Source organism: Schistocerca gregaria, unplaced genomic scaffold, assembly GCF_023897955.1.
Source record: "Schistocerca gregaria isolate iqSchGreg1 unplaced genomic scaffold, iqSchGreg1.2 ptg000247l, whole genome shotgun sequence".
NCBI lineage: Eukaryota > Metazoa > Arthropoda > Insecta > Orthoptera > Acrididae > Schistocerca > Schistocerca gregaria.
In genome coordinates, this window is record NW_026061756.1 from 2,845,714 (window position 1) to 2,917,802 (window position 72,089).

Sequence of the window (72,089 nt, forward strand, 5' to 3'; positions counted from 1 at the left end):
GAGAGAAAATCGGCCAATGTGACGATCTGGGTTTAAGTCGTTTCGATAACAAATGACGAAAACCGACGGATTTCTCAGGTTTTTACTAATTATGAACACTTTTCACATTCTCCCGTGCAACGCGGCTGCTAGTCCTCCTTTCATGCAAAATATTAAGGTCCAAGATCATGACCAAGCCACCAAAGCCGGCTAAAAAGTGAATAATCGACAACTGAAACTTGAATTGTACTAATTCTTCTGGCTATTACTTCAACTTAGTAGCTTCTTCTGTGTTCTACTATGGTGCTTTTAGTGTCTCCGCACACCGCAGCACGCGACATAACTTTGCAGAAGATAAATGTAACCGTCTCAGAGAGAAAAGCGGCCAATGTCACGATCTGGCTTTAAGTCGATTCGATAACAAATGACGAAAACGGACTGATTTCTCAGGTTTTTACTACATATGAAAACTTTTCACATTCTGCCGTGCAACGCAGCTGCTAGACCTCCTTTCATGCAAAATCTTAAGGTCCTAGATCAAGTCCAAGCCACCAAAGCCGGCTGAAAAGTGAATAATCGATAACTAAAACTTGAATAGTACTACTTCTTACTGGCTATTACTTCAACTTAGAAGCTTCTTCTGTGTTCTACTATGGTGCTTTTAGTGTCTCCGCATACCGCAGCTCGCGACATAGCTTTGCAGACGATAAATGTAACCGTGTCAGAGAGAAAATCGGCCAATGTGACGATCTGGGTTTAAGTCGTTTCGATAACAAATGACGAAAACCGACGAATTTCTCAGGTTTTTACTAATTATGAACACTTTTCACATTCTCCCGTGCAACGCGGCTGCTAGTCCTCCTTTCATGCAAAATATTAAGGTCCAAGATCATGACCAAGCCACCAAAGCCGGCTAAAAAGTGAATAATCGACTACTAAAACTTGAATTGTACTACTTCTTACTGGGTATTACTTCAACTTAGAAGCTTCTTCTGTATTCTACTATGGTGCTTTTAGTGTCTCCGCATACCGCAGCTCGAGACATAGCTTTGCAGCCGATAAATGTAATCGTCTCAGAGAGAAAAGCGGCCAATGTGACGATCTGGCTTTAAGTCGATTTGATAACAAATGACGAAAACGGACGGATTTCTCAGGTTTTTACTACATATGAACACTTTTCACATTCTCCCGTGCAACGCGGCTGCTAGTCCTCCTTTCATGCAAAACCGTAAGGATCCACCTCATGTCCAAGCCACCAAAGCCGTCTAAAATGTGAATAATCGACAACTAAAACTTGAATTGTATTACTTCTTACTGGCTATTACTTCAACTTAGAAGATTCTTCTGTGTTCTACTATGGTGCTTTTAGTGTCTCCGCACACCGCAGCACGCGACATAGCTTTGCAGACGATAAATGTAACTGTCTCAGAGAGATAAGCGGCCAATGTGACGATGTGGCATTAAGTCGATTCAATAACAAATGACGAAAACGGACGGATTTCTCAGGTTTTTACTACATATGAACACTTTTCACATTCTCCCATGCAACGCGGCTGCTAGACCTCCTTTCATGCAAAATCTTAAGGTCCTACATCATGTCCAAGATACCTATGCCGGCTGAAAAGTGAATAATCCTTGAATAGTGCTACCTCTTACTGGCTATTACTTCAACTTAGAAGCTTCCTCTCTGTTAAACTATGGTGCTTTTAGTGTCTCCGCATACCGCAGCAAGCGACATAGCTTTGCAGACGATAAATGTAACCGTCTCAGATAGAAAAGCGGCCAATATGGCGATCTGGCTTTAAGTCGATTCGATAACAAATGACGAAATCGGACCGATTTCTTAGGTTTTTACTACATATGAACACTTTTCACATTCTCCCGTACAACGCAGCTGCTAGTCCTACTTTCATGCAAATCCTTAAGGTTCCACCTCATGTCCAAGCCACCAAAGCCGGCTAAAATGTGAATAATCGACAACTAAAACTTGAATTGTATTACTTCTTACTGGCTATTCCTTTACTTAGAAGATTCTTCTGTGTTCTACTATGGTGCTTTTAGTGTCTCCGCATACCGCAGCTCGCGACATAGCTTTGCAGCCGATAAATGTAATCGTCTCAGAGAGAAAAGCGGCCAATGTGACGATCTGGCTTTAAGTCGATTTGATAACAAATGACGAAAACGGACGGATTTCTCAGGTTTTTACTACATATGAACACTTTTCACATTCTCCCGTGCAACGCGGCTGCTAGTCCTCCTTTCATGCAAAATCTTAAGGTCCTAGGTCATGTCCAAGCCACCAAAGCCGGCTAAAAAGTGAATAATCGACAACTAAAACTTGAATTGTACTAATTCTTCTGGCTATTACTTCAACTTAGAAGCTTCTTCTGTGTTCTACTATGGTGCTTTTAGTGTCTCCGCACACCGCAGCACGCGACATAGCTTTGCAGACGATAAATGTAACCGTCTCAGAGAGAAGAGCGGCCAATGTGACGATCTGGGTTTAAGTCGTTTCGATAACAAATGACGAAAACGGGAGGATTTCTCAGGTTTTTACTACATATGAACACTTTTCACAATCTCCCGTGCAACGCGGCTGCTAGTCCTCCTTTCATGCAAAATATTAAGGTCCAAGATCATGAACAAGCCACCAAAGCCGGCTAAAAAGTAAATAATCGACTACTAAAACTTGAATTGTACTACTTCTTACTGGGTATTACTTCAACTTAGAAGCTTCTTCTGTATTCTACTATGGTGCTTTTAGTGTCTCCGCATACCGCAGCACGCGACATAGCTTTGCAGACGATAAATGTAATCGTCTCAGAGAGAAAAGCGGCCAATGTGACGATCTGGCTTTAAGTCGATTCGATAACAAATGACGAAAACGGACTGATTTCTCAGGTTTTTACTACATATGAACACTTTTCACATTCTGCCGTGCAACGCAGCTGCTAGTCCTACTTTCATGCAAAACCGTAAGGTTCCACCTCATGTCCAAGCCACCAAAGCCGTCTAAAATGTGAATAATCGACAACTAAAACTTGAATTGTATTACTTCTTACTGGCTTATACTTCAACTTAGAAGATTCTTCTGTGTTCTACTATGGTGCTTTTAGTGTCTCCGCACACCGCAGCACGCGACATAGCTTTGCAGACGATAAATGTAACTGTCTCAGAGAGAAAAGCGGCCAATGTGACGATGTGGCATTAAGTCGATTCAATAACAAATGACGAAAACGGACGGATTTCTCAGGTTTTTACTACATATGAACACTTTTCACATTCTCCCATGCAACGCGGCTGCTAGACCTCCTTTCATGCAAAATCTTAAGGTCCTACATCATGTCCAAGATACCTATGCCGGCTGAAAAGTGAATAATCCTTGAATAGTACTACTTCTTACTGGCTATTACTTCAACTTAGAAGCTTCCTCTCTGTTAAACTATGGTGCTTTTAGTGTCTCCGCATACCGCAGCAAGCGACATAGCTTTGCAGACGATAAATGTAACCGTCTCAGATAGAAAAGCGGCCAATATGGCGATCTGGCTTTAAGTCGATTCGATAGCAAATGACGAAATCGGACCGATTTCTTAGGTTTTTACTACTTATGAACACATTTCACATTCTCCCATGCAACGCGGCTGCTACTCCTCCTTTCATGCAAAATCTTAAGGTCCTAGGTCATGTCCAAGCCACCAAAGCCGGCTAAAAAGTGAATAATCGACAACTAAAACTTGAATTGTACTACTTCTTACTGGGTATTACTTCAACTTAGAAGCTTCTTCTGTATTCTACTATGGTGCTTTTAGTGTTTCCGCATACCGCAGCACGCGACATAGCTTTGCAGACGATAAATGTAATCGTCTCAGAGAGAAAAGCGGCCAATGTGACGATCTGGCTTTAAGTCGATTCGATAACAAATGACGAAAACGGACTGATTTCTCAGGTTTTTACTACATATGAACACTTTTCACATTCTGCCGTGCAACGCAGCTGCTAGTCCTACTTTCATGCAAAACCGTAAGGTTCCACCTCATGTCCAAGCCACCAAATCCGTCTAAAATGTGAATAATCGACAACTAAAACTTGAATTGTATTACTTCTTACTGGCTATTACTTCAACTTAGAAGATTCTTCTGTGTTCTACTATGGTGCTTTTAGTGTCTCCGTATACCGCAGCTCGCGACATAGCTTTGCAGACGATAAATGTAACCGTCTCAGAGAGAAAAGCGGCCAATGTAAAGATCTTGCTTTAAGTCGATTCGATAACAAATGACGAAAACGGACGGATTTCTCAGGTTTTTACTACATATGAACACTTTTCACATTCTCCCGTGCAACGCGCCTGCTAGTCCTCCTTTCATGCAAAATCTTAAGGTCCTAGGTCATGTCCAAGCCACCAAAGCCGGCTAAAAAGTGAATAATCGACAACTAAAACTTGAATTGTACTAATTCTTCTGGCTATTACTTCAACTTAGAAGCTTCTTCTGTGTTCTACTATGGTGCTTTTAGTGTCTCCGCACACCGCAGCACGCGACATAGCTTTGCAGACGATAATTGTAACCGTCTCAGAGAGAAAAGCGGCCAATATGACGATCTGGCATTAAGTCGATTCGATAGCAAATGACGAAAACGGACTGATTTCTCAGGTTTTTACTACATATGAACACTTTTCACATTCTGCCGTGCAACGCGGCTACTAGTCCTACTTTCGTTGAAAACATTAAGGTTAAACCTCATGTCCCAGCCACCAAAGCCAGCTAAAATGTGAATAATCGACAACTAAAACTTTAATTGTATTACTTCTTACTGGCTATTACTTCAACCTAGAAGATTCTTCTGTGTTCTACTATGGTGCTTTTAGTGTCTCCGCATACCGCAGCACGCGACATAGCTTTGCAGACGATAAATGTAACCGTCTCAGAGAGAAAAGCGGCCAATGTGACGATCTGGCTTTAAGTCGATTCGATAACAAATGACGAAAACGGACGGATTTCTCAGGTTTTTACTACATATGAACACTTTTCGCATTCTGCCGTGCAACGCGCCTGCTAGTCCTCCTTTCATGCAAAATCTTAAGGTCCTAGGTCATGTCCAAGCATTCAAGTTGCAGGTGTTTTCTGATGAGGTCACTATACGTTTTTGGGTTAGGGAACGCATTGGTATCGCAATCTTGCGCACTCACTTGAACCAAGCAATCTCAGTGTCGAAATTAAGCACAGTATTCCTTCTGCTTTCTGATAGAAACCTAAGCTTAGGCTTTCTAAATAGTTCAGACTCCTGTGGCCATTTGAAATGTAGTATTTCCCCTCATGGGTTCACGTAGTGTTGACCAACAAGTTTTTACTACATATGAACACTTTTCACTTTCTCCCAAGCAACGCGGCTGCTAGACCTCCTTTCATGCAAAATCTTAAGGTCCTAGATCATGTCCAAGCCACCAAAGCCGGCTGAAAAGTGAATAATCGATAACTAAACTTGAATAATACTACTTCTTACTGGCTATTACTTCAACTTAGAAGCTTCTTCTCTGTTCTACTATGGTGCTTTTATTGTCTCCGCATACCGCAGCACGCGACATAGGTTTGCAGACGATTAATGTAACCGTCTCAGATAGAAAAGCGGCCAATGTGACGATCTGGCTTTAAGTCGATTCGATAACAAATGACGAAAACGGACGGATTTCTTAGGTTTTTACTACATATGAACACTTTTCACATTCTCCCGTGCAACGCTGCTGCTAGTCCTCCTTTCATGCAAAACCTTAAGGTTCCATCTCATGTCCAAGCCACCAAAGCCTGCTAAAATGTGAATAATCGACAACTAAAACTTGAATTGTATTACTTCTTACTGGCTATTACTTCAACTTAGAAGATTCTTCTGTGTTCTACTATGGTGCTTTTAGTGTTTCCGCATACCGCAGCTCGCGACATAGATTTGCAGACGATAAATGTAACCGTGTCAGAGAGAAAAGCGGCCAATGTGACGATCTGGCTTTAAGTCGATTCGATAACAAATGACGAAATCGGACCGATTTCTTAGGTTTTTACTACATATGAACACATTTCACATTCTCCCATGCAACGCGGCTGCTACTCCTCCTTTCATGCAAAATCTTAAGGTCCTAGGTCATGTCCAAGCCACCAAAGCCGGCTAAAAAGTGAATAATCGACAACTAAAACTTGAATTGCACTACTTCTTACTGGCTATTACTTCAACTTAGAAGATTCTTCTGTGTTCTACTATGGTGCTTTTAGTGTTTCCGCATACCGCAGCTCGCGACATAGCTTTGCAGACGATAAATGTAACCGTGTCAGAGAGAAAAGCGGCCAATGTAACGATCTGGCTTTAAGTCGATTCGATAACAAATGACGAAAACGGACGGATTTCTCAGGTTTTTACTACATATGAACACTTTTCACATTCTCCCGTGCAACGCGGCTGCTAGTCCTCCTTTCATGCAAAATCTTAAGGTCCGAGGTCATGTCCAAGCCACCAAAGCGGGCTAGAAAGTGAATAATCTACAACTAAAACTTGAATGGTACTAATTCATCTGGCTATTACATCAACTTAGAAGCTTCTTCTGTGTTCTTCTATGGTGCTTTTAGTGTCTCCACACACCGCAGCACGCGACATAGCTTTGCAGACTATAAATGTAACCGTCTCAGAGAGAAAAGCGGCCAATGTGACGATGTGGCATTAAGTCGATTCGATAACAAATGACGAAAACGGACGGATTTCTCAGGTTTGTACTACATATGAACACTTTTCACATTCTCCCATGCAACGCGGCTGCTAGACCTCCTTTCATGCAAAATCTTAAGGTCCTATATCATGTCCAAGATACCACAGCCGGCTGAAAAGTGAATAATCCTTGAATAGTACTACTTCTTACTGGCTATTACTTCAACTTAGAAGCATCTTCTCTGTTCTACTATGGTGCTTTTAGTGTCTCCGCATACCGCAGCAAGCGACATAGCTTTGCAGACGAAAAATGTAACCGTCTCAGATAGAAAAGCGGCAAATGTGGCGATCTGGCTTTAAGTCGATTCGATAACAAATGACGAAATCGGACGGATTTCTTAGGTTTTTACTACATATGAACACATTTCACATTCTCCCATGCAACGCGGCTGCTGGTCCTCCTTTCATGCAAAATCTTAAGGTCCTAGGTCATGTCCAAGCCACCAAAGCCGGCTAAAAAGTGATTAATCGACAACTAAAATTTCAATTGTACTACTTCCTACTGGCTATTACTTCAACATAGAAGCTTCTTCTGTGTTTTACTATGGTGCTTTTAGTGTTTCCGCATAGCGCAGCACGCGACATAGCTTTGTAGACGATAAATGTAACCGTCTCAGAGAGAAGAGCGGCCAATGTGACGATCTGGGTTTAAGTCGTTTCGATAACAAATGACAAAAACGGACGGATTTCTCAGGTTTTTACTACATATGAACACTTTTCAAATTCTCCCGTGCAACGCGGCTGCTAGTCCTACTTTCATGCAAAACCTTAAGGTTCCACCTCATGTCCAAGCCACCAAAGCCGGCTAAAATGTGAATAATCGACAACTAAAACTTGAATTGTATTACTTCTTACTGGCTATTACTTCAACTTAGAAGATTCTTCTGTGTTCTACTATGGTGCTTTTAGTGTCTCCGCATACCGCAGCTCCCGACATAGCTTTGCAGACGATAAATGTAACCGTGTCAGAGAGAAAAGCGACCAAAGTAACGATCTGGCTTTTAGTCGATTTGATAACAAATGACGAAAACGGACGGAATTCTCAGGTTTTTACTACATATGAACACTTTTCACATTCTCCCGTGCAACGCGGCAGCTAGTCCTTCTTTCATTCAAAATCTTAAGGTCCTAGCTCATGTCCAAGCCACCAAAGCCGGCTAAAAAGTGAATAATCGACAACTGAAACTTGAATTGTACTAATTCTTCTGGCTATTACTTCAACTTAGTAGCTTCTTCTGTGTTCTACTATGGTGCTTTTAGTGTCTCCGCACACCGCAGCACGCGACATAACTTTGCAGAAGATAAATGTAACCGTCTCAGAGAGAAAATCGGCCAATGTGACGATCTGGGTTTAAGTCGATTCGATAACAAATGACGAAAACGGACGGATTTCTCAGGTTTTTACTACATATGAACACTTTTCACATTCTCCCATGCAACGCGGCTGCTAGACCTCCTTTCATGCAAAATCTTAAGGTCCTAGATCATGTCCAAGCCACCAAAGCCGGCTGAAAAGTGAATAATCGATAACTAAAACTTGAATAGTACTACTTCTTACTGGCTATTACTTCAACTTAGAAGCTTCTTCTGTGTTCTACTATGGTGCTTTTAGTGTCTCCGCATACCGCAGCTCGCGACATAGCTTTGCAGACGATAAATGTAACCGTGTCAGAGAGAAAATCGGCCAATGTGACGATCTGGGTTTAAGTCGTTTCGATAACAAATGACGAAAACCGACGGACTTCTCAGGTTTTTACTAATTATGAACACTTTTCACATTCTCCCGTGCAACGCGGCTGCTAGTCCTCCTTTCATGCAAAATATTAAGGTCCAAGATCATGACCAAGCCACCAAAGCCGGCTAAAAAGTGAATAATCGACTACTAAAACTTGAATTGTACTACTTCTTACTGGGTATTACTTCAACTTAGAAGCTTCTTCTGTATTCTACTATGGTGCTTTTAGTGTCTCCGCGTACCGCAGCACGCGACATAGCTTTGCAGACGATAAATGTAATCGTCTCAGAGAGAAAAGCGGCCAATGTGACGATCTGGCTTTAAGTCGATTCGATAACAAATGACGAAAACGGACTGATTTCTCAGGTTTTTACTACATATGAACACTTTTCACATTCTGCCGTGCAACGCAGCTGCTAGTCCTACTTTCATGCAAAACCGTAAGGATCCACCTCATGTCCAAGCCACCAAAGCCGTCTAAAATGTGAATAATCGACAACTAAAACTTGAATTGTATTACTTCTTACTGGCTATTACTTCAACTTAGAAGATTCTTCTGTGTTCTACTATGGTGCTTTTAGTGTCTCCGCACACCGCAGCACGCGACATAGCTTTGCAGACGATAAATGTAACTGTCTCAGAGAGAAAAGCGGCCAATGTAACGATGTGGCATTAAGTCGATTCAAAAACAAATGACGAAAACGGACGGATTTCTCAGGTTTTTACTACATATGAACACTTTTCACATTCTCCCATGCAACGCGGCTGCTAGACCTCCTTTCATGCAAAATCTTAAGGTCCTACTTCATGTCCAAGATACCTATGCCGGCTGAAAAGTTAATAATCCTTGAATAGTGCTACTTCTTACTGGCTATTACTTCAACTTAGAAGCTTCCTCTCTGTTAAACTATGGTGCTTTTAGTGTCTCCGCATACCGCAGCAAGCGACATAGCTTTGCAGACGATAAATGTAACCGTCTCAGATAGAAAAGCGGCCAATATGGCGATCTGGCTTTAAGTCGATTCGATAACAAATGACGAAATCGGACCGATTTCTTAGGTTTTTACTACATATGAACACTTTTCACATTCTCCCGTACAACGCAGCTGCTAGTCCTACTTTCATGCAAATCCTTAAGGTTCCACCTCATGTCCAAGCCACCAAAGCCGGCTAAAATGTGAATAATCGACAACTAAAACTTGAATTGTATTACTTCTTACTGGCTATTACTTCTACTTAGAAGATTCTTCTGTGTTCTACTATGGTGCTTTTAGTGTCTCCGCATACCGCAGCTCGCGACATAGCTTTGCAGCCGATAAATGTAATCGTCTCAGAGAGAAAAGCGGCCAATGTGACAATCTGGCTTTAAGTCGATTTGATAACAAATGACGAAAACGGACGGATTTCTCAGGTTTTTACTACATATGAACACTTTTCACATTCTCCCGTGCAACGCGGCTGCTAGTCATCCTTTCATGCAAAATCTTAAGGTCCTAGGTCATGTCCAAGCCACCAAAGCCGGCTAAAAAGTGAATAATCGACAACTAAAACTTTAATTGTACTAATTCTTCTGGCTATTACTTCAACTTAGAAGCTTCTTCTGTGTTCTACTATGGTGCTTTTAGTGTCTCCGCACACCGCAGCACGCGACATAGCTTTGCAGACGATAAATGTAACCGTCTCAGAGAGAAGAGCGGCCAATGTGACGATCTGGGTTTAAGTCGTTTCGATAACAAATGACGAAAACGGACGGATTTCTCTGGTTTTTACTACATATGAACACTTTTCACATTCTCCCGTGCAACGCGGCAGCTAGTCCTCATTTCATGCAAAATATTAAGGTCCAAGGTCATGTCCAAGCCACCAAAGCCGGCTAAAAAGGAATAATCGATAACTAAAACTTGAATTTTATTACTTCTTACTGGCTATTACTTCAACTTAGAAGATTCTTCTGTGTTCTACTATGGTGCTTTTAGTGTTTCCGCATACCGCAGCTCGCGACATAGCTTTGCAGACGATAAATGTAACCGTGTCAGAGAGAAAAGCGGCCAATGTAACGATCTGGCTTTAAGTCGATTCGATAACAAATGACGAAAACGGACGGGTTTCTCAGGTTTTTACTACATATGAACACTTTTCACATTCTCCCATGCAACGTGGCTGCTTGTTCTCCTTTCATGCAAAATCTTATGGTCCTAGCTCATGTCCAAGCCACCAAAGCCAGCTAAAAAGTGAACAATCGACAACTAAAACTTGAATTGTATTACTTCTTACTGGCTATTACTTCAACTTAGAAGATTCTTCTGTGTTCTGCTATGGTGCTTTTAGTGTCTCCGCACACCGCAGCACGCGACATAGCTTTGCAGACGATAAATGTAACTGTCTCAGAGAGAAAAGCGGCCAATGTGACGATGTGGCATTAAGTCGATTCAATAACAATTGACGAAAACGGACGGATTTCTCAGGTTTTTACTACATATGAACACTTTTCACATTCTCCCATGCAACGCGGTTGCTAGACCTCCTTTCATGCAAAATCTTAAGGTCCTACATCATGTCCAAGATACCTATGCCGGCTGAAAAGTGAATAATCCTTGAATAGTACTACTTCTTACTGGCTATTACTTCAACTTAGAAGCTTCCTCTCTGTTAAACTATGGTGCTTTTAGTGTCACCGCATACCGCAGCAGGCGACATAGCTTTGCAGACGATAAATGTAACCGTCTCAGATAGAAAAGCGGCCAATATGGCGATCTGGCTTTAAGTCGATTCGATAACAAATGACGAAATCGGACCGATTTCTTAGGTTTTTACTACATATGAACACATTTCACATTCTCCCATGCAACGCGGCTGCTACTCCTCCTTTCATGCAAAATCTTAAGGTCCTAGGTCATGTCCAAGCCACCAAAGCCGGCTAAAAAGTGAATAATCGACAACTAAAACTTGAATTGTACTAATTCTTCTGGCTATTACTTCAACTTAGAAGCTTCTTCTGTGTTCTACTATGGTGCTTTTAGTGTCTCCGCACACCGCAGCACGCGACATAGCTTTGCAGACGATAAATGTAACCGTCTCAGAGAGAAGAGCGGCCAATGTGACGATCTGGGTTTAAGTCGTTTCGATAACAAATGACGAAAACGGACGGATTTCTCTGGTTTTTACTACATATGAACACTTTTCACATTCTCTCGTGCAACGCGGCTGCTAGTCCTCCTTTCATGCAAAATATTAAGGTCCAAGGTCATGTCCAAGCCACCAAAGCCGGCTAAAAAGGAATAATCGATAACTAAAACTTGAATTTTATTACTTCTTACTGGCTATTACTTCAACTTAGAAGATTCTTCTGTGTTCTACTATGGTGCTTTTAGTGTTTCCGCATACCGCAGCTCGCGACATAGCTTTGCAGACGATAAATGTAACCGTTTCAGAGAGAAAAGCGGCCAATGTAACGATCTGGCTTTAAGTCGATTCGATAACAAATGACGAAAACGGACGGATTTCTCAGGTTTTTACTACATATGAACACTTTTCACATTCTCCCGTGCAACGCGGCTGCTAGTCCTCCTTTCATGCAAAATCTTAAGGTCCTAGGTCATGTCCAAGCCACCAAAGCGGGCTAGAAAGTGAATAATCTACAACTAAAACTTGAATGGTACTAATTCATCTGGCTATTACATCAACTTAGAAGCTTCTTCTGTGTTCTTCTATGGTGCTTTTAGTGTCTCCGCACACCGCAGCACGCGACATAGCTTTGCAGACGATAAATGTAACCGTCTCAGACAGAAAAGCGGCCAATGTGACGATGTGGCATTAAGTCGATTCGATAACAAATGACGAAAACGGACGGATTTCTCAGGTTTGTACTACATATGAACACTTTTCACATTCTCCCATGCAACGCGGCTGCTGGTCCTCCTTTCATGCAAAATCTTAAGGTCCTAGGTCATGTCCAAGCCACCAAAGCCGGCTAAAAAGTGATTAATCGACAACTAAAACTTCAATTGTACTACTTCCTACTGGCTATTACTTCAACATAGAAGCTTCTTCTGTGTTTTACTATGTTGCTTTTAGTGTTTCCGCATAGCGCAGCACGCGACATAGCTTTGTAGACGATAAATGTAACCGTCTCAGAGAGAAGAGCGGCCAATGTGACGATCTGGGTTTAAGTCGTTTCGATAACAAATGACAAAAACGGACGGATTTCTCAGGTTTTTACTACATATGAACACTTTTCACATTCTCCCGTGCAACGCGGCTGCTAGTCCTACTTTCATGCAAAACCTTAAGGTTCCACCTCATGTCCAAGCCACCAAAGCCGGCTAAAATGTGAATAATCGACAACTAAAACTTGAATTGTATTACTTCTTACTGGCTATTACTTCAACTTAGAAGATTCTTCTGTGTTCTACAATGGTGCTTTTAGTGTCTCCGCATACCGCAGCTCCCGACATAGCTTTGCAGACGATAAATGTAACCGTGTCAGAGAGAAAAGCGACCAAAGTAACGATCTGGCTTTAAGTCGATTCGATAACAAATGACGAAAACGGACGGATTTCTCAGGTTTTTACTACATATGAACACTTTTCACATTCTCCCGTGCAACGCGGCAGCTAGTCCTTCTTTCATGCAAAATCTTAAGGTCCTAGCTCATGTCCAAGCCACCAAAGCCGGCTAAAAAGTGAATAATCGACTACTAAAACTTGAATTGTACTACTTCTTACTGGGTATTACTTCAACTTAGAAGCTTCTTCTGTATTCTACTATGGTGCGTATAGTGTCTCCGCATACCGCAGCACGCGACATAGCTTTGCAGACGATAAATGTAATCGTCTCAGAGAGAAAAGCGGCCAATGTGACGATCTGGCTTTAAGTCGATTCGATAACAAATGACGAAAACGGACTGATTTCTCAGGTTTTTACTACATTTGAACACTTTTCACATTCTGCCGTGCAACGCAGCTGCTAGTCCTACTTTCATGCAAAACCGTAAGGTTCCACCTCATGTCCAAGCCACCAAAGCCGTCTAAAATGTGAATAATCGACAACTAAAACTTGAATTGTATTACTTCTTACTGGCTAGTACTTCAACTTAGAAGATTCTTCTGTGTTCTACTATGGTGCTTTTAGTGTCTCCGTATACCGCAGCTCGCGACATAGCTTTGCAGACGATAAATGTAACCGTGTCAGAGAGAAAAGCGGCCAATGTAACGATCTGGCTTTAAGTCGATTCGATAACAAATGACGAAAACGGACGGATTTCTCAGGTTTTTACTACATATGAACACTTTTCACATTCTCCCGTGCATCGCGCCTGCTTGTCCTCCTTTCATGCAAAATCTTAAGGTCCTAGGTCATGTCCAAGCCACCAAAGCCGGCTAAAAAGTGAATAATCGACAACTAAAACTTGAAAGGTACTAATTCTTCTGGCAATTACTTACACTTAGAAGCTTCTTCTGTGTTCTACTATGGTGCTTTTAGTGTCTCCGCATACCGCAGCACGCGACATAGCTTTGCAGACGATAAATGTAATCGTCTCAGAGAGAAAAGCGGCCAATGTGACGATCTGGCTTTAAGTCGATTCGATAACAAATGACGAAAACGGACTGATTTCTCAGGTTTTTACTACATTTGAACACTTTTCACATTCTGCCGTGCAACGCAGCTGCTAGTCCTACTTTCATGCAAAACCGTAAGGTTCCACCTCATGTCCAAGCCACCAAAGCCGTCTAAAATGTGAATAATCGACAACTAAAACTTGAATTGTATTACTTCTTACTGGCTATTACTTCAACTTAGAAGATTCTTCTGTGTTCTACTATGGTGCTTTTAGTGTCTCCGTATACCGCAGCTCGCGACATAGCTTTGCAGACGATAAATGTAACCGTGTCAGAGAGAAAAGCGGCCAATGTAACGATCTGGCTTTAAGTCGATTCGATAACAAATGACGAAAACGGACGGATTTCTCAGGTTTTTACTACATATGAACACTTTTCACATTCTCCCGTGCAACGCGCCTGCTTGTCCTCCTTTCATGCAAAATCTTAAGGTCCTAGGTCATGTCCAAGCCACCAAAGCCGGCTAAAAAGTGAATAATCGACAACTAAAACTTGAAAGGTACTAATTCTTCTGGCAATTACTTACACTTAGAAGCTTCTTCTGTGTTCTACTATGGTGCTTTTAGTGTCTCCGCATACCGCAGCACGCGACATAGCTTTGCAGACGATAAATGTAATCGTCTCAGAGAGAAAAGCGGCCAATGTGACGATCTGGCTTTAAGTCGATTCGATAACAAATGACGAAAACGGACTGATTTCTCAGGTTTTTACTACATTTGAACACTTTTCACATTCTGCCGTGCAACGCAGCTGCTAGTCCTACTTTCATGCAAAACCGTAAGGTTCCACCTCATGTCCAAGCCACCAAAGCCGGCTAAAAAGTGAATAATCGACAACTAAAACTTCAATTGTACTACTTCTTACTGGCTATTACTTCAACTTAGAAGCTTCTTCTGTGTTCTACTATTTTGCTTTTAGTGTTGCCGCATACCGAAACACGCGACATAGCTTTGTAGACGATAAATGTAACCGTCTCAGAGAGAAGAGCGGCCAATGTGACGATCTGGGTTTAAGTCGTTTCGATAATAAATGACAAAAACGGACGGATTTCTCAGGTTTTTACTACATATGAACACTTTTCACATTCTCCCGTGCAACGCGCCTGCTAGTCCTCCTTTCATGCAAAATCTTAAGGTCCTAGGTCATGTCCAAGCCATCAAAGCCGGCTAAAAAGTGAATAATCGACAACTAAAACTTGAAAGGTACTAATTCTTCTGGCAATTACTTCAACTTAGAAGCTTCTTCTGTGTTCTACTATGGTGCTTTTCGTGTCTCCGCACAAAGCAGCACGCGACATAACTTTGCAGACGATAAATGTAACCGTCTCAGAGAGAAAAGCGGCCAATGTGACGATCTGGCATTAAGTCGATTCTATAACAAATGACGAAAACGGACGGATTTCTCAGGTTTTTACTACATATGAACACTTTGCACTTCTCCCAAGCAACGCGGCTGCTAGACCTCCTTTCATGCAAAATCTTAAGGTCCTAGATCATGTCCAAGACACCAAAGCCGGCTGAAAAGTGAATAATCGATAACTAAAACTTGAATAATACTACTTCTTACTGGCTATTACTTCAACTTAGAAGCTTCTTCTCTGTTCTACTATGGTGCTTTTATTGTCTCCGCATACCGCAGCACGCGACATAGGTTTGCAGACGATTAATGTAACCGTCTCAGATAGAAAAGCGGCCAATGTGACGATCTGGCTTTAAGTCGATTCGATAACAAATGACGAAAACGGACGGATTTCTTAGGTTTTTACTACATATGAACACTTTTCACATTCTCCCGTGCAACGCGGCTGCTAGTCCTCCTTTCAAGCAAAACCTTAAGGTTCCACCTCATGTCCAAGCCACCAAAGCCTGCTAAAATGTGAATAATCGACAACTAAAACTTGAATTGTATTACTTCTTACTGGCTATTACTTCAACTTAGAAGATTCTTCTGTGTTCTACTATGGTGCTTTTAGTGTTTCCGCATACCGCAGCTCGCGACATAGCTTTGCAGACGATAAATGTAACCGTGTCAGAGAGAAAAGCGGCCAATGTGACGATCTGGCTTTAAGTCGATTCCATAACAAATGACGAAGCCGGACGGATTTCTCAGGTTTTTACTACATATGAACACTTTTCACATTCTCCCGTGCATCGCGGCTGCTAGTCCTCCTTTCATGCAAAATCTTAAGGTCCTAGGTCATGTCCAAGTCACCAAAGCCGGCTAGAAAGTGAATAATCTGCAACTAAAACTTGAATTGTACTAATTCATCTGGCTATTACATCAACTTAGAAGCTTCTTCTGTGTTCTTCTATGGTGCTTTTAGTGTCTCCGCACACCGCAGCACGCGACATAGCTTTGCAGACGATAAATGTAACCGTCTCAGAGAGAAAAGCGGCCAATGTGACGATGTGGCATTAAGTCGATTCGATAACAAATGACGAAAACGGACGGATTTCTCAGGTTTGTACTACATATGAACACTTTTCACATTCTCCCATGCAACGCGGCTGCTAGACCTCCTTTCATGCAAAATCTTAAGGTCCTATATCATGTCCAAGATACCACAGCCGGCTGAAAAGTGAATAATCCTTGAATAGTACTACTTCTTACTGGCTATTACTTCAACTTAGAAGCATCTTCTCTGTTCTACTATGGTGCTTTTAGTGTCTCCGCATACCGCAGCAAGCGACATAGCTTTGCAGACGATAAATGTAACCGTCTCAGATAGAAAAGCGGCAAATGTGGCGATCTGGCTTTAAGTCGATTCGATAACAAATGACGAAATCGGACGGATTTCTTAGGTTTTTACTACATATGAACACATTTCACATTCTCCCATGCAACGCGGCTGCTGGTCATCCTTTCATGCAGAATCTTTAGGTCCTAGGTCATGTCCAAGCCACCAAAGCCAGCTAAAAAGTGATTAATCGACAACTAAAACTTCAATTGTACTACTTCCTACTGGCTATTACTTCAACATAGAAGCTTCTTCTGTGTTTTACTATGGTGCTTTCAGTGTTTCCGCATAGCGCAGCACGCGACATAGCTTTGTAGACGATAAATGTAACCGTCTCAGAGAGAAGAGCGACCAATGTGACGATCTGGGTTTAAGTCGTTTCGATAACAAATGACAAAAACGGACGGATTTCTCAGGTTTTTACTACATATGAACACTTTTCACATTCTGCCGTGCAACGCAGCTGCTAGTCCTACTTTCATGCAAAACCGTAAGGTTCCACCTCATGTCCAAGCCACCAAAGCCGGCAAAAATGTGAATAATCGACAACTAAAACTTGAATTGTATTACTTCTTACTGGCTATTACTTCAACTTAGAAGATTCTTCTGTGTTCTACTATGGTGCTTTTAGTGTCTCCGCATACCGGAGCTCCCGACATAGCTTTGCAGACGATAAATGTAACCGTGTCAGAGAGAAAAGCGACGAAAGTAACGATCTGGCTTTAAGTCGATTCGATAACAAATGACGAAAACGGACTGATTTCTCAGGTTTTTACTACATATGAACACTTTTCACATTCTGCCGTGCAACGCAGCTGCTAGTCCTACTTTCATGCAAAACCGTAAGGTTCCACCTCATGTCCAAGCCACCAAAGCCGGCTAAAATGTGAATAATCGACAACTAAAACTTGAATTGTATTACTTCTTACTGGCTATTACTTCAACTTAGAAGATTTATGGTGCTTTTAGTGTCTCCGTATACCGCAGCTCGCGACATAGCTTTGCAGACGATAAATGTAACCGTGTCAGAGAGAAAAGCGGTCAATGTAACGATCTGGCTTTAAGTCGATTCGATAACAAATGACGAAAACGGACGGATTTCTCAGGTTTTTACTACATATGAACACTTTTCACATTCTCCCGTGCAACGCGGCTGCTAGTCCTCCTTTCATGCAAAATATTAAGGTCCTAGGTCATGTCCAAGCCACCAAAGCCGGCTAAAAAGTGAATAATCGACAACTAAAACTTGAATTGTACTAATTCTTCTGGCTATTACTTCAACTTAGAAGCTTCTTCTGTGTTCTACTATGGTGCTTTTAGTGTCTCCGCACACCGCAGCACGCGACATAGCTTTGCAGACGATAAATGTAACCGTCTCAGAGAGAAAAGCGGCCAATATGACGATCTGGCATTAAGTCGATTCGATAGCAAATGACGAAAACGGACTGATTTCTCAGGTTTTTACTACATATGAACACTTTTCACATTCTCCCGTTCAACGCGGCTGCTAGTCCTCCTTTCATGCTAAATCTTAAGGTCCTAGGTCATGTCCAAGCTACCAAAGCCGGCTAAAAAGTGAATAATCGACAACTAAAGCTTCAATTGTACTACTTCTTACTGGCTATTACTTCAACTTAGAAGCTTCTTCTGTGTTCTACTATTTTGCTTTTAGTGTTGCCGCATACCGCAGCACGCGACATAGCTTTGTAGACGATAAATGTAACCGTCTCAGAGAGAAGAGCGGCCAATGTGACGATCTGGGTTTAAGTCGTTTCGATAACAAATGACAAAAACGGACGGATTTCTCAGGTTTTTACTACATATGAACACTTTTCACATTCTCCCGTGCAACGCGGCTGCTAGTCCTCCTTTCAAGCAAAACCTTAAGGTTCCACCTCATGTCCAAGCCACCAAAGCCTGCTAAAATGTGAATAATCGACAACTAAAACTTGAATTGTATTACTTCTTACTGGCTATTACTTCAACTTAGAAGATTCTTCTGTGTTCTACTATGGTGCTTTTAGTGTTTCCGCATACCGCAGCTCGCGACATAGCTTTGCAGACGATAAATGTAACCGTGTCAGAGAGAAAAGCGGCCAATGTGACGATCTGGCTTTAAGTCGATTCCATAACAAATGACGAAGCCGGACGGATTTCTCAGGTTTTTACTACATATGAACACTTTTCACATTCTCCCGTGCATCGCGGCTGCTAGTCCTCCTTTCATGCAAAATCTTAAGGTCCTAGGTCATGTCCAAGTCACCAAAGCCGGCTAGAAAGTGAATAATCTGCAACTAAAACTTGAATTGTACTAATTCATCTGGCTATTACATCAACTTAGAAGCTTCTTCTGTGTTCTTCTATGGTGCTTTTAGTGTCTCCGCACACCGCAGCACGCGACATAGCTTTGCAGACGATAAATGTAACCGTCTCAGAGAGAAAAGCGGCCAATGTGACGATGTGGCATTAAGTCGATTCGATAACAAATGACGAAAACGGACGGATTTCTCAGGTTTGTACTACATATGAACACTTTTCACATTCTCCCATGCAACGCGGCTGCTAGACCTCCTTTCATGCAAAATCTTAAGGTCCTATATCATGTCCAAGATACCACAGCCGGCTGAAAAGTGAATAATCCTTGAATAGTACTACTTCTTACTGGCTATTACTTCAACTTAGAAGCATCTTCTCTGTTCTACTATGGTGCTTTTAGTGTCTCCGCATACCGCAGCAAGCGACATAGCTTTGCAGACGATAAATGTAACCGTCTCAGATAGAAAAGCGGCAAATGTGGCGATCTGGCTTTAAGTCGATTCGATAACAAATGACGAAATCGGACGGATTTCTTAGGATTTTACTACATATGAACACATTTCACATTCTCCCATGCAACGCGGCTGCTGGTCATCCTTTCATGCAGAATCTTAAGGTCCTAGGTCATGTCCAAGCCACCAAAGCCAGCTAAAAAGTGATTAATCGACAACTAAAACTTCAATTGTACTACTTCCTACTGGCTATTACTTCAACATAGAAGCTTCTTCTGTGTTTTACTATGGTGCTTTCAGTGTTTCCGCATAGCGCAGCACGCGACATAGCTTTGTAGACGATAAATGTAACCGTCTCAGAGAGAAGAGCGACCAATGTGACGATCTGGGTTTAAGTCGTTTCGATAACAAATGACAAAAACGGACGGATTTCTCAGGTTTTTACTACATATGAACACTTTTCACATTCTGCCGTGCAACGCAGCTGCTAGTCCTACTTTCATGCAAAACCGTAAGGTTCCACCTCATGTCCAAGCCACCAAAGCCGGCAAAAATGTGAATAATCGACAACTAAAACTTGAATTGTATTACTTCTTACTGGCTATTACTTCAACTTAGAAGATTCTTCTGTGTTCTACTATGGTGCTTTTAGTGTCTCCGCATACCGGAGCTCCCGACATAGCTTTGCAGACGATAAATGTAACCGTGTCAGAGAGAAAAGCGACGAAAGTAACGATCTGGCTTTAAGTCGATTCGATAACAAATGACGAAAACGGACTGATTTCTCAGGTTTTTACTACATATGAACACTTTTCACATTCTGCCGTGCAACGCAGCTGCTAGTCCTACTTTCATGCAAAACCGTAAGGTTCCACCTCATGTCCAAGCCACCAAAGCCGGCTAAAATGTGAATAATCGACAACTAAAACTTGAATTGTATTACTTCTTACTGGCTATTACTTCAACTTAGAAGATTTATGGTGCTTTTAGTGTCTCCGTATACCGCAGCTCGCGACATAGCTTTGCAGACGATAAATGTAACCGTGTCAGAGAGAAAAGCGGTCAATGTAACGATCTGGCTTTAAGTCGATTCGATAACAAATGACGAAAACGGACGGATTTCTCAGGTTTTTACTACATATGAACACTTTTCACATTCTCCCGTGCAACGCGGCTGCTAGTCCTCCTTTCATGCAAAATATTAAGGTCCTAGGTCATGTCCAAGCCACCAAAGCCGGCTAAAAAGTGAATAATCGACAACTAAAACTTGAATTGTACTAATTCTTCTGGCTATTACTTCAACTTAGAAGCTTCTTCTGTGTTCTACTATGGTGCTTTTAGTGTCTCCGCACACCGCAGCACGCGACATAGCTTTGCAGACGATAAATGTAACCGTCTCAGAGAGAAAAGCGGCCAATATGACGATCTGGCATTAAGTCGATTCGATAGCAAATGACGAAAACGGACTGATTTCTCAGGTTTTTACTACATATGAACACTTTTCACATTCTCCCGTTCAACGCGGCTGCTAGTCCTCCTTTCATGCTAAATCTTAAGGTCCTAGGTCATGTCCAAGCTACCAAAGCCGGCTAAAAAGTGAATAATCGACAACTAAAGCTTCAATTGTACTACTTCTTACTGGCTATTACTTCAACTTAGAAGCTTCTTCTGTGTTCTACTATTTTGCTTTTAGTGTTGCCGCATACCGCAGCACGCGACATAGCTTTGTAGACGATAAATGTAACCGTCTCAGAGAGAAGAGCGGCCAATGTGACGATCTGGGTTTAAGTCGTTTCGATAACAAATGACAAAAACGGACGGATTTCTCAGGTTTTTACTACATATGAACACTTTTCACATTCTCCCGTGCAACGCGGCTGCTAGTCCTCCTTTCAAGCAAAACCTTAAGGTTCCACCTCATGTCCAAGCCACCAAAGCCTGCTAAAATGTGAATAATCGACAACTAAAACTTGAATTGTATTACTTCTTACTGGCTATTACTTCAACTTAGAAGATTCTTCTGTGTTCTACTATGGTGCTTTTAGTGTTTCCGCATACCGCAGCTCGCGACATAGCTTTGCAGACGATAAATGTAACCGTGTCAGAGAGAAAAGCGGCCAATGTGACGATCTGGCTTTAAGTCGATTCCATAACAAATGACGAAGCCGGACGGATTTCTCAGGTTTTTACTACATATGAACACTTTTCACATTCTCCCGTGCATCGCGGCTGCTAGTCCTCCTTTCATGCAAAATCTTAAGGTCCTAGGTCATGTCCAAGTCACCAAAGCCGGCTAGAAAGTGAATAATCTGCAACTAAAACTTGAATTGTACTAATTCATCTGGCTATTACATCAACTTAGAAGCTTCTTCTGTGTTCTTCTATGGTGCTTTTAGTGTCTCCGCACACCGCAGCACGCGACATAGCTTTGCAGACGATAAATGTAACCGTCTCAGAGAGAAAAGCGGCCAATGTGACGATGTGGCATTAAGTCGATTCGATAACAAATGACGAAAACGGACGGATTTCTCAGGTTTGTACTACATATGAACACTTTTCACATTCTCCCATGCAACGCGGCTGCTAGACCTCCTTTCATGCAAAATCTTAAGGTCCTATATCATGTCCAAGATACCACAGCCGGCTGAAAAGTGAATAATCCTTGAATAGTACTACTTCTTACTGGCTATTACTTCAACTTAGAAGCATCTTCTCTGTTCTACTATGGTGCTTTTAGTGTCTCCGCATACCGCAGCAAGCGACATAGCTTTGCAGACGATAAATGTAACCGTCTCAGATAGAAAAGCGGCAAATGTGGCGATCTGGCTTTAAGTCGATTCGATAACAAATGACGAAATCGGACGGATTTCTTAGGATTTTACTACATATGAACACATTTCACATTCTCCCATGCAACGCGGCTGCTGGTCATCCTTTCATGCAGAATCTTAAGGTCCTAGGTCATGTCCAAGCCACCAAAGCCAGCTAAAAAGTGATTAATCGACAACTAAAACTTCAATTGTACTACTTCCTACTGGCTATTACTTCAACATAGAAGCTTCTTCTGTGTTTTACTATGGTGCTTTCAGTGTTTCCGCATAGCGCAGCACGCGACATAGCTTTGTAGACGATAAATGTAACCGTCTCAGAGAGAAGAGCGACCAATGTGACGATCTGGGTTTAAGTCGTTTCGATAACAAATGACAAAAACGGACGGATTTCTCAGGTTTTTACTACATATGAACACTTTTCACATTCTGCCGTGCAACGCAGCTGCTAGTCCTACTTTCATGCAAAACCGTAAGGTTCCACCTCATGTCCAAGCCACCAAAGCCGGCAAAAATGTGAATAATCGACAACTAAAACTTGAATTGTATTACTTCTTACTGGCTATTACTTCAACTTAGAAGATTCTTCTGTGTTCTACTATGGTGCTTTTAGTGTCTCCGCATACCGGAGCTCCCGACATAGCTTTGCAGACGATAAATGTAACCGTGTCAGAGAGAAAAGCGACGAAAGTAACGATCTGGCTTTAAGTCGATTCGATAACAAATGACGAAAACGGACTGATTTCTCAGGTTTTTACTACATATGAACACTTTTCACATTCTGCCGTGCAACGCAGCTGCTAGTCCTACTTTCATGCAAAACCGTAAGGTTCCACCTCATGTCCAAGCCACCAAAGCCGGCTAAAATGTGAATAATCGACAACTAAAACTTGAATTGTATTACTTCTTACTGGCTATTACTTCAACTTAGAAGATTTATGGTGCTTTTAGTGTCTCCGTATACCGCAGCTCGCGACATAGCTTTGCAGACGATAAATGTAACCGTGTCAGAGAGAAAAGCGGTCAATGTAACGATCTGGCTTTAAGTCGATTCGATAACAAATGACGAAAACGGACGGATTTCTCAGGTTTTTACTACATATGAACACTTTTCACATTCTCCCGTGCAACGCGGCTGCTAGTCCTCCTTTCATGCAAAATATTAAGGTCCTAGGTCATGTCCAAGCCACCAAAGCCGGCTAAAAAGTGAATAATCGACAACTAAAACTTGAATTGTACTAATTCTTCTGGCTATTACTTCAACTTAGAAGCTTCTTCTGTGTTCTACTATGGTGCTTTTAGTGTCTCCGCACACCGCAGCACGCGACATAGCTTTGCAGACGATAAATGTAACCGTCTCAGAGAGAAAAGCGGCCAATATGACGATCTGGCATTAAGTCGATTCGATAGCAAATGACGAAAACGGACTGATTTCTCAGGTTTTTACTACATATGAACACTTTTCACATTCTCCCGTTCAACGCGGCTGCTAGTCCTCCTTTCATGCTAAATCTTAAGGTCCTAGGTCATGTCCAAGCTACCAAAGCCGGCTAAAAAGTGAATAATCGACAACTAAAGCTTCAATTGTACTACTTCTTACTGGCTATTACTTCAACTTAGAAGCTTCTTCTGTGTTCTACTATTTTGCTTTTAGTGTTGCCGCATACCGCAGCACGCGACATAGCTTTGTAGACGATAAATGTAACCGTCTCAGAGAGAAGAGCGGCCAATGTGACGATCTGGGTTTAAGTCGTTTCGATAACAAATGACAAAAACGGACGGATTTCTCAGGTTTTTACTACATATGAACACTTTTCACATTCTCCCGTGCAACGCGCCTGCTAGTCCTCCTTTCATGCAAAATCTTAAGGTCCTAGGTCATGTCCAAGCCACCAAAGCCGGCTAAAAAGTGAATAATCGACAACTAAAACTTGAATTGTACTAATTCTTCTGGCAATTACTTCAACTTAGAAGCTTCTTCTGTGTTCTACTATGGTGCTTTTCGTGTCTCCGCACAAAGCAGCACGCGACATAACTTTGCAGACGATAAATGTAACCGTCTCAGAGAGAAAAGCGGCCAATGTGACGATCTGGCATTAAGTCGATTCGATAACAAATGACGAAAACGGACGGATTTCTCAGGTTTTTACTACATATGAACACTTTCCACTTTCTCCCAAGCAACGCGGCTGCTAGACCTCCTTTCATGCAAAATCTTAAGGTCCTAGATCATGTCCAAGCCACCAAAGCCGGCTGAAAAGTGAATAATCGATAACTAAAACTTGAATAATACTACTTCTTACTGGCTATTACATCAACTTTGAAGCTTCTTCTCTGTTCTACTATGGTGCTTTTATTGTCTCCGCATACCGCAGCACGCGACATAGGTTTGCAGACGATTAATGTAACCGTCTCAGATAGAAAAGCGGCCAATGTGACGATCTGGCTTTAAGTCGATTCGATAACAAATGACGAAAACGGACGGATTTCTTAGGTTTTTACTACTTATGAACACTTTTCACATTCTCCCGTGCAACGCGGCTGCTAGTCCTCCTTTCATGCAAAACCTTAAGGTTCCACCTCATGTCCAAGCCACCAAAGCCTGCTAAAATGTGAATAATCGACAACTAAAACTTGAATTGTATTACTTCTTACTGGCTATTACTTCAACTTAGAAGATTCTTCTGTGTTCTACTATGGTGCTTTTAGTGTTTCCGCATACCGCAGCTCGCGACATAGCTTTGCAGACGATAAATGTAACCGTGTCAGAGAGAAAAGCGGCCAATGTGACGATCTGGCTTTAAGTCGATTCGATAACAAATGACGAAGCCGGACGGATTTCTCAGGTTTTTACTACATATGAACACTTTTCACATTGTCCCGTGCATCGCGGCTGCTAGTCCTCCTTTCATGCAAAATCTTAAGGTCTTAGGTCATGTCCAAGCCACCAAAGCCGGCTAGAAAGTGAATAATCTGCAACTAAAACTTGAATTGTACTATTTCATCTGGCTATTACTTCAACTTAGAAGCTTCTTCTGTGTTCCACTATGGTGCTTTTAGTGTCTCCGCACACCGCAGCACGCGACATAGCTTTGCAGACGATAAATGTAACTGTCTCAGAGAGAAAAGCGGCCAATGTGACGATGTGGCATTAAGTCGATTCGATAACAAATGACGAAAACGGACGGATTTCTCAGGTTTTTACTACATATGAACACTTTTCACATTCTTCCATGCAACGCGGCTGCTAGACCTCCTTTCATGCAAAATCTTAAGGTCCTACATCATGTCCAAGATACCAATGCCGGCTGAAAAGTGAATAATCCTTGAATAGTACTACTTCTTACTGGCTATTACTTCAACTTAGAAGCTTCCTCTCTGTTAAACTATGGTGCTTTTAGTGTCTCCGCATACCGCAGCAAGCGACATTGCTTTGCAGACGATAAATGTAACCGTCTTAGATAGAAAAGCGGCCAATATGGCGATCTGGCTTTAAGTCGATTCGATTACAAATGACGAAATCGGACCGATTTCTTAGGTTTTTACTACATATGAACACATTTCACATTCTCCCATGCCACGCGGCTGCTAGTCCTCCTTTCATGCAAAATCTTAAGGTCCTAGGTCATGTCCAAGCCACCAAAGCCGGCTAAAAAGTGAATAATCGACAACTAAAACTTCAATTGTACTACTTCTTACTGGCTATTACTTCAACATAGAAGCTTCTTCTGTGTTTTACTATGGTGCTTTTAGTGTTTCCGCATAGCGCAGCACGCGACATAGCTTTGTAGACGATAAATGTAACCGTCTCAGAGAGAAGAGCGGCCAATGTGACGATCTGGGTTTAAGTCGTTTCGATAACAAATGACAAAAACGGACGGATTTCTCTGGTTTTTACTACACATGAACACTTTTCACATTCTCCCGTGCAACGCGGCTGCTAGTCCTACTTTCATGCAAAACCTTAAGGTTCCACCTCATGTCCAAGCCACCAAAGCCGGCTAAAATGTGAATAATCGACAACTAAAACTTGAATTGTATTACTTCTTACTGGCTATTACTTCAACTTAGAAGATTCTTCTGTGTTCTACTATGGTGCTTTTAGTGTCTCCGCATACCGCAGCTCGCGACATAGCTTTGCAGACGATAAATGTAACCGTGTCAGAGAGAAAAGCGACCAAAGTGACGATCTGGATTTAAGTCGATTCGATAACAAATGACGAAAACGGACGGATTTCTCAGGTTTTTACTACATATGAACACTTTTCACATTCTCCCGTGCAACGCGGCAGCTAGTCCTCCTTCCATGCAAAATCTTAAGGTCCTAGCTCATGTCCAAGCCACCAAAGCCGGCTAAAAAGTGAATAATCGACAACTGAAACTTGAATTGTACTAATTCTTCTGGCTATTACTTCAACTTAGTAGCTTCTTCTGTGTTCTACTATGGTGCTTTTAGTGTCTCCGCACACCGCAGCACGCGACATAACTTTTCAGACGATAAATGTAACCGTCTCAGAGAGAAAAGCGGCCAATGTCACGATCTGGCATTAAGTCGATTCGACAACAAATGACGAAAACGGACGGATTTCTCAGGTTTTTACTACATATGAACACTTTTCACATTCTCCCATGCAACGCGGCTGCTAGACCTCCTTTCATGCAAAATCTTAAGGTCCTAGATCATGTCCAAGCCACCAAAGCCGGCTAAAAAGTGAATAATCGATAACTAAAACTTGAAGAGTACTACTTCTTACTGGCTATTACTTCAACTTAGAAGCTTCTTCTGTGTTCTACTATGGTGCTTTTAGTGTCTCCGCATACCGCAGCTCGCGACATAGCTTTGCAGACGATAAATGTAACCGTGTCAGAGAGAAAAGCGGCCAATGTGACGATCTGGGTTTAAGTCGTTTCGATAACAAATGACGAAAACGGACGGATTTCTCAGGTTTTTACTACATATGAACACTTTTCACATTCTCCCGTGCAACGCGGCTGCTAGTCCTACTTTCATGCAAAACCTTAAGGTTCCACCTCATGTCCAAGCCACCAAAGCCGGCTAAAATGTGAATAATCGACAACTAAAACTTGAATTGTACTACTTCTTACTGGGTATTACTTCAACTTAGAAGCTTCTTCTGTATTCTACTATGGTGCTTTTAGTGTCTCCGCATACCGCAGCACGCGACATAGCTTTGCAGACGATAAATGTAATCGTCTCAGAGAGAAAAGCGGCCAATGTGACGATCTGGCTTTAAGTCGTTTCGATAACAAATGACGAAAACGGACGGATTTCTCAGGTTTTTACTACATATGAACACGTTTCACATTCTCCCCTGCAACGCGCCTGCTAGTCCTCCTTTCATGCAAAATCTTAAGGTCCTAGGTCATGTCCAAGCCACCAAAGCCGGCTAAAAAGTGAATAATCGACAACTAAAACTTGAATTGTACTAATTCTTCTGGCTATTACTCCAACTTAGAAGATTCTTCTGTGTTCTACTATGGTGCTTTTAGTGTCTCCGTATACCGCAGCTCGCGACATAGCTTTGCAGACGATAAATGTAACCGTGTCAGAGAGAAAAGCGGCCAATGTAACGATCTGGCTTTAAGTCGATTCGATAACAAATGACGAAAACGGACGGATTTCTCAGGTTTTTACTACATATGAACACTTTTCACATTCTCCCGTGCAACGCGGCTCCTAATCCTCCTTTCATGCAAAATATTAAGGTCCTAGGTCATGTCCAAGCCACCAAAGCCGGCTAAAAAGTGAATAATCGACAACTAAAACTTGAATTGTACTAATTCTTCTGGCTATTACTTCAACTTAGAAGCTTCTTCTGTGTTGTACTATGGTGCTTTTAGTGTCTCCGCACACCGCAGCACGCGACATATCTTTGCAGACGATAAATGTAACCGTCTCAGAGAGAAAAGCGGCCAATGTGACGATCTGGCATTAAGTCGATTCGATAACAAATGACGAAAACGGACGGATTTCTCAGGTTTTTACTACATATGAACACTTTTCACATTCTCCTATGCAACGCATCTGCTAGACCACCTTTCATGCAAAATCTTAAGGTCCTAGGTCATGTCCAAGCCACCAAAGATGGCTAAAAAGTGAATAATCGACAACTAAAACTTCAATTGTACTACTTCTTACTGGCTATTACTTCAACTTAGAAACTTCTTCTGTGTTCTACTATGGTGCTTTTAGTGTCTCCGCATACCGCAGCATGCGACATAGCTTTGCAGACGATAAATGTAACCGTCTCAGAGAGAAAACCGGCCAATGTGACGATCTGGCTTTAAGTCGATTCGATAACAAATGACGAAAACAGACGGATTTCTCAGGTTTTTACTACATATGAACACTTTTCACATTCTCCCGTGCAACGCGGCTACTAGTCCTACTTTCATGCAAAACCTTAAGGTTAAACCTCATGTCCCAGAAACCAAAGCCAGCTAAAATGTGAATAATCGACAACTAAAACTTGAATTGTATTACTTCTTACTGGCTATTACTTCAACTTAGAAGATTCTTCTGTGTTCTACTATGGTGCTTTTAGTGTCTTCGCATACCGCAGCACGCGACGTAGCTTTGTAGACGATAAATGTAACCGTGTCAGAGAGAAAAGCGGCCAATGTGACGATCTGGCTTTAAGTCGATTCGATAACAAATGACGAAAACGGACGGATTTATCAGGTTTTTACTACATATGAACACTTTTCACATTCTCCCGTGCAACGCGCCTGCTTGTCCTACTTTCATGCAAAGTCTTAAGGTCCTAGGTCATGTCCAAGCCGCCAAAGCCGGCTGAAAAATGAATAATCGATAACTAAAGCTTGAATAGTACTACTTCTTACTGGCTATTACTTCAACTTAGAATCTTCTTCTCTGTTCTATTATGGTGCTTTTAGTGTCTCCGCATACCGCAGCACGCGACATAGCTTTGCAGACGATAAATGTAACCGTCTCAGATAGAAATGCGGCCAATGTGACGATCTGGCTTTAAGTCGATTCGATAACAAATGACGAAAACGGACGGATTTCTTAGGTTTTTACTACATATGAACACTTTTCACATTCTCCGATGCAACGCGGCTGCTAGTCCTCCTTTCATGCAAAATCTTAAGGTCCTAGGTTATGTCCAAGCCACCAAAGCCGGCTAAAAAGTGAATAATCGACAACTAAAACTTCAATTGTACTACTTCTTACTGGCTATTACTTCACCATAGAAGCTTCTTCTGTGTTTTACTATGGTGCTTTTAGTGTTTCCGCATTCCGCAGCACGCGACATAGCTTTGTAGACGAAAAATGAAACTGTCTCAGAGAGAAGAGCGGCCAATGTGACGATCTGGGTTTAAGTCGTTTCGATAACAAATGACAAAAACGGACGGATTTCTCAGGTTTTTACTACATATGAACACTTTTCACATTCTCCCGTGCAACGCGGCTGCTAGTCCTCCTTTCATGCAAAATATTAAGGTCCAAGGTCATGTCGAAGCCACCAAAGCCGTCTAAAATGTGAATAATCGACAACTAAAACTTGAATTGTATTACTTCTTATTGGCTATTACTTCAACTTAGAAACTTCTTCTGTGTTCTACTATGGTGCTTTTAGTGTTTCCGCATACCGCAGCACGCGACATAGCTTTGCAGACGATAAATGTAACCGTCTCAGAGAGAAAACCGGCCAATGTGACGATCTGGCTTTAAGTCGATTCGATAACAAATGACGAAAACGGACGGATTTCTCAGGTTTTTACTACATATGAACACTTTTCACATTCTCCCGTGCAACGCGGCTGCTAGTCCTCCTTTCATGCAAAATCTTAAGGTCCTAGGTCATGTCCAAGCCACCAAAGCCGGCTAAAAAGTGAATAATCGACAACTAAAACTTGAATTGTACTAATTCTTCTGGCTATTACCTCAACTTAGAAGCTTCTTCTGTGTTCTACTATGGTGCTTTTAGTGTCTCCGCACACCGCAGCACGCGACATAGCTTTGCAGACTATAAATGTAACCGTCTCAGAGAGAAAAGCAGCCAATGTGACGATCTGGCATTAAGTCGATTCGATAACAAATGACGAAAACGGACGGATTTCTCAGGTTTTTACTACATATGAACACTTTTCACATTCTCCCGTGCGACGCGGCTGCTAGTCCTCCTTTTATGCAAAATCTTAAGGTCCTAGATCATGTCCTAGCCTCCAAAGCCGGGTGAAAAATGAATAATCTATAACTAAAACTTGAATAGTACTACATCTTACTGGCTATTACTTCAACTTAGAATCTTCTTCTCTGTTCTATTATGGTGCTTTTAGTGTTTCCGCATACCGCAGCACGCGACATAGCTTTGTAGACGATAAATGTAACTGTCTCAGAGAGAAGAGCGGCCAATGTGACGATCTCGGTTTAAGTCGTTTCGATAACAAATGACAAAAACGGAGGGATTTCTCAGGTTTTTACTACATATGAACACTTTTCACATTCTCCCGTGCAACGCGGCTGCTAGTCCTCCTTTCATGCAAAATATTAAGGTCCAAGGTCATGTCGAAGCCACCAAAGCCGTCTAAAATGTGAATAATCGACAACTATAACTTGAATTGTATTACTTCTTACTGGCTATTACTTCAACTTAGAAACTTCTTCTGTGTTCTACTATGGTGCTTTTAGTGTTTCCGCATACCGCAGCACGCGACATAGCTTTGCAGACGATAAATGTAACCGTCTCAGAGAGAAAACCGGCCAATGTGACGATCTGGCTTTAAGTCGATTCGATAACAAATGACGAAAACGGACGGATTTCTCAGGTTTTTACTACATATGAACACTTTTCACATTCTCCCGTGCAACGCGGCTACTAGTCCTACTTTCATGCAAAACCTTAAGGTTAAACCTCATGTCCCAGCCACCAAAGCCAGCTAAAATGTGAATAATCGACAACTAAAACTTGAATTGTATTACTTCTTACTGGCTATTACTTCAACTTAGAAGATTCTTCTGTGTTCTACTATGGTGCTTTTAGTGTTTCCGCATACCGCAGCACGCGACATAGCTTTGCAGACGATAAATGTAACCGTCTCAGAGAGAAAACCGGCCAATGTGACGATGCTGCTTTAAGTCGATTCGATAACAAATGACGAAGCCGGACGGATTTCTCAGGTTTTTACTACATATGAACACTTTTCACATTCTCCCGTGCAACGCGGCTGCTAGTCCTCCTTTCATGCCAAATCTTAAGGTCCTAGGTAATGTCCAAGCCACCAAAGCCGTTTAAAAGTGAATAATCGACAACTGAAACTTGAATTGTACTAATTCTTCTGGCTATTACTTCAACTTAGAAGCTTCTTCTGTGTTCTACTATGGTGCTTGTAGTGTCTCTGCGCACCGCAGCACGCGACATAGCTTTGCAGACGATAAATGTAACCGTTTCAGAGAGAAAAGCAGCCAATGTGACGATTTGGCTTTAAGTCGATTCGATAACAAATGACGAAAACGGGCGGATTTCTCAGGTTTTTACTACATATGAACGCTTTTCACATTCTCCCATGCAACGCGGCTGCTAGACCTCCTTTCATGCAAAATCTTAAGGTTCTAGGTCATGTCCAAGCCACCAAAGCCGGCTAAAAAGTGATTAATCGACAAACTAAAACTTGAATTGTACTACTTCTTACTGGCTATTACTTCAACTTACAAGCTTCTTCTGTGTTCTAATATGGTGCTTTTAGTGTCTCCGGATACCGCAGCACGCGACATAGCTTTGCAGACGATAAATGTAACCGTCTCAGAGAGAAAAGCGGCCAATGTGACGATCTGGCTTTAAGTGGATTCGATAACAAATGACGAAATCGGACGGATTTCTCAGGTTTTTACTACATATGAACACATTTCACATTCTCCCGTGCAACGCGGCTGCACGTACTCTTTTCATGCAAAATCTTAAGGCCCTAGGTGATGTCCAAGCCACCAAAGCTGGCTTAAAAGTAAATAATCGACAACTAAAACTTGAATTGTACTACTTCTTACTGGCTATTACTTCAACTTAGAAGCTTCTTCTGTGTTTTACTATGGTGCTTGTAGTGTCTCTGCACACCGCAGCACGCGACATACCTTTGCAGACGATAAATGTAACCGTTTCAGAGAGAAAAGCAGCCAATGTGACGATTTGGCTTAAAGTCGTTTCGATAACAAATGACGAAAACGGGCGGATTTCTCAGGTTTTTACTACATATGAACACTTTTCACATTCTCCTATGCAACGCGACTGCTAGTCCTCCTTTCATGCAAAATCTTAAGGCCCTAGGTCATGTCCAAGCCACCAAAGCCGGCTAAAAAGTGAATAATCGACAACTAAAACTTCAATTGTACTACTTCTTACTGGCTATTACTTCAACTTAGAAGCTTCTTCTGTGTTCTACTATGGTGCTTGTAGTGTCTCTGCACACCGCAGCACGCGACATAGCTTTGCAGACGATAAATGTAACCGTTTCAGAGAGAAAAGCAGCCAATGTGACGATTTGACTTTAAGTCGATTCGATAACAAATGACGAAAACGGGCGGATTTCTCAGGTTTTTACTACATATGAACGCTTTTCACATTCTCCCATGCAACGCGGCTGCTAGACCTCCTTTCATGCAAAATCTTAAGGTTCTAGGTCATGTCCAAGCCACCAAAGCCGGCTAAAAAGTGAATAGTCGACCACTAAAACATCAATTGCACTACTTCTTACTGGCTATTACTTCAACATAGAAGCTTCTTCTGTGTTCTACTATGGTGCTTTCAGTGTTTCCGCATACCGCAGCACGCGACATAGCTTTGTAGACGATAAATGTAACCGTCTCAGAGAGAAAAGCGGCCAATGTGACGATCTGGCTTGAAGTCGATTCGATAACAAATGACGAAATCGGACGGATTTCTCAGGTTTTTACTACATATGAACACATTTCACATTCTCCCGTGCAACGCGGCTGCACGTACTCTTTTTATGCAAAATCTTAAGGCCCTAGGTGATGTCCAAGCCACCAAAGCCGGCTGAAAAGTAAATAATCGACAACTAAAACTTCAATTGTACTACTTCTTACTGGTTATTACTTCAACTTAGAAGCTTCTTCTGTGTTCTACTATGGTGCTTTTAGTGTCTCCGCATACCGCAGCACGCGACATAGCTTTGCAGACAATAAATGTAACCTTCTCAGAGAGAAAAGCGGCCAATGTGACGATCTGGCTTTAAGTCGATTCGAAAACAAATGACGAAAATGGACGGCTTTCTCAGGTTTTTACTACATATGAACACATTTCACATTCTCCCGTGCAACGCGGCTGCTAGTCCTACTTTCATGCAAAATTTTAAGGTCCTAGGTCATGTCCAAGCCACCAAATCCGGATAAAAAGTGAATAATCGACAACTAAAACTTCAATTGTACTACTTCTTACTGGCTATTAATTTAACTTAGAAGCTTCTTCTGTGTTCTACTATGGTGCTTTTAGGGTTTCCGCACACCGCAGCACGCGACATAGCTTTGCAACGATAAATGTAACCGTTTCAGAGAGAAAAGCGGCCAATGTGACGATCTGGCTTTAAGTCGATTCGATAACAAATGACGAAAACGGACGGATTTCTCAGGTTTTTACTACATATGAACATTTTTCACATTCTCCCATGCAACGCTGCTGCTAGACCTCCTTTCATGCAAATTCTTAAGGTTCTAGGTCATGTCCAAGCAACCAAAGCCGGCTAAAAAGTGAATAATCGATAACTAAAACTTGAATTGTACTACTTCTTACTGGCTATTACTTCTACTTAGAAGCTCCTTCTGTGTTCTACTATGTTGCTTTTAGTGTCTCCGCATACCGCAGCACGCGACATAGCTTTGCAGACGATAAATGTAACTGTTTCAGAGAGAAAAGCGGCCAATGTGACGATCTGGCTATAAGTCGATTCGATAACAAATGACGAAAACGGACGGATTTCTCAGGTTGTTACTACATATGAACACATTTCACATTCTCCCGTGCAACGCGGCTGCTAGTCCTCCTTTCATGCAAAATCGTATGGTCCTAGGTCATGTCCAAGCCACCAAAGCCGGCTAAAAAGTGAATAATCGACAACTGAAACTTGAATTGTACTACTTCTTACTGGCTATTACTTCAACTTAGAAGCTTCTTCTGTGTTCTACTATGGTGCTTTTAGTGTTTCCGCATACCGCAGCACGCGACATAGCTTTGCAGACGATAAATGTAACCGTTTCAGAGAGAAGAGCGGCCAATGTGACGATCTGGCTTTAAATCGATTCGATAACAAATGACGAAAACGGACGGATTTCTCAGGTTTTTACTACATATGAACACTTTTCACATTCTCGCGTGCAACGCGCCTGCTAGTCTTCCTTTCATGCAAAATCTTAAGGTCCTATGTCATGTCCAAGCCACCAAAGCCGGCTAAAAAGTGATTAATCGACAAATTATAACTTGAATTGTACTACTTCTTACTGGCTATTACTTCAACTTACAAGCTTCTTCTGTGTTCTAATATGGCGCTTTTAGTGTCTCCGGATACCGCAGCACGCGACATAGCTTTGCAGACGATAAATGTAACCGTCTCAGAGAGAAAAGCGGCCAATGTGACGATCTGGCTTTAAGTGGATTCGATAACAAATGACGAAATCCGACGGATTTCTCAGGATTTTACTACATATGAACACATTTCACATTCTCCCGTGCAACGCGGCTGCTAGTCCTACTTTCATGCAAAATTTTAAGGTCCTAGGTCATGTCCAAGCCACCAAATCCGGATAAAAAGTGAATAAACGACAACTAAAACTTCAATTGTACTACTTCTTACTGGCTATTACTTCAACTTAGAAGCTTCTTCTGTGTTCTACTATGGTGCTTTTAGTGTTTCCGCACACCGCAGCACGCGACATAGCTTTGCAACGATAAATGTAACCGTCTCAGAGAGAAAAGCGGCCAATGTGACGATCTGGCTTTAAGTCGATTCGATAACAAATGACGAAAACGGACGGATTTCTCAGGTTTTTACTACATATGAACATTTTTCACATTCTCCCATGCAACGCTGCTGCTAGACCTCCTTTCATGCAAATTCTTAAGGTTCTAGGTCATGTCCAAGCAACCAAAGCCGGCTAAAAAGTGAATAATCGATAACTAAAACTTGAATTGTACTACTTCTTACTGGCTATTACTTCTACTTAGAAGCTCCTTCTGTGTTCTACTATGTTGCTTTTAGTGTCTCCGCATACCGCAGTACGCGACATAGCTTTGCAGACGATAAATGTAACTGTTTCAGAGAGAAAAGCGGCCAATGTGACGATCTGGCTATAAGTCGATTTGATAACAAATTTGATAACAAATACAATACAAACAAAACGGACGGATTTCTCAGGTTGTTACTACATATGAACACATTTCACATTCTCCCGTGCAACGCGGCTGCTAGTCCTCCTTTCATGCAAAATCGTATGGTCCTAGGTCATGTCCAAGCCACCAAAGCCGGCTAAAAAGTGAATAATCGACAACTGAAACTTGAATTGTACTACTTCTTACTGGCTATTACTTCAACTTAGAAGCTTCTTCTGTGTTCTACTATGGTGCTTTTAGTGTTTCCGCATACCGCAGCACGCGACGTAGCTTTGCAGACGATAAATGTAACCGTTTCAGAGAGAAGAGCGGCCAATGTGACGATCTGGCTTTAAATCGATTCGATAACAAATGACGAAAACGGACGGATTTCTCAGGTTTTTACTACATATGAACACTTTTCACATTCTCCCGTGCAACGCGCCTGCTAGTCTTCCTTTCATGCAAAATCTTAAGGTCCTAGGTCATGTCCAAGCCACCAAAGCCGGCTAAAAAGTGATTAATCGACAAACTGAAACTTGAATTGTACTACTTCTTACTGGCTATTACTTCAACTTACAAGCTTCTTCTGTGTTCTAATATGGTGCTTTTAGTGTCTCCGGATACCGCAGCACGCGGCACAGCTTTGCAGACGATAAATGTAACAGTCTCAGAGAGAAAAGCGGCCAATGTGACGATCTGGCTTTAAGTCGATTCGATAACAAATGACGAAAACGGACGGATTTCTCAGGTTTTTACTACATATGAACACTTTTCACATTCTCCCATGCAACGCGGCTGCTAGTCCTACTTTCATGCAAAATCTTAAGGTTCAACTTCATGTCCAAGCCACCAAAGCCGGCTAAAAAATGAATAATCAATAACTAAAACTTGAATTGTACTACTTCTTACTGGCTATTACTTCAACTTAGAAGCTTCTCCTGTGTACTACTATGGTGCTTTTAGTGACTCCGCATACCGCAGCGCGTGACATAGCTTTGCAGACGATAAATGTAACTGTTTCAGAGAGAAAAGCAGCCAATGTGACGATCTGGCTGTAAGTCGATTCGATAACAAATGACGAAAACGGACGGATTTCTCAGGTTTTTACTACATATGAACACTTTTCACATTCTCCCATGCAACGAGGCTGCTAGTCCTCCTTTCATGCAAAATCTTAAGGCCCTAGGTCATGTCCAAGCCACCAAAGCCGGCTAAAAAGTGAATAATCGACAACTAAAACTTCAATTGTACTACTTCTTACTGGCTATTACTTCAACTTAGAAGCTTCTTCTGTGTTCTTCTAGGTTGCTTGTAGTGTCTCTGCACACCGCAGCACGCGACATAGCTTTGAAGACGATAAATGTAACCGTTCCAGAGAGAAAAGCAGCCAATGTGACGATTTGGCTTTAAGTCGATTCGATAACAAATGACGAAAACGGGCGCATTTCTCAGGTTTTTACTACATATGAACACTTTTCACATTCTCCCATGCAACGCGGCTGCTAGACCTCCTTTCATGCAAAATCTTAAGGTTCTAGGTCATGTCCAAGCCACCAAAGCCGGCTAAAAAGTGAATAGTCGACCACTAAAACTTCAATTGTACTACTTCTTACTGGCTATTACTTCAACATAGAAGCTTCTTCTGTGTTCTACTATGGTGCTTTCAGTGTTTCCGCATACCGCAGCACGCGACATAGCTTTGTAGACGATAAATGTAACCGTCTCAGAGAGAAAAGCGGCCAATGTGACGATCTGGCTTGAAGTCGATTCCATAACAAATGACGAAATCGGACGGATTTCTCAGGTTTTTACTACATATGAACACATTTCACATTCTCCCGTGCAACGCGGCTGCACGTACTCTTTTTATGCAAAATCTTAAGGCCCTAGGTGATGTCCAAGCCACCAAAGCCGGCTGAAAAGTAAATAATCGACAACTAAAACTTGAATTGTACTACTCCTTACTGGTTATTACTTCAACTTAGAAGCTTCTTCTGTTTTCTACTATGGTGCTTTTAGTGTCTCCGCATACCGCAGCACGCGACATAGCTTTGCAGACAATAAATGTAACCTTCTCAGAGAGAAAAGCGGCCAATGTGACGATCTGGCTTTAAGTCGATTCGATAACAAATGACGAAAACGGACGGATTTCTCTGGTTTTTACTACATATGAACACTTTTCACATTCTTCCGTGCAACGCGGCTGCTAGTCCTACTTTCATGCAAAATTTTAAGGTCCTAGGTCATGTCCAAGCCACCAAAGCCGGATAAAAAGTGAATAATCGACAACTAAAACTTCAATTGTACTACTTCTTACTGGCTATTATTTTAACTTAGAAGCTTCTTCTGTGTTCTACTATGGTGCTTTTAGTGTTTCCGCACACCGCAGCACGCGACATAGCTTTGCAACGATAAATGTAACCGTCTCAGAGAGAAAAGCGGTCAATGTGACGATCTGGCTTTAAGTCGATTCGATAACAAATGACGAAAACGGACGGATGTCTCAGGTTTTTACTACATATGAACACTTTTCACATTCTCCCATGCAACGCGGCTGCTAGTGCTTGTTTCATGCAAAATCTTATGATCCTAGGTCATGTCATAGCCATCAAAGCCGGCGAAAAAGTGAATAATCGACAACTAAAACTTGAATTGTACTACTTCTTACTGGCTATTACTTCAACTTAGAAGCTTCTTCTGTGTTCTACTATGGTGCTTTTAGTCTTTCCGGATACTGCAGCACGCGACATAGCTTTGCAGACGATAAATGTAACCGCTTCAGAGAGAGAAACGGCCAATGTGACGATCTGGCTTCAAGTCGATTCGATAACAGATGACGAAAACGGACGGAATTCTCAGGTTTTTACTACATATGAACACTTTTCACATTCTTCGGTGCAACGCGGCTGCTAGTCTTCCTTTCATGCAAAATCTTAAGTTTCCACCTCATGTCAAAGCCACCAAAGCCGGCTAAATGTGAATAATCGATAACTAAAACTTGAATTGTACTACTTCTTTACTGGCTATTGCTTCAACTTAGAACCTTCTTCTGTGTTCTACTGTGGTGCTTTTAGTATTTCCGCAAACCGCAGCACGCGACATAGCTTTGCAGACGATAAGTGTAACCGTCTCCGAGAGAAAAGCGGGCAATGTGACAATCTGGCTTTAAGTCGATTCAATAACAAATGACGAAAACGGACGGACTTCTCAGGTTTCCACTACATATGAACACTTTTCACATTCTCCCGTGCAACGCGGCTACTAGTCCTCCTTTCATGCAAAATCTTATGGTCCTAGGTCATGTCATAGCCACCAAAGCCGGCTAAAAAGTGAACAATAGCAACTATAACTTGAATTGTACTACTTCTTACTGGCTACTACTTCAACTTAGAAGCTTCTTCTGTGTTCTACTATGGTGCTTTTAGTGTTTCAGCATACCGCAGCACGCGACATAGCTTTACAGACGATAAATGTAACCGTTTGAGAGAGAAGAATCGACAATGTAACGATCTGGCTTCAAGTCGATTCGATAACAAATGACGAAAACGGACGGATTTCTCAGGATTTTACTACATATGAACACTTTTCACATTCTCCCGTGCAACGCGGCTGCTAGTCTTCCTTTCATGCAAAATCCTAAGGTCCTAGGTCATGTCGAAGCCACCAAAGCCGGCTAAAAAGTGATTAATCGACAAACTAAAACTTGAATTGTACTACTTCTTACTGGCTATTACTTCAACTTACAAGCTTCTTCTGTGTTCTAATATGGTGCTTTTAGTGTCTCCGGATACCGCAGCACGCGACATAGCTTTGCAGACGATAAATGTAACCGTCTCAGAGAGAAAAGCGGCCAATGTGACGATCTGGCTTTAAGTCGATTCGATAACAAATGACTAATACGGATGGATTTCTCAGGTTTTTACTACATATGAACACTTTTCACATTCTCCCGTGCAACGCGGTTGCTACTCCTATTTTCATGCACAATCTTAAGGTACTTGGTCATATCCAAGCCACCAAAGCCGTCTAAAATGTGAATAATCGACAACTAAAACTTGAATTGTACTACTTCTTACTGGCTATTACTTCAACTTAGAAGCTTCTTCTGTGTTCTACTATGGTACGTTTAGTGTCTCCGCATACCGCAGCACGCGACATAGCTTTGCAGACGATAAATGTAACCGTTTCAGAGAGAAGAACGGTTAATGTGACGATCTTGCTTTAAGTCGATTCGATAACAAAAGACGAAAACGGACGGATTTCTCAGGTTTTTACTACATATGAACACTTTTCACATTCTCCCGTGCAACGCGGCTGCAACTCCTTTCATGCAAAATCTTAAGGTCCTAGGTCATGTCCAAGCCACCAAAGCCGGCAATAAATCGACAACTAAAACTTGAATTGTACTACTTCTTACTGGCTGTTTCTTCAACTTAGAAGCTTCTTCTGTGTTCTACTATGGTGCTTTTAGTGTTTCCGCGTACTGCAGCACGCGACATAGCTTTGCAGACGATAAATGTAACCGTTTCAGTGAGAAGAGCGGCCAATGTGACGATCTGGCTTTAAGTCGATTCGATAACAAATGACGAAAACGGACGGATTTCTCAGGTTTTTACTACATATGAACACTTTTCACATTCTCCCGTGCAACGCGGCTGCTATCTTCCTTTCATGCAAAATCTTAAGGTTCCACCTCATGTCCAAGCCACCAAAGCCGGCTAAAAAGTGAATAATCGACAACTAAAACTTGAATTGTACTACTTCTTACTGGCTATTACTTCAACTTAGAAGCTTCTTCTGTGTCCTACTATGGTGCTTTTAGTGTTTCGGCATACCGCAGCACGCGACATAGCTTTGCAGACGATAAGTGTAACAGTTTCAGAGAGAAGAGCGGCCAATGTCACGATCTGGCTTTAAGTCGATTCGATAACAAATGACGAAAACGTACGGATTTCTCAGGTTTTTACTACAAATGAACACTTTTCACATTCTCCCGTGCAACGCGGCTGCCAGTCCTCCTTTAATGCAAAATCTTAACGTCCTAGGTCATGTCCAAGCCACCAAAGCCGGCTAAAAACTGAAGAATCGACAACTTAAACTTGAATTGTACTACGTCTTACTGGATATTACTTCAACTTAGAAGCTTCTTCTGTGTTCTACTATGGTGCTTTTAGTGTCTCCGCATACCGCAGCACGCGACATAGCTTTGCAGACGATAAATGTAACCGTCTCAGAGAGAAAAGCGGCCAATATGACGATCAGGCTTTAAGTCGATTCGATAACAAATGACGAAAACGGACGGATTTCTTAGGTTTTTACTACATATGAACACTTTTCACATTCTCTCGTGCAACGCGGCTGCTAGTCCGCCTTTCACTAAAAATCTTATGGTCCTAGGTCATGAAATAGCCACCAAAGCCGGCTAAAAAGTGAATAATCGACAACTAAAACTTGAATGGTACTACTTCTTACTGGCTATTACTTCAACATAGAAGCTTCTTCTGTGTTCTACTATGGTGCTTTCAGTGTTTCCGCATACCGCAGCACGCGACATAGCTTTGCAGACGATAAATGTAACCGTTTCAGAGAGAAATGCGGCCAATGTGACGATCTGGCGTTAAGTCGATTCGATAACAAATGACGAAAGCGAACGGATTTCTCAGGTTTTTACTACATATGAACACTTTTCACATTGTTGCGTGCAACGCGGCTGCTAGTTCTCCTTTCATGCAAAATCTTAAGGTTCCACCTAATGTCAAAGCCACCAAAGCCGGCTAAAAAGTGAATAATCGACAACTAAAACTTGAATTGTACTACTTCTAACTGGCTGTTACTTCAACATAGAAGCTTCTTCTGTGTTCTACTATGGTGCTTTTAGTGTTTCCGCATACCGCAGCACGCGACATAGCTTTGCAGACGATAAATGTAACCGTTTCAGAGAGAAGAGCGGCCAATGTGACGATCTGGCTTTAAGTCGATTCTATAACAAATGACGAAAACGGACGGATTCCTCAGGCTTTTACTGCTTATGAACACTTTTCACATTCTCCTGTGCAACGCGGCTGCTAGTCCTCCTTTCATGCAAAATCTTAAGGTCCTAGGTCATGACCAAGCCACCAAAACCGGCTAGAAACTGAATAATCGACAGCTAAAACTTGAATTGTACTACTTCTTACTGGCTATTACTTCAACTTAGAAGCTTCTTCTGTGTTCTACTATGGTGCTTTTAGTGTCTCCGGATAACGCAGCACGCGACATAGCTATGCAGACGATAAATGTAACCGTCTCAGAGAGAAAAGCGGCCAATGTGACGGTCTGGCTTTAAGTCGATTCGATAACAAATGACGAAAACGGACGGATTTCTCAGGTTTTTACTACATATGAACACTTTTCACATTCTCCCGTGCAACGCGGCTGCAAGTCCTCCTTTCATGCAAAATCTTAAGGTCCTAGTTCATGTCCCAGCCACCAAAGCCGGCTATAAAGTGTATAAACGACAACAAAAACTTCAATTGTACTACTTCTTACTGGCTGTTTCTTCAACTTAGAAGCTTCTTCTGTGTTCTACTATGGTGCTTTTAGTGTCTCCGCATACCGCAGCACGCGACATTGCTCTGCAGACGATAAATGTAACCGTTTCAGAGAGAAGAGCGGCCAATGTGACGATCTGGGTTTAAGTCGATTCGATAACAAACGACGAAAACGGACGGATTTCTCAGGCTTTTACTGCTTATGAACACTTTTCACATTCTCCCGTGCAACGCGGCTGCTAGTCCTCCTTTCACTAAAAATCTTATGGTCCTAGGTCATGAAATAGCCACCAAAGCCGGCTAAAAAGTGAATAATCGACAACTAAAACTTGAATTCTACTACTTCTTACTGGCTATTACTTCAACATAGAAGCTTCTTCTGTGTTCTACTATGGTGCTTTTAGTGTTTCCGCACACCTCAGCACGCAACATAGCTTTGCAGACGATAAATGTAACCGTTTCAGAGAGAAGAGCGGCCAATGTGACGATCTGGCTTTAAGTCGATTCGATAACAAACGACGAAAACGGACGGATTTCTCAGGCTTTTACTGCTTATGAACACTTTTCACATTCTCCCGTGCAACGCGGCTGCTAGTCCTCCTTTCATGCAAAATCTTAAGGTCCTAGGTCATGACCAAGCCACCAAAGCCGGCTAAAAACTGAATAATCGACAGCTAAAACTTGAATTGTACTACTTCTTACTGGCTATTACATCAACTTAGAAGCTTCTTCTGTGTTCTACTATGGTGCTTTTAGTGTCTCCGCATACCGCAGCACGCGACATAGCTATGCAGACGATAAATGTAACCGTCTCAGAGAGAAAAGCGGCCAATGTGACGATCTGGCTTTAAGTCGATTCGATAACAAATGACGAAAACGGACGGATTTCTCAGGTTTTTACTACATATGAACACTTTTCACATTCTCCCGTGCAACGCGGCTGCATGTCCTCCTTTCATGCAAAATCTTGAGGTCCTAGTTCATGTCCAAGCCACCAAAGCCGGCTATAAAGTGTATAAACGACGACAAAAACTTAAATTGTACTACTTCTTGCTGGCTGTTTCTTCAACTTAGAAGCTTCTTCTGTGTTCTACTATGGTGCTTTTAGTGTCTCCGCATACCGCAGCACGCGACATAGCTTTGCAGACGATAAATGTAACCGTTTCAGAGAGAAGAGCGGCCAATGTGACGATCTGGGTTTAAGTCGATTCGATAACAAATGACGAAATTGGACGGATTTCTCAGGTTTTTACTACATATGAACACTTTTCACATTCTCCCGTGCAACGCGGCTGCTAGTCCTCCTTTCATGCAACATCTTAAGTTCCTAGCTCATGTCCAAGGCACCAAAGAAGGGTAAAAAGTCAATAATCGATACCTAAATTTTGAATTGTACTACTTCTTAGTGACTATTACATCAACTTAGAAGCTTCATCTGTGTTCTACTATGGTGCTTTTAGTGTTTCCGCATACCGCAGCAGGCGACATAGCTTTGCAGACGATAAATGTAACCGTTTCAGAGAGAGAAGGGCGGCCAATGTGACGATCTGGCTTGAAGTCGATTCGATAACAAATGACGAAAACGGACGGATTTCTCAGGCTTTTACTACATATGAGCACTTTTCACATTCTCCCGTGCAACGCGGCTGCTAGTCCTCCTTTCATGCAAAATCTTAAGGTCCAAGGTCATGTCCAAGCCACCAAAGCCGGCTAAAAAGTGAATAATCGACAACTAAAACTGGAATTGTACTACTTCTTACTGGCTATTCCTTCAACTTAGAAGCTTCTTCTGTGTTCTACTATGGTGCTTTTAGTGTCTCCGCATACCGCAGCACGCGACATAGCTTTGCAGACGATAAATTGTAACAGTCTCAGAGAGAAAAGCGGCCAATGTGACGATCTGGCTTTAAGTCGATTCGATAACAAATGACGAAAACGGACTGTTTTCTCAGGTTTTTACTACATATGAACACTTTTCACATTCTCCCGTGCAACACGGCTGCTAGTCTTCCTTTCATGAGAGATCTTAAGGTCCTAGGTCATGTCCAAGCCACCAAAGCCGGCTAAAAAGTGATTAATCGACAACTATAACTTAAATAGTACTACTTCTTACTGGCTATTACTTCAACTTTGAAGCTTCTTCTGTGTTCTACTATGGTGCTTTTAGTGTCTCCGCATACCGCAGCACGCGACATAGCTTTGCAGACGATTAATGTAACCGTCTCAGAGAGAAAAGCGGCCAATGTGACGAACTGGCATTAAGTCGATACGATAACAAATGAAGAAAACCCACGGATTTCTCAGGTTTTTACTACATATGAACACTTTTCACATTCTACCGTGCAACGCGGCTGCTATCTTCCTTTCATGCAAAATCTTAAGGTTCCACCTCATGTCCAAGCCACCAAAGCCGACTAAAAAGTGTATAATCGACAACTAAAACATGAATTGTACTACTTCTTACTGGCTATTACTTCAACTTAGAAGCTTCTTCTGTGTTCTACTATGGTGCTTTTAGTGTTTCGGCATACCGCAGCACGCGACATAAATTTGCAGACGATGAATGTAACCGTTTGAGAGAGAAGAATGGCCAATGTGACGTTCTGGCTTGAAGTCAACTCGATAACAAATGACGAAAACGGACGGATTTCTCTGGTTTTTACTACATATGAACACTTTTTACATTCTCCCGTGAAACTCGGCTGCTAGTCCTCCTTTCATGCAAAATCTTAAGGTCCTAGATCATGTCCAAGCCACCAAAGCCGACTAAAAACTGAATAATCGACAACTAAAACTTGAATTGTACTACGTCTTACTGGATATTACTTCAACTTAGAAGCTTCTTCTGTGTTCTACTATGGTGCTTTTAGTGTCTCCGGATAACGCAGCACGCGACATAGCTATGCAGACGATAAATGTAACCGTCTCAGAGAGAAAAGCGGCCAATGTGACGATCGGGCTTTAAGTCGATTCGATAACAAATGAGGAAAACGGACGGATTTCTCAGGTTTTTACTACATATGAACACTTTTCACATTCTCCCGTGCAACGCGGCTGCTAGTCCTCCTTTCACTAAAAATCTTATGGTCCTAGGTCATGAAATAGCCACCAAAGCCGGCTAAAAAGTGAATAATCGACAACTAAAACTTGAATTCTACTACTTCTTACTGGCTATTACTTCAACATAGAAGCTTCTTCTGTGTTCTACTATGGTGCTTTTAGTGTTTCCGCACACCGCAGCACGCGACATAGCTTTGCAGACGATAAATGTAACCGTTTCAGAGAGAAGAGCGGCCAATGTGACGATCTGGCTTTAAGTCGATTCGATAACAAACGACGAAAACGGACGGATTTCTCAGGCTTTTACTGCTTATGAACACTTTTCACATTCTCCCGTGCAACGCGGCTGCTAGTCCTCCTTTCATGCAAAATCTTAAGGTCCTAGGTCATGACCAAGCCACCAAAGCCGGCTAAAAACTGAATAATCGACAGCTAAAACTTGAATTGTACTACTTCTTACTGGCTATTACATCAACTTAGAAGCTTCTTCTGTGTTCTACTATGGTGCTTTTAGTGTCTCCGCATACCGCAGCACGCGACATAGCTTTGCAGACGATAAATGTAACCGTTTCAGAGAGAAGAGCGGCCAATGTGACGATCTGGGTTTAAGTCGATTCGATAACAAATGACGAAATTGGACGGATTTCTCAGGTTTTTACTACATATGAACACTTTTCACATTCTCCCGTGCAACGCGGCTGCTAGTCCTCCTTTCATGCAACATCTTAAGTTCCTAGCTCATGTCCAAGGCACCAAAGAAGGGTAAAAAGTCAATAATCGATACCTAAATTTTGAATTGTACTACTTCTTAGTGACTATTACATCAACTTAGAAGCTTCATCTGTGTTCTACTATGGTGCTTTTAGTGTTTCCGCATACCGCAGCAGGCGACATAGCTTTGCAGACGATAAATGTAACCGTTTCAGAGAGAGAAGGGCGGCCAATGTGACGATCTGGCTTGAAGTCGATTCGATAACAAATGACGAAAACGGATGGATTTCTCAGGCTTTTACTACATATGAGCACTTTTCACATTCTCCCGTGCAACGCGGCTGCTAGTCCTCCTTTCATGCAAAATCTTAAGGTCCAAGGTCATGTCCAAGCCACCAAAGCCGGCTAAAAAGTGAATAATCGACAACTAAAACTGGAATTGTACTACTTCTTACTGGCTATTACTTCAACTTAGAAGCTTCTTCTGTGTTCTACTATGGTGCTTTTAGTGTCTCCGCATACCGCAGCACTCGACATAGCTTTGCAGACGATAAATTGTAACAGTCTCAGAGAGAAAAGCGGCCAATGTGACGATCTGGCTTTAAGTCGATTCGATAACAAATGACGAAAACGGACTGTTTTCTCAGGTTTTTACTACATATGAACACTTTTCACATTCTCCCGTGCAACACGGCTGCTAGTCTTCCTTTCATGAGAGATCTTAAGGTCCTAGGTCATGTCCAAGCCACCAAAGCCGGCTAAAAAGTGATTAATCGACAACTATAACTTAAATAGTACTACTTCTTACTGGCTATTACTTCAACTTTGAAGCTTCTTCTGTGTTCTACTATGGTGCTTTTAGTGTCTACGCATACCACAGCACGCGACATAGCTCTGCAGGCGATAAATGTAACCGTCTCAGAGAGAAAGGCGACCAATGTGACGATCTGGCTTTAAACCGATTCGATAACAAATGACGAAAACGGGCGGATTTCTCAGGTATTTACTACATATGAACACTTTTCACATTCTCCCTTGCAACGCGACTGCTAGTCCTCCTTTCATGCAAAATCTTAAGGTCCTAGGTCATGTCCAAGCCACCAAAGCCTGCTAAAAAGTGATTAATTGACAAACTAAAACTTGAATTGTACTACTTCTTACTGGCAATTACTTCAACTTACAAGCTTCTTCTGTGTTCTAATATGGTGCTTTTAGTGTCTCCGGATACCGCAGCACGCGACACAGCCTTGCAGACGATAAATGTAACCGTCTCAGAGAGAAAAGCGGCCAATGTGACGATCTGGCTTTAAGTCGATTCGATAACAAATGACGAAGACGGACGGATTTCTCAGGTTTTTACTACATATGAACACTTTTCACATTCTCCCATGTAACACGGCTGCTAGTCCTACTTTCATGCAAAATCTTAAGCTTCAACTTCATGTCCAAGCCACCAAAGCCGGCTAAAAAGTGAATAATCAATAACTAAAACTTGAATTGTACTACTTCTTACTGGCTATTACTTCAACTTAGAAGCTTCTTCTGTGTACTACTATGGTGCTTTTAGTGACTCCGCATACCGCAGCGCGTGACATAGCTTTGCAGACGATAAATGTAACTGTTTCAGAGAGAAAAGCGGCCAATGTGACGATCTGGCTATAAGTCGATTCGATAACAAATGACGAAAACGGACGGATTTCTCAGGTTTTTACTACATATGAACACATTTCACATTCTCCCGTGCAACGCGGCTGCTAGTCCTCTTTTCATGCAAAATTTTAAGGTCCTAGGTCATGTCCAAGCCACCAAAGCCGGATAAAAAGTGAATAATCGACAACTAAAACTTGAATTGTACTACTTCTAACTGGCTATTATTTTAACTTAGAAGCTTCTTCTGTGTTCTACTATGGTGCTTTTAGTGTCTCCGCACACCGCAGCACGCGACATAGCTTTGCAGACGATAAATGTAACCGTCTCAGAGAGAAAAGCGGCCAATGTGACGATCTGGCTTAAAGTCGATTCGATAACAAATGACGAAAACGGACTGATTTCTCAGGTTTTTACTACATATGAACACTTTTCACATTCTCACGTGCAACGCGGCTGCTAGTCTTCCTTTCATGCAAGATCTTAAGGTCCTAGGTCATGTCCAAGCCACCAAAGCCGGCTAAAAAGTGATTAATCGACAACTATAACTTAAATAGTACTACTTCTTACTGGCTATTACTTCAACTTAGAAGCTTCTTCTGTGTTCTAATATGGTGCTTTTAGTGTCTCCGCATACCGCAGCACGCGACATAGCTTTGCAGACGATAAATTGTAACAGTCTCAGAGAGAAAAGCGGCCAATGTGACGATCTGGCTTTAAGTCGATTCGATAACAAATGACGAAAACGGACTGTTTTCTCAGGTTTTTACTACATATGAACACTTTTCACATTCTCCCGTGCAACACGGCTGCTAGTCTTCCTTTCATGAGAGATCTTAAGGTCCTAGGTCATGTCCAAGCCACCAAAGCCGGCTAAAAAGTGATTAATCGACAACTATAACTTAAATAGTACTACTTCTTACTGGCTATTACTTCAACTTTGAAGCTTCTTCTGTGTTCTACTATGGTGCTTTTAGTGTCTCCGCATACCGCAGCACGCGACATAGCTTTGCAGACGATTAATGTAACCGTCTCAGAGAGAAAAGCGGCCAATGTGACGATCTGGCATTAAGTCGATACGATAACAAATGAAGAAAACCCACGGATTTCTCAGGTTTTTACTACATATGAACACTTTTCACATTCTCCCGTAATACGCGGCTGCAAGTCCTCCATTCATGCAAAATCTTAAGCTCCTAGCTCATGTCCAAGCCACCAAAGCCAGCTAAAAAGTGAATAATCGACAACTAAAACTTGAATTGAACTACTTCTTACTGGCTATTACTTCAACTTAGAAGCTTCTTCTGTGTTCTACTATGGTGCTTTTAGTGTCTCCGCATACCGCAGTTCGCGACATAGCTTTGCAGACGATTAATGTAACCATCTCAGAGAGAAAAGCGGCCAATATGACGATCTGGCATTAAGTCGATTCGATAACAAATAACGAAGACGGACGGATTTCTCACGTTTTTACTACTTATGAACACTTTTCACATTCTCCAGTGCAACGCGGCTGCTAGTCCTCCTTTCATGCAAAATCTTAAGGTCCTACCTCATGTCCAAGCCACCAAAGCCGGCTAAAAAGTGAATAATCAACAACTAAAACTTGAATTGTACTACTCCTTACTGGCTATAACTTCAACTTAGAAACTCCTTCTGTGTTCTACTATGGTGCTTTTAGTGTCTACGCATACCACAGCACGCGACATAGCTCTGCAGGCGATAAATGTAACCGTCTCAGAGAGAAAGGCGACCAATGTGACGATCTGGCTTTAAACCGATTCGATAACAAATGACGAAAACGGGCGGATTTCTCAGGTATTTACTACATATGAACACTTTTCACATTCTCCCTTGCAACGCGACTGCTAGTCCTCCTTTCATGCAAAATCTTAAGGTCCTAGGTCATGTCCAAGCCACCAAAGCCTGCTAAAAAGTGATTAATTGACAAACTAAAACTTGAATTGTACTACTTCTTACTGGCAATTACTTCAACTTACAAGCTTCTTCTGTGTTCTAATATGGTGCTTTTAGTGTCTCCGGATACCGCAGCACGCGACATAGCCTTGCAGACGATAAATGTAACCGTCTCAGAGAGAAAAGCGGCCAATGTGACGATCTGGCTTTAAGTCGATTCGATAACAAATGACGAAGACGGACGGATTTCTCAGGTTTTTACTACATATGAACACTTTTCACATTCTCCCATGTAACACGGCTGCTAGTCCTACTTTCATGCAAAATCTTAAGCTTCAACTTCATGTCCAAGCCACCAAAGCCGGCTAAAAAGTGAATAATCAATAACTAAAACTTGAATTGTACTACTTCTTACTGGCTATTACTTCAACTTAGAAGCTTCTTCTGTGTACTACTATGGTGCTTTTAGTGACTCCGCATACCGCAGCGCGTGACATAGCTTTGCAGACGATAAATGTAACTGTTTCAGAGAGAAAAGCGGCCAATGTGACGATCTGGCTATAAGTCGATTCGATAACAAATGACGAAAACGGACGGATTTCTCAGGTTTTTACTACATATGAACACATTTCACATTCTCCCGTGCAACGCGGCTGCTAGTCCTCTTTTCATGCAAAATTTTAAGGTCCTAGGTCATGTCCAAGCCACCAAAGCCGGATAAAAAGTGAATAATCGACAACTAAAACTTGAATTGTACTACTTCTAACTGGCTATTATTTTAACTTAGAAGCTTCTTCTGTGTTCTAATATGGTGCTTTTAGTGTCTCCGCACACCGCAGCACGCGACATAGCTTTGCAGACGATAAATGTAACCGTCTCAGAGAGAAAAGCGGCCAATGTGACGATCTGGCTTAAAGTCGATTCGATAACAAATGACGAAAACGGACTGATTTCTCAGGTTTTTACTACATATGAACACTTTTCACATTCTCCCATGCAACGCGGCTGCTAGACCTCCTTTCATGCAAAATCGTAAGGTCCTAGGTCATGTCCAAGCCACCAAAGCCGGCTAAAAAGTGAATAATCGACAACTAAAACTTGAATTGTACTACTTCTTACTGGCTATTACTTCAACTTAGAAGCCTCTTCTGTGTTCTACTATGGTCCTTTTAGTGTTTCGGCATACCGCAGCACGTGACATGGCTTTGCAGACGATAAGTGTAACCGTTTCAGAGAGAAGAGCGGCCAATGTGACGATCTGGCTTTAGGTCGATACGATAACAAATGACGAAAACGGACGGATTTCTCAGGTTTTTACTACATATGACACTTTTCACATTTTCAAGTGCAACGCGGCTACCCGTACTCCTTTCATGCAAAATCTTAACGTCCTAGCTCATGTCCAAGCCACCAAAGCCAGCTAAAAAGTGAATAATCGACAACTAAAACTTGAATTGTAATACTTCTTACTGGTTATTGCTTCAACTTAGAAGCTTCTTCTGTGTTCTACTATGGAGCTTTTAGTGTCTCCGCATACCGCAGCACGCGACATAGCTTTGCAGAGGATAAATGTAACCGTCTCAGAGAGAAAAGCGGTCAATGTGATTATCTGTCTTTAAGTCGATTCGATAACAAATGACGAAAACGGACGGATTTCTCAGGTTTTTACTACATATGAACACTTTTCACATTCTCCCGTGCAACGCGGCTGGTAGTCCTCCTTTCATGCAAAATCTTAAGGTCCTAGGTCATGTCCAAGCCACCAAAGCCGGCTGAAAAGTGAATAATCGACAACTAAAACTTGAATTGTACTACTTCTTACTGGCTATTACTTCAACTTAGAAGCTTCTTCTGTGTTCTACTATGATGCTTTTAGTGTCTCCGCATACCACAGCACGCGACATAGCTTTGCAGACGATAAAGGTAACAGTCTCAGAGAGAAAAGCAGCCAATGTGACGATCTGGCTTTAAGTCTATTCGATAACAAATGACGAAAACGGACTGATTTCTCAGGTTTTTACTACATATGAACACTTTTCACATTCTCACGTGCAACGCGGCTGCTAGTCTTCCTTTCATGCAAGATCTTAAGGTCCTAGGTCATGTCCAAGCCACCAAAGCCGGCTAAAAAGTGATTAATCGACAACTATAACTTAAATAGTACTACTTCTTACTGGCTATTACTTCAACTTAGAAGCTTCTTCTGTGTTCTAATATGGTGCTTTTAGTGTCTCCGCATACCGCAGCACGCGACATAGCTTTGCAGACGATAAATGTAACCGTCTCAGAGAGAAAAGCGGCCAATGTGACGATCTGGCATTACGTCGATACGATAACAAATGACGAAAACCCACGGATTTCTCAGGTTTTTACTACATACGAACACTGTTCACATTCTCCCGTGCAACGCGGCTGCAAGTCCTCCTTTCATGCAAAATCTTAAGCTCCTAGCTCATGTCCAAGCCACCAAAGCCGGCTAAAAAGTGAATAATCGACAACTAAAACTTGAATTGTACTTCTTCTTATTGGCAACTTGGAAGCTTCTTCTGTGTTATACTATGGTGCTTTTAGTGTCTCCGCATACCGCAGTTCGCGACATAGCTTTGCAGACGATTATTGTAACCGTCTCAGAGAGAAAAGCGGCCAATATGACGATCTGGCATGAAGTCGATTCGATAACAAATGACGAAAATGGACGGATTTCTCAGGTTTTTACTACATATGAACACTTTTCACATTCTCCCATGCAACGCGGCTGCTAGTCCTCCTTTCATGCAAAATCTTAAGGTCCTAGGTCATGTCCAAGCCACCAAAGCCGGCTAAAAGGTGAATAATAGATAACTAAAACTTGAATTGTACTACTTCTTACGGGCTATCTCTTCAACTTAGAAGCTTCTTCTGTGTTCTACTATGGTGCTTTTAGTATTTCCGCAAACCGCAGCACGCGACATAGCTTTGCAGACGATAAATGTAACCGTCCCAGTTAGAAAAGCGGCCAATGTGACGATCTGGCTATAAGTCGATTCGATAACAAATGACGGAAACGGAGGGATTTCTCAGGTTTTTACTACATATGAACACATTTCACATTCTCCCGTGCAACGCGGCTGCAAATACTCCTTTCATGCAAAATCTTAAGGTCCTGGGTCATGTCCAAGCCACCAAAGCCGGCTAAAAAGTGAATAATCGACAACTAAAACTTGAATTGTACTACTTCTTACTGGCTATTACTTCAACTTAGAAGCTTCTTCTGTCTTTTACTATGGTGCTTGTAGTGTCTCTGCACACCTTTGCACGCGACATAGCTTTGCAGACGATAAATGTAACCGTTTCAGAGAGAAAAGCGGCCAATGTGACGATTTGGCTTTAATTCGATTCGATAACAAATGACGAAAACGGACGGATTTCTCAGGTTTTTACTACATATGAACACTTTTCACATTCTCCCATGCAACGCGGCTGCTAGACCTCCTTTCATGCAAAATCTTAAGGTCCTAGGTCATGTCCAAGCCACCAAAGCAAGCTAAAAAGTGAATAATCGACAACTAAAACTTGAATTGTACTACTTCTTACTGGCTATTACTTCAACTTAGAAGCTTCTTCTGTCTTTTACTATGGTGCTTGTAGTGTCTCTGCACACCTTTGCACGCGACATAGCTTTGCAGACGATAAATGTAACCGTTTCAGAGAGAAAAGCGGCCAATGTGACGATCTGGCTTTAAGTCGATACGGTAACAAATGACGAAAACGGACGGATTTCTCAGGTTTTTACTACATATGACACTTTTCACATTTTCAAGTGCAACGCGGCTAACCGTACTCCTTTCATGCAAAATCTTAAGGTCCTAGGTCATGTCCAAGCCACCAAAGCCAGCTAAAAAGTGAATAATCGACAACTAAAACTTGAATTGTACTACTTCTTACTGGCTATTACTTCAACTTAGAAGCTTCTTCTGTGTACTACTATGGTGCTTTTCGTGACTCCGCATACCGCAGCGCGTGACATAGCTTTGCAGACGATAAATGTAACTGTTTCAGAGAGAAAAGCGGCCAATGTGACGATCTGGCTATAAGTCGATTCGATAACAAATGACGAAAACGGACGGATTTCTCAGGTTTTTACTACATATGAACACTTTTCACATTCTCACGTGCAACGCGGCTGCTAGTCTTCCTTTCATGCAAGATCTTAAGGTCCTAGGTCATGTCCAAGCCACCAAAGCCGGCTAAAAAGTGATTAATCGACAACTATAACTTAAATAGTACTACTTCTTACTGGCTATTACTTCAACTTAGAAGCTTCTTCTGTGTTCTAATATGGTGCTTTTAGTGTCTCCGCATACCGCAGCACGCGACATAGCTTTGCAGACGATAAATGTAACCGTCTCAGAGAGAAAAGCGGCCAATGTGACGATCTGGCATTACGTCGATACGATAACAAATGACGAAAACCCACGGATTTCTCAGGTTTTTTCTACATACGAACACTGTTCACATTCTCCCGTGCAACGCGGCTGCAAGTCCTCCTTTCATGCAAAATCTTAAGCTCCTAGCTCATGTCCAAGCCACCAAAGCCGGCTAAAAAGTGAATAATCGACAACTAAAACTTGAATTGTACTACTTCTTATTGGCAACTTGGAAGCTACTTCTGTGTAATACTATGGTGCTTTTAGTGTCTCCGCATACCGCAGTTCGCGACATAGCTTTGCAGACGATTATTGTAACCGTCTCAGAGAGAAAAGCGGCCAATATGACGATCTGGCATGAAGTCGATTCGATAACAAATGACGAAAATGGACGGATTTCTCAGGTTTTTACTACATATGAACACTTTTCACATTCTCCCATGCAACGCGGCTGCTAGTCGTCCTTTCATGCAAAATCTTAAGGTCCTAGGTCATGTCCAAGCCACCAAAGCCGGCTAAAAGGTGAATAATAGATAACTAAAACTTGAATTGTACTACTTCTTACGGGCTATCTCTTCAACTTAGAAGCTTCTTCTGTGTTCTACTATGGTGCTTTTAGTATTTCCGCAAACCGCAGCACGCGACATAGCTTTGCAGACGATAAATGTAACCGTCCCAGTTAGAAAAGCGGCCAATGTGACGATCTGGCTATAAGTCGATTCGATAACAAATGACGGAAACGGAGGGATTTCTCAGGTTTTTACTACATATGAACACATTTCACATTCTCCCGTGCAACGCGGCTGCAAATACTCCTTTCATGCAAAATCTTAAGGTCCTGGGTCATGTCCAAGCCACCAAAGCCGGCTAAAAAGTGAATAATCGACAACTAAAACTTGAATTGTACTACTTCTTACTGGCTATTACTTCAACTTAGAAGCTTCTTCTGTCTTTTACTATGGTGCTTGTAGTGTCTCTGCACACCTTTGCACGCGACATAGCTTTGCAGACGATAAATGTAACCGTTTCAGAGAGAAAAGCGGCCAATGTGACGATTTGGCTTTAATTCGATTCGATAACAAATGACGAAAACGGACGGATTTCTCAGGTTTTTACTACATATGAACACTTTTCACATTCTCCCATGCAACGCGGCTGCTAGACCTCCTTTCATGCAAAATCTTAAGGTCCTAGGTCATGTCCAAGCCACCAAAGCCAGCTAAAAAGTGAATAATCGACAACTAAAACTTGAATTGTACTACTTCTTACTGGCTATTACTTCAACTTAGAAGCTTCTTCTGTCTTTTACTATGGTGCTTGTAGTGTCTCTGCACACCTTTGCACGCGACATAGCTTTGCAGACGATAAATGTAACCGTTTCAGAGAGAAAAGCGGCCAATGTGACGATCTGGCTTTGAGTCGATACGGTAACAAATGACGAAAACGGACGGATTTCTCAGGTTTTTACTACATATGACACTTTTCACATTTTCAAGTGCAACGCGGCTACCCGTACTCCTTTCATGCAAAATCTTAAGGTCCTAGGTCATGTCCAAGCCACCAAAGCCAGCTAAAAAGTGAATAATCGACAACTAAAACTTGAATTGTACTACTTCTTACTGGCTATTACTTCAACTTAGAAGCTTCTTCTGTGTACTACTATGGTGCTTTTAGTGTCTCCGCATACCGCAGCACGCGACATAGCTTAGCAGACGATAAATGTAACCGTCTCAGAGTGAAAAGCGGCCAATGTGACGATCTGGCATTAAGTCGATACGATAACAAATGACGAAAACGGACGGATTTCTCAGGTTTTTACTACATATGAACACTTTTCACATTCTCCCGTGCAACGCGGCTGCAAGTCCTCCTTTCATGCAAAATCTTAAGCTCCTAGCTCATGTCCAAGCCACCAAAGCCGGCTAAAAAGTGAGTAATCGACAACTAAAACTTGAATTGTACTACTTCTTATTGGAAACTTGGAAGCTTCTTCTGTGTTCTACTATGGTGCTTTTAGTGTCTCCGCATACCGCAGTTCGCGACATAGCTTTGCAGACGATTAATGTAACCGTCTCAGAGAGAAAAGCGGCCAATATGACGATCTGGCATTAAGTCGATTCGATAACAAATAACGAAAACGGACGGATTTCTCACGTTTTTACTACATATGAACACTTTTCACATTCTCCCGTGCAACGCGGCTGCTAGTCCACCTTTCATGCAAAATCTTAAGGTCCTAGCTCATGTCCAAGCCACCAAAGCCGGCTAAAAAGTGAATAATCAACAACTAAAACTTGAATTGTACTACTTCTTACAGGCTAAAACTTCAACTTAGAAACACCTTCTGTGTTCTACTATGGTGCTTTTAGTGTCTCCGCATACCGCAGCACGCGACATAGCTTTGCAGGCGATAAATGTAACCGTCTCAGAGAGAAAAGCGGCCAATGTGACGATCTGGCTATAAGTCGATTCGATAACAAATGACGGAAACGGACGGATTTCTCAGGTTTTTACTACATATGAACACATTTCACATTCTCCCGTGCAACGCGGCTGCAAATACTCCTTTCATGCAAAATCTTAAGGTCCTAGGTCATGTCCAAGCCACCAAAGCCGGCTGAAAAGTGAATAATCGACAGCTAAAACTTGAATTGTACTACTTCTTACTGGCTATTACTTCAACTTAGAAGCTTCTTCTGTGTTCTACTATGGTGCTTTTAGTGTTTCGGCATACCGCAGCACGCGACATAGCTTTGAAGACGATAAGTGTAACCGTTTCAGAGAGAAGAGCGGCCAATATGACGATCTGGCTCTAAGTCGATACGATAACAAATGACGAAAACGGACAGATTTCTCAGGTTTTTACTACATATGACACTTTTCACATTTTCAAGTGCAACGCGGCTACCCGTACTCCTTTCATGCAAAATCTTATCGTCCTAGCTCATGTCCAAGCCACCAAAGCCAGCTAAAACGTGAATAATTGACAACTAAAACTTGAATTGTACTACTTCTTACTGGCTATTACTTCAACTTAGAAGCTTCTTCTGTGTTCTACTATGGTGCTTTTAGTGTTTCGGCATACCGCAGCACGCGACATAGCTTTGCAGACGATAAGTGTAACCGTTTCAGAGAGAAGAGCGGCCAATATGACGATCTGGCTTTAAGTCGATACGGTAACAAATGACGAAAACGGACGGATTTCTCAGGTTTTTACTACATATGACACTTTTCACATTTTCAAGTGCAACGCGGCTACCCGTACTCCTTTCATGCAAAATCTTAAGGTTCCACCTAATGTCAAAGCCACCAAAGCCGGCTAAAAAGTGATTAATCGACAACTATAACTTAAATAGTACTACTTCTTACTGGCTATTACTTCAACTTAGAAGCTTCTTCTGTGTTCTAATATGGTGCTTTTAGTGTCTCCGCATACCGCAGCACGCGACATAGCTTAGCAGACGATAAATGTAACCGTCTCAGAGTGAAAAGCGGCCAATGTGACGATCTGGCATTAAGTCGATACGATAACAAATGACGAAAACGGACGGATTTCTCAGGTTTTTACTACATATGAACACTTTTCACATTCTCCCGTGCAACGCGGCTGCAAGTCCTCCTTTCATGCAAAATCTTAAGCTCCTAGCTCATGTCCAAGCCACCAAAGCCGGCTAAAAAGTGAATAATCGACAACTAAAACTTGAATTGTACTACTTCTTATTGGAAACTTGGAAGCTTCTTCTGTGTTCTACTATGGTGCTTTTAGTGTCTCCGCATACCACAGTTCGCGACATAGCTTTGCAGACGAATAATGTAACCGTCTCAGAGAGAAAAGCGGCCAATATGACGATCTGGCATTAAGTCGATACGATAACAAATGACGAAAACGGACGGATTTCTCACGTTTTTACTACATATGAACACTTTTCACATTCTCCCGTGCAACGCGGCTGCTAGTCCACCTTTCATGCAAAATCTTAAGGTCCTAGCTCATGTCCAAGCCACCAAAGCCGGCTAAAAAGTGAATAATCAACAACTAAAACTTGACTTGTACTACTTCTTACAGGCTAAAACTTCAACTTAGAAACACCTTCTGTGTTCTACTATGGTGCTTTTAGTGTCTCCGCATACCGCAGCACGCGACATAGCTTTGCAGGCGATAAATGTAACCGTCTCAGAGAGAAAAGCGACCAATGTGACGATCTGGCTTTAAATCGATTCGATAACAAATGACGAAAATGGACGGATTTCTCAGGTTTTTACTACATATGAACACTTTTCACATTCTCCCGTGCAACGCGGCTGCTAGTCTTCCTTTCATGCAAAATCGTAAGGTCCTAGGTCATGTCCAAGCCACCAAAGCCTGCTAAAAAGTGATTAATTCACAAACTAAAACTTGAATTGTACTACTTCTTACTGGCTATTACTTCAACTTACAAGCTTCTTCTGTGTTCTAATATGGTGCTTTTAGTGTCTCCGGATACCGCAGCACGCGACATAGCCTTGCAGATGATAAATGTAACCGTCTCAGAGAGAAAAGCGGCCAATGTGACGATCTGGCTTTAAGTCGATACGATAACAAATGACGAAAACTGACGGATTTCTCAGGTTTTTACTACATATGAACACTTTTCACATTCTCCCATGCAACGCGGCTGCAAGTCCTACTTTCATGCAAAATCTTAAGCTTCAACTTCATGTCCAAGCCACCAAAGCCGGCTAAAAAGTGAATAATCAATAACTAAAACTTGAATTGTACTACTTCTTACTGGCTATTATTTCAACTTAGAAGCTTCTTCTGTGTACTACTATGGTGCTTTTAGTGACTCCGCATACCGCAGCGCGTGACATAGCTTTGCAGACGATAAATGTAACTGTTTCGGAGAGAAAAGCGGCCAATGTGACGATCTGGCTATAAGTCGATTCGATAACAAATGACGGAAACGGACGGATTTCTCAGGTTTTTACTACATATGAACACATTTCACATTCTCCCGTGCAACGCGGCTGCAAATACTCCTTTCATGCAAAATCTTAAGGTCCTAGGTCATGTCCAAGCCACCAAAGCCGGCTAAAAAGTGAATAATCGACAACTAAAACTTGAATTGTACTACTTCTTACTGGCTATTACTTCAACTTAGAAGTTTCTTCTGTCTTTTACTATGGTGCTTGTAGTGTCTCTGCACAACGCAGCACGCGACATAGCTTTGCAGACGATAAATGTAACCGTTTCAGAGAGAAAAGCGGCCAATGTGACGATTTGGCTTTAATTCGATTCGATAACAAATGACGAAAACGGGCGGATTTCTCAGGTTTTTACTACATTTGAACACTTTTGACTTTCTCCCATGCAACGCGGCTGCTAGTCCTCATTTCATGCAAAATTTTAAGGTCCTAGGTCATGTCCAAGCCAACAAAGCCGGATAAAAAGAGAATAATCGTCAACTAAAACTTGAATTGTACTACTTCTTACTGGCTATTATTTTAACTTAGAAGCCTCTTCTGTGTTCTAATATGGTGCTTTTAGTGTCTCCGCACACCGCAGCACGCGACATAGCTTTGCAGACGATAAATGTAACCGTCTCTTAGAGAAAAGCGGTCAATGTGACGATCTGTCTTTAAGTCGATTCGATAAAAAATGACGAAAACGGACGGATTTCTCAGGTTTTTACTACATATGAACACTTTTCACATTCTCCCGTGCAACGCGGCTGGTAGTCCTCCTTTCATGCAAAATCTTAAGGTCCTAGGTCATGTCCAAGCCACCAAAGCCGGCTGAAAAGTGAATAATCGACAACTAAAACTTGAATTGTACTACTTCTTACTGGCTATTACTTCAACTTAGAAGCTTCTTCTGTGTTCTACTATGGTGCTTTTAGTGTTTCGGCATACCGCAGCACGCGACATAGCTTTGCAGACTATAAGTGTAACCGTTTCAGAGAGAAGAGCGGCCAATATGACGATCTGGCTCTAAGTCGATACGATAACAAATGACGAAAACGGACGGATTTCTCAGGTTTTTACTACATATGACACTTTTCACATTTTCAAGTGCAACGCGGCTACCCGTACTCCTTTCATGCAAAATCTTAACGTCCTAGCTCATGTCCAAGCCACCAAAGCCAGCTAAAAAGTGAATAATCGACAACTAAAACTTGAATTGTACTACTTCTTACTGGCTATTGCTTCAACTTAGAAGCTTCTTCTGTGTTCTACTATGGTGCTTTTAGTGTCTCCGCATACCGCAGCACGCGACATAGCTTTGCAGACGATAAATGTAACCGTCTCAGAGAGAAAAGCGGTCAATGTGACGATCTGTCTTTAAGTCGATTCGATAAAAAATGACGAAAACGGACGGATTTCTCAGGTTTTTACTACATATGAACACTTTTCACATTCTCCCGTGCAACGCGGCTGGTAGTCCTCCTTTCATGCAAAATCTTAAGGTCCTAGGTCATGTCCAAGCCACCAAAGCCGGCTGAAAAGTGAATAATCGACAACAAAAACTTGAATTGTACTACTTCTTACTGGCTATTACTTCAACTTAGAAGCTTCTTCTGTGTTCTACTATGGTGCTTTTAGTGTCTCCGCATACCGCAGCACGCGAAATAGCTTGGCAGACGATAAATGTAACAGTCTCAGAGAGAAAAGCGGCCAATGTGACGATCTGGCTTTAAGTCGATTCGATAACAAATGACGAAAACGGACTGATTTCTCAGGTTTTTACTACATATGAACACTTTTCACATTCTCCTGTGCAACGCGGCTGCTAGTCTTCCTTTCATGCAAGATCTTAAGGTCCTAGGTCATGTCCAAGCCACCAAAGCCGCCTAAAAAGTGATTAATCGACAAGTATAACTTAAATAGTACTACTTCTCACTGGCTATTACTTCAACTTAGAAGCTTTTTCTGTGTTCTAATATGGTGCCTTTAGTGTCTCCGCATACCGCAGCACGCGACATAGCTTTGCAGGCGTTAAATGTAACCGTCTCAGAGAGAAAAGCGGCCAATGTGACGATCTGGCATTAAGTCGATACGATAACAAATGACGAAAACCCACGGATTTCTCAGGTTTTTACTACATATGAACACTTTTCACATTCTCTCGTGCAACGCGGCTGCAAGTCCTACTTTCATGCAAAATCTTAAGCTCCTAGCTCATGTCCAAGCCACCAAAGCCGGCTAAAAAGTGAATAATCGACAACTAAAACTTGAATTGTACTACTTCTTATTGGCATCTTAGAAGCTTCTTCTGTGTTCTACTATGGTGCTTTTAGTGTCTCCGCATACCGCAGTTCGCGACATAGCTTTGCAGACGATTAATGTGACCGTCTCAGAGAGAAAAGCGGCCAATATGACGATCTGGCATTAAGTCGATTCGATAACAAATAACGAAAACGGACGGATTTCTCAGGTTTTAACTACATATGAACACTTTTCACATTCTCCCGTGAAACGCGGCTGCTAGTCCTCCTTTCATGCAAAATCTTAAGGTAATAGCTCATGTCCAAGCCACATAAGCCGGCTGAAAATTGAATAATCGACAACTAAAACTTGAATTGCACTACTTCTTACTGGCTATTACTTCAATTTAGAAGCTTCTTCTGTGTTCTACTATGGTGCTTGTAGTGTCTCTGCACACCGCAGCACGCGACATAGCTTTGCAGACGATAAATGTAACCGCTTCAGAGAGAGAAGCGGCCAATGTGACGATCTGGCTTCAAGTCGATTCGATAACAGATGACGAAAACGGACGGATTTCTCAGGTTTTTACTACATATGAACACTTTTCACATTCTCCCGTGCAACGCGGCTGCTAGTCCTCCTTTCATGCAAAATTTTAAGGTCCTAGGTCATGTCCAAGCCACCAAAGCCGGATAAAAAGTGAATAATCGACAACTAAAACATCAATTGTACTACTTCTTACTGTCTATTATTTTAACTTAGAAGCTTCTTCTGTGATCTACTATGGTGCTTTTAGTGTCTCCGCACACCACAGCACGCGACATAGCTTTGCAGACGATAAATGTAACCGTCTCAGAGAGAAAAGCGGCCAATGTGACGATCTGGCTTTAAGTCGATTCGATAACAAATGACGAAAAAGGACAGATTTCTCAGGTTTTTTTTACATATGAACACCTTTCACATTCTCCCGTGCAACGCGGCTGCAAGTCCTCCTTTCATGCAAAATCTTAAGGTTATACCGCATGTCCAAGAAACCAAAGACGGCTAAAAAGTGAATAATCGACAACTAAAACTTGAATTGTACTACTTCTTACTGGCTATTGCTTCAACTTAGAAGCCTCTTCTGTGTTCTAGTATGGTGCTTTTAGTGTCTCCGCATACCGCAGCAAACGACATAGCCTTGCAGACGATAAATGTAACCGTCTCAGAGAGAAAAGCGGCCAATGTGACGATCTGGCTTGAAGTCGATTCGATAACAAATGACGAAATCGGAGGGATTTCTCAGGTTTTTACTACATATGAACACGTTTCACATTCTCTCGTGCAACGCGGCTGCACGTACTCTTTTTATGCATAATCTTAAGGTCCTAGGTGATGTCCAAGCCACCAAAGCCGGCTAAAAAGTGAATAATCGACAACTAAAACTTGAATTGTACTACTTCTTACTGGCTATTACTTCAAATTAGAAGCTTCTTCTGTGTTCTACTATGGTGCTTTTGTGTTTCGGCATACCGCAGCACGCGACATAGCTTTGCAGACGATAAATGTAACCTTCTCAGAGAGAAAAGCGGCCAATGTGACGATCTGGCTTGAAGTCGATTCGATAACAAATGACGAAAACGGACGGATTTCTCAGGTTTTTACTACATATGAACACTTTTCACATTCTCCCGTACAACGCGGCTGCTTGTCCTCCTTTCATGCAAAATTTTAAGGTCCTAGGTCACGTCCAAGCCACCAAAGCCGGATAAAAAGTGAATAATCGTAAACTAAAACATGAATTGTACTACTTCTTACTGGCTATTATTTTAACTTAGAAGCTTCTTCTGTGTTCTACTATGGTGCTTTTAGTGTCTTCGCACACCACAGCACGCGACATAGCTTTGCAGACGATAATTGTAACCGTCTCAGAGAGAAAAGCGGCCAATGTGACGATCTGGCTTTAAGTCGGTTCGATAACAAATGACGAAAACGGACGGATTTCTCAGGTTTTTACTACATATGAACACTTTTCACACTCTCCCATGCAAAGCGGCTGCTAGATCACCTTTCTTGCAAAATCTTAAGGGCCTAGGTCATGTCCAAGCCACCAAAGCCGGCTAAAAAGTGAATAATCGATAACTAAAACTTGAATTGTACTACTTCTTAATGCCTATTACTTCAACTTAGAAGCTTCTTCTGTGTTATAATATGGTGCTTTTAGTGTTTCCGCATACCGCAGCACGCGACATAGCTTTGTAGACGATAAATGTAACGGTTTCAGAGAGTAGAGCGGCCTATGTGACGATCTGGCTTGAAGTCGATTCGATAACAAATGACGAAATCGGACGGATTTCTCAGGTTTTTACTACATATGAACACGTTTCACATTCTCCTGTGCAACGCGGCTGCACGTACTCTTTTTATGCAAAATCTAAAGGTCCTAGGTGATGTCCAAGCCACCAAAGCCGGCTAAAAAGTAAATAATCGAAAACAAAAACTTGAATTGTACTACTTCTTACTGGTTATTACTTCAACTTAGAAGCTTCTTCTGTGTTCTACTATGGTGCTTTTAGTGTCTCCGCATACCGCAGCACGCGACATAGCTTTGCAGACAATAAATGTAACCTTCTCGGAGAGAAAAGCGGCCAATGTGACGATCTGGCTTTAAGTCGATTCGATAACAAATGACGAAAACGGACGGATTTCTCAGTTTTTTACTACATATGAACACTTTTCACATTCTCCCCTGCAACGCGGGTGCTAGTCCTCCTTTCATGCAAAATCTTAAGGTCCTAGGTCATGTGCAAGCCACCAAAGCCGGCTAAAAAGTGAATAATCGACATCTAAAACTTGAATTGTACTATTTCTTACTGGCTATTACTTCTACTTAGAAGCTTCTTCTGTGTTCTACTATGGTGCTTTTAATGTTTCTGGATACTGCAGCACGCGACATAGCTCTGCAGACGATAAATGTAACCGCTTCAGAGAGAGAAGCGGCCAATGTGACGATCTGGCTTCAAGTCGATTCGATAACAGATGACGAAAACGGACGGATTTCTCAGGTTTTTACTACATATGAACACTTTTCACATTCTCCGGTGCAAAGCGGCTGCTAGTCTTCCTTTCATGCAAAATCTTAAGTTTCCACCTGATGTCCATGCCACCAAAGCCGGCTAAAAAGTGAATAATCGACAACTAAAACTTGAATTGTACTACTTCTTACTGGCTATTACTTCAACTTAGAAGCTTCTTCTGTGTTCTACTATGGTGCTTTTAGTGTTTCGGCATACCGCAGCACGCGACATAGCTTTGCAGACGATAAGTGTAACCGTTTCGGAGAGAAGAGCGGCCAATGTGACGATCTGGCTTTAAGTCGATACGATAACAAATGACGAAAACGGACGGATTTCTCATGTTTTTACTACATATGACACTTTTCACATTTTCAAGTGCAACGCGGCTACCCGTACTCCTTTCATGCAAAATCTTATGATCCTAGGTCATGTCATAGCCACCAAAGCCGGCTAAAAAGTGAATAATCGACAACTAAAACTTGAATTGTACTACTTCTTACTGGCTATTACTTCAAATTAGAAGCTTCTTCTGTGTTCTACTATGGTGCTTTTAGTGTCTCCGCATACCGAAGCACGCGACATAGCTTTACAGACGATAAATGTAACCTTCTCAGAGAGAAAAGCGGCCAATGTGACGATCTGGCTTGAAGTCGATTCGATAACAAATGACGAAAACGGACGGATTTCTCAGGTTTTTACTACATATGAACACTTTTCACATTCTCCCGTACAACGCGGCTGCTTGTCCTCCTTTCATGCAAAATTTTAAGGTCCTAGGTCATGTCCAAGCCACCAAAGCCGGCTAAAAAGTGAATAATCGACAACTAAAACTTGAATTGTACTACTTCTTACTGGCTATTACTTCAAATTAGAAGCTTCTTCTGTGTTCTACTATGGTGCTTTTAGTGTTTCGGCATACCGCAGCACGCGACATAGCTTTACAGACGATAAATGTAACCGTTTGAGAGAGAAGAATCTCCAATGTGACTATCTGGCTTCAAGTCGATTCGATAACAAATGACGAAAACGGACGGATTTCTCCGGTTTTTACTACATATGAACACTTTTCACAATCTCCCGTGCAACGCGGCTGCTAGTCCTCCTTTCATGCAAAATCTTAAGGTCCTAGGAAATGTCCAAGCCACCAAAGCCGGCTGAAAAGTGAATAATCGACAACTAAAACTTGAATTGTACTACGTCTTACTGGATATTACTTCAACTTAGAAGCTTCTTCTGTGTTCTACTATGGTGGTTTTAGTGACGCCGCATACCGCAGCCCGCGACGTAGCTTTGCAGACGTAAATGTAACCGTTTCAGAGAGAAAAGCGGCCAATGTGACGATTTGGCTTTAATTCGATTCGATAACAAATGACGAAAACGGGCGGATTTCTCAGGTTTTTACTACATTTGAACACTTTTGACTTTCTCCCATGCAACGCGGCTGCTAGTCCTCATTTCATGCAAAATTTTAAGGTCCTAGGTCATGTCCAAGCCAACAAAGCCGGATAAAAAGAGAATAATCGTCAACTAAAACTTGAATTGTACTACTTCTTACTGGCTATTATTTTAACTTAGAAGCCTCTTCTGTGTTCTAATATGGTGCTTTTAGTGTCTCCGCACACCGCAGCACGCGACATAGCTTTGCAGACGATAAATGTAACCGTCTCTTAGAGAAAAGCGGTCAATGTGACGATCTGTCTTTAAGTCGATTCGATAAAAAATGACGAAAACGGACGGATTTCTCAGGTTTTTACTACATATGAACACTTTTCACATTCTCCCGTGCAACGCGGCTGGTAGTCCTCCTTTCATGCAAAATCTTAAGGTCCTAGGTCATGTCCAAGCCACCAAAGCCGGCTGAAAAGTGAATAATCGACAACTAAAACTTGAATTGTACTACTTCTTACTGGCTATTACTTCAACTTAGAAGCTTCTTCTGTGTTCTACTATGGTGCTTTTAGTGTTTCGGCATACCGCAGCACGCGACATAGCTTTGCAGACTATAAGTGTAACCGTTTCAGAGAGAAGAGCGGCCAATATGACGATCTGGCTCTAAGTCGATACGATAACAAATGACGAAAACGGACGGATTTCTCAGGTTTTTACTACATATGACACTTTTCACATTTTCAAGTGCAACGCGGCTACCCGTACTCCTTTCATGCAAAATCTTAACGTCCTAGCTCATGTCCAAGCCACCAAAGCCAGCTAAAAAGTGAATAATCGACAACTAAAACTTGAATTGTACTACTTCTTACTGGCTATTGCTTCAACTTAGAAGCTTCTTCTGTGTTCTACTATGGTGCTTTTAGTGTCTCCGCATACCGCAGCACGCGACATAGCTTTGCAGACGATAAATGTAACCGTCTCAGAGAGAAAAGCGGTCAATGTGACGATCTGTCTTTAAGTCGATTCGATAAAAAATGACGAAAACGGACGGATTTCTCAGGTTTTTACTACATATGAACACTTTTCACATTCTCCCGTGCAACGCGGCTGGTAGTCCTCCTTTCATGCAAAATCTTAAGGTCCTAGGTCATGTCCAAGCCACCAAAGCCGGCTGAAAAGTGAATAATCGACAACAAAAACTTGAATTGTACTACTTCTTACTGGCTATTACTTCAACTTAGAAGCTTCTTCTGTGTTCTACTATGGTGCTTTTAGTGTCTCCGCATACCGCAGCACGCGAAATAGCTTGGCAGACGATAAATGTAACAGTCTCAGAGAGAAAAGCGGCCAATGTGACGATCTGGCTTTAAGTCGATTCGATAACAAATGACGAAAACGGACTGATTTCTCAGGTTTTTACTACATATGAACACTTTTCACATTCTCCTGTGCAACGCGGCTGCTAGTCTTCCTTTCATGCAAGATCTTAAGGTCCTAGGTCATGTCCAAGCCACCAAAGCCGCCTAAAAAGTGATTAATCGACAAGTATAACTTAAATAGTACTACTTCTCACTGGCTATTACTTCAACTTAGAAGCTTTTTCTGTGTTCTAATATGGTGCCTTTAGTGTCTCCGCATACCGCAGCACGCGACATAGCTTTGCAGGCGTTAAATGTAACCGTCTCAGAGAGAAAAGCGGCCAATGTGACGATCTGGCATTAAGTCGATACGATAACAAATGACGAAAACCCACGGATTTCTCAGGTTTTTACTACATATGAACACTTTTCACATTCTCTCGTGCAACGCGGCTGCAAGTCCTACTTTCATGCAAAATCTTAAGCTCCTAGCTCATGTCCAAGCCACCAAAGCCGGCTAAAAAGTGAATAATCGACAACTAAAACTTGAATTGTACTACTTCTTATTGGCATCTTAGAAGCTTCTTCTGTGTTCTACTATGGTGCTTTTAGTGTCTCCGCATACCGCAGTTCGCGACATAGCTTTGCAGACGATTAATGTGACCGTCTCAGAGAGAAAAGCGGCCAATATGACGATCTGGCATTAAGTCGATTCGATAACAAATAACGAAAACGGACGGATTTCTCAGGTTTTAACTACATATGAACACTTTTCACATTCTCCCGTGAAACGCGGCTGCTAGTCCTCCTTTCATGCAAAATCTTAAGGTAATAGCTCATGTCCAAGCCACATAAGCCGGCTGAAAATTGAATAATCGACAACTAAAACTTGAATTGCACTACTTCTTACTGGCTATTACTTCAACTTAGAAGCTTCTTCTGTGTTCTACTATGGTGCTTTTAGTGTTTCGGCATACCGCAGCACGCGACATAGCTTTGCAGACGATAAGTGTAACCGTTTCGGAGAGAAGAGCGGCCAATGTGACGATCTGGCTTTAAGTCGATACGATAACAAATGACGAAAACGGACGGATTTCTCATGTTTTTACTACATATGACACTTTTCACATTTTCAAGTGCAACGCGGCTACCCGTACTCCTTTCATGCAAAATCTTATGATCCTAGGTCATGTCATAGCCACCAAAGCCGGCTAAAAAGTGAATAATCGACAACTAAAACTTGAATTGTACTACTTCTTACTGGCTATTACTTCAAATTAGAAGCTTCTTCTGTGTTCTACTATGGTGCTTTTAGTGTCTCCGCATACCGAAGCACGCGACATAGCTTTACAGACGATAAATGTAACCTTCTCAGAGAGAAAAGCGGCCAATGTGACGATCTGGCTTGAAGTCGATTCGATAACAAATGACGAAAACGGACGGATTTCTCAGGTTTTTACTACATATGAACACTTTTCACATTCTCCCGTACAACGCGGCTGCTTGTCCTCCTTTCATGCAAAATTTTAAGGTCCTAGGTCATGTCCCAAGCCACCAAAGCCGGCTAAAAAGTGAATAATCGACAACTAAAACTTGAATTGTACTACTTCTTACTGGCTATTACTTCAAATTAGAAGCTTCTTCTGTGTTCTACTATGGTGCTTTTAGTGTTTCGGCATACCGCAGCACGCGACATAGCTTTACAGACGATAAATGTAACCGTTTGAGAGAGAAGAATCTCCAATGTGACTATCTGGCTTCAAGTCGATTCGATAACAAATGACGAAAACGGACGGATTTCTCCGGTTTTTACTACATATGAACACTTTTCACAATCTCCCGTGCAACGCGGCTGCTAGTCCTCCTTTCATGCAAAATCTTAAGGTCCTAGGAAATGTCCAAGCCACCAAAGCCGGCTGAAAAGTGAATAATCGACAACTAAAACTTGAATTGTACTACGTCTTACTGGATATTACTTCAACTTAGAAGCTTCTTCTGTGTTCTACTATGGTGGTTTTAGTGACGCCGCATACCGCAGCCCGCGACGTAGCTTTGCAGACGTAAATGTAACCGTCTCAGAGAGAAAAGCGGCCAATGTGACGATCTGGCTTGAAGTCGATTCGATAACAAATGATGAAAAAGGACAGATTTTATCAGGTTTTTTTTACATATGAACACTTTTCACATTCTCCCGTGCAACGCTGCTGCAAGTGCTCCTTTCATGCAAAATCTTAAGGTCGTAGGTGATGTCCAAGCCACCAAAGCCGGCTAAAAAGTGAATAATCGACAACTAAAACTTGAATTGTACTACTTCTTACTGGCTATTGCTTCAACTTAGAAGCCTCTTCTGTGTTCTACTATGGTGCTTTTAGTGTCTCCGCATACCGCAGCAAACGACATAGCCTTGCAGACGATAAATGTAACCGTCTCAGAGAGAAAAGCGGCCAATGTGACGATCTGTCTTTAAGTCGATTCGATAACAAATGACGAAAACGGACGGATTTCTCTGGTTTTTACTACATATGAACACTTTTCACATTCTCCCGTGCAACGCGGCTGCAAGTCCTCCTTTCATGCAAAATCGTAAGGTCCTAGGTCATATCCAAGCCACCAAAGCCGGCTAAAAAGTGAATAGTCGATAGTTAAAACTTGAATTGTACTACTTCTTATTGGCTATTACTTCAACTTAGAAGCTTCTTCTGTGTTCTACTATGGTGCTTTTAGTGTTTCCGGATACTGCAGCACGCGACATAGCTTTGCAGACGATAAATGTAACCGCTTCAGAGAGAGAAGCGGCCAATGTGACGATCTGGATTCAAGTCGATTCGATAACAGATGACGAAAACGGACGGATTTCTCAGGTTTTTACTACATATGAACACATTTCACATTCTCCGGTGCAACGCGGCTGCTAGTCTTCCTTTCATGCAAAATCTTAAGTTTCCACCTCATGTCCAAGCCACCAAAGCCGGCTAAAAAGTGAATAATCGACAACTAAAACTTGAATTGTACTACTTCTTACTGGCTATTACTTCAAATTAGAAGCTTCTTCTGTGTTCTACTATGGTGCTTTTAGTGTTTCGGCATACTGCAGCACGCGACATAGCTTTACAGACGATAAATGTAACCGTTTGAGAGAGAAGAATCTCCAATGTGACTATCTGGCTTGAAGTCGATTCGATAACAAATGACGAAAACGGACAAATTTCTCACACTAGATCGCGTGTTTATGAACACTTTTCACATTCTCCCGTGCAACGCGGCTGCTAGTCCTCCTTTCATGCAAATCTTAAGGTCCTAGGTCATGTCCAAGCCACCAAAGCCGGCTAAAAAGTGAATAGTCGATAGTTAAAACTTGAATTGTACTACGTCTTACTGGATATTACTTCAACTTAGAAGCTTCTTCTGTGTTCTACTATGGTGGTTAGTGACGCCGCATACCGCAGCACGCGACATAGCTTTGCAGACGATAAATGTTACCGTTTCAGAGAGAAGAGCGGCCAATGTGACGATCTGGCTTTAAGTCGATTCGATAACAAATGACGAAAACGGACGGATTTCTCAGTTTTTACTACATATGAACGCTTTTCACATTCTCCCCTGCAACGCGACTGCTAGTCCTCCTTTCATGCAAAATCTTAAGGTCCTAGGTCATGTCCAAGCCACCAAAGCCGGCTAAAAAGTGAATAATCGACAACTAAAACTGGAATTGTACTACTTCTTACTGGCTATTACTTCAACTTAGAAGATTCTTCTGTGTTGTACTATGGTGCTTTTAGTGTTTCGGCATACCGCAGCACGCGACATAGCTTTGCAGACGATAAGTGTAGCCGTTTCAGAGAGAAGAGCGGCCAATGTGACGATCTGGATTTAAGTCGATACGATAACAAATGACGAAAACGGACGGATTTCTCAGGTTTTTACTACATATGAACACTTTTTACATTCTCCCATGCAAAGCGGCTGCTGGACCTCCTTTCTTGCAAAATCTTAAGGGCCTAGGTCATGTCCAAGCCACCAAAGCCGCTAAAAAGTGAATAATCGATAACTAAAACTTGAATTGTACTACTTCTTACTGGCTATTACTTCAACTTAGAAGCTTCTTCTGTGTTATACTATGGTGCTTTTAGTGTTTCCGCATACCGCAGCACGCGACATAGCTTTGTAGACGATAAATGTAACCGTTTCAGAGAGTAGAGCGGCCAATGGGACGATCTGGCTTTAAGTCGATACGATAACAAATGACGAAAACGGACGGATTTCTCATGTTTTTACTACATATGACACTTTTCACATTTTCAAGTGCAACGCGGCTACCCGTACTCCTTTCATGCAAAATCTTATGATCCTAGGTCATGTCATAGCCACCAAAGCCGGCTAAAAAGTGAATAATCGACAACTAAAACTTGAATTGTACTACTTCTTACTGGCTATTACTTCAACTTAGAAGCTTCTTCTGTGTTCTACTATGGTGCTTTTAGTGTTTCCGGATACTGCAGCACGCCGACATAGCTTTGCAGACGATAAATGTAACCGCTTCAGAGAGAGAAGCGGCCAATGTGACGATCTGGCTTTAAGTCGATTCGATAACAAATGACGAAAAAGGACAGATTTTATCAGGTTTTTTTTACATATGAACACTTTTCACATTCTCCCGTGCAACGCGGCTGCAAGTGCTCCTTTCATGCAAAATCTTAAGGTCGTAGGTGATGTCCAAGCCACCAAAGCCGGCTAGAAAGTGAATAATCGACAACTAAAACTTGAATTGTACTACTTCTTACTGGCTATTACTTCAAATTAGAAGCTTCTTCTGTGTTCTACTATGGTGCTTTTAGTGTTTCGGCATACCGCAGCACGCGACATAGCTTTACCAGACGATAAATGTAACCGTTTGAGAGAGAAGAATCTCCAATGTGACTATCTGGCTTCAAGTCGATTCGATAACAAATGACGAAAAACGGAAGCATTTCTCCGGTTTTTACTACATATGAACACTTTTCACATTCTCCCGTGCAACGCGGCTGCTAGTCCTCCTTTCATGCAAAATCTTAAGGTCC